This window comes from Mesocricetus auratus, unplaced genomic scaffold, assembly GCF_017639785.1.
Source record: "Mesocricetus auratus isolate SY011 unplaced genomic scaffold, BCM_Maur_2.0 Super-Scaffold_100008, whole genome shotgun sequence".
Taxonomy (NCBI): Eukaryota; Metazoa; Chordata; class Mammalia; order Rodentia; family Cricetidae; genus Mesocricetus; species Mesocricetus auratus.
Genome location: NW_024429192.1, coordinates 34,957,143 through 35,029,231, shown reverse-complemented (window position 1 = coordinate 35,029,231; position 72,089 = coordinate 34,957,143). Strand labels below are relative to the sequence as shown.

General features: G+C 40.2%; 2 pseudogenes; both read left to right on the top strand.

Annotated features, from left to right (window-relative positions):
- The first annotated feature begins 21,200 nt into the window (after positions 1 to 21,200).
- On the top strand, positions 21,201 to 39,614 carry LOC121141843 (annotated as a pseudogene).
- Positions 39,615 to 63,681: 24,067 nt separating this feature from the next.
- On the top strand, positions 63,682 to 65,462 carry LOC121141775 (annotated as a pseudogene).
- The last annotated feature ends 6,627 nt before the right edge of the window (positions 65,463 to 72,089 follow it).

Here is a 72,089-nt window from a genome sequence, read left to right as displayed (position 1 = left end):
GCCACACAGGTGAGGCTGCGGTTGGTGTAAATGAAGCCTTCATAGTTGGAACTGTTGATAAAGAGGTAAGGTTGTAAGCCATTTAAAACAAATAGTCCAAATACCCCTTCTCAAGCTATGTAAGCTGGCTGATCGGACTTACGTTCTGAGTTAGCCGGGATGTAATTACCTTCCCTGGTATTACCATCTACTGTTTCTAATGGGAAAACATTATGTTGAGTGGCTTTTTCTTGACTGCTTTCATTGGTGAGGGCTGAGCTAAAAGCGCAACACAGAGAAACGAGAGGCAGCAAGAGCAAAGTGGTGGTGATGGTGGCGGAGCAGAGGGAGAGCAATAGCGGAAGCCCAGCAAGGCCGCTTGTTTCTCAGCAGTTGAAGCAGCAGCAGCTTAACAGCTGCAGAGCAGCAAGAGCAGGAAGAAGACTGTGGCAGACTTGGAGAGACAGCAAGAGAGGCCAGACAGCCAAGGATGAAGAAATTTGAATAAAAATAAGAAAATGTAAGGATCCAGAGAAGACCATCTGCAAGTCCAGGTTGCCAAAAGATTTACAGAGAGCTGTCAGGACTTTGGGAACAAGGGTCTCGGAGTCTGCTGAAGTCCTGATATTGGAGGTCTGCACTAGAACTGTGCCTGTGACACTACACGGCAGTGCCCTTGCCTGCCAGTGCCACTCACTGCAATGGACCAGCACTGGAAAGGCATCTCCTCACCTGTGTGTGATTTCGTTTGGTTAGAGTGAACACGTTCTAGACAGGTGCCTGGAAACACTGGCACTGTGTATAAGTCCAGCCTAAACAGGTAGGCAACCGGAAGTCTGCATAAAGTGTTCTCTTCTTTTCCGCACTGGAAGCCTCCTGAGTGGGAATTTTCTGTTTCCTCGAGTTTCAAATCAAAGATTCCTACATCATTCTCCCTCTGGGACTCACAACAAGAGCTGTAGGCTGATCCATCAATTGCTTTCAATGGATAGTCTATGACTCAGAAATATTGAGAGCTCCGTGTGATAGCAAACCTGTAGCAACACAGTGGAAATCCATGTGGGACTGTCAATTAGGAAATCAAGTTAGGAGAGCTCTAGAGGGAAAATGAGTACTTCCAATTGATTACATATAGGTACTAAATATCATAAATCCAAGACCTAAAGAATACAAGTTGCAAGTATGTGCCCATAGGCTGACCTTACTAAAATTCTTCCTATATAAGTGAGTCATGTGACCATAGGAATGCCATCAAGAGAATTCAGACCAACTTATTACATGAGAAAACCCAAAGTCATGATCCTGTCTTTCACTTTGTTGACACTTTATCATTTGTTAGGGATGTGGCATTGCTTTACCTTTGAGGAACTCTCAAACATTTACCTGCAATATTCGAGAAATACAAGTTCATTTCAAGAGGACCAATACTATCAACCACTATTTCTCTTCAGTACACTAGCCAGTTCATTTCACACTCTAGAGGGAACTGATTCAAATAGGAAAAGCAAGATGTGAACTTACAAGCCTATTCCCAAAACCACGCTTCTGGCAGTCTCTATGGGGTTTATTTTAAACCTTACACACCAGCAATATCCATCTTGGAAAACCTTGACTGCACATCTGTCACACAGCAGGAGATGGTCTCTGTTTGCCTAAGCAAAATTATGAAAGAAAAATCTGAGGTAACTTGAAATAAAGGATCCTACCAGCCCACTCTTGCTGTCTGCTTCAGGGGCCTTCCCTCACTACTTCCCAGATTTAGTGAGGGAATAATTGAGGTGCCAGAAGAAGCCTTCAGGATTCAATTAAATGCAATGAGACTTTGGAAAATACTTAGCACAAAAAGCAATCTCCCAAATCCATAGGAATGTGAAGCTTGTGAATACGGTGGGCACCATATTCTGCCATATATTTCTGGTTATATTTGGTGTATAATTAGAACCTGCTCCCCTGAAAATTTTGGCCTTATTTTAAAGTAGGGGGATTTAAAGCTCCTAAAGTACTCAGATTAGGGGGAAAGAATTAGTAATTTTTCTAAAGGAAGACCTGGTAATAACAGCAAAATGAATATCCAAAACCCCTGACTTTAAGCTGAAACTTAAGATAACTTTTAAAAGCTATCTTAGATTTATTTGTGTGTGTGTGTGTGTGTGTGTGTGTGTGCTTGCACTCTCGTGCCCATGTGTATGTGAGTCCAGGTGCCCCCAAGGCCAGAGATGCCAGATCCCCCGGAGCTGAATGCTATTGGAACCTTTTCATGTCAGTGCTCTGAACTGAACTCTAATGCTGTGGAAGAGCAGCACTTGCTCTTAACTGTTGAGTCATCACTCCAGCTCTCCAGGATGACTGGTTAGATTGTTTGCTTGTTTGTTTGTTTTTAAAGACAAGGTTTGCATTGATTAGAATGCAAACTTCTTGAAAATTTTCTAAGTTAGAGCAAGAACCAACCTTCTATGCCCAATCTTTTGTCATTGCAACACTGTTAGTATTCAGGCATCTGTACTGGCCTGCCCTCGGGGTTTGGAGGGGATATGTCCTCAACTGCAGCCACTAAGAGCACCACCTGTGTATAGTCACCACATTCCCTTTTCAAAGGGCCCTACCCACCCCACCTCCCATTGTGTTCTCTCTCTCTCTCTCTCTCTCTCTCTCTCTCTCTCTCTCTCTCTCTCTCTCTCTCTGGTTCTGGTCCTTTTTATCTTTCTCTCTCTCTGCTTGTCTCTGTCTCCACCACCCTTCTCTGATGCTGCAACAATAAACGGTACACTTACTGAAAGTAAAAATAAGTATTTATTGTAGAAATTACTCACAAGAGACCAAACAAGTAACCTAGATGAGCCGAGTAGTTTTCCGCTGCCAAACTGGAAGCCGAAAACCAGAAAAAAAGAGAGCAAGACTTCCCTTGTTCAGTCTTTTATACCTTCCTCCGTACCGCCCTTAGCCATGCCCAAAAGTGGGCCTGGCTAGTGACGTAGTTCACCGCCTACTTCCGTATATGTCTTTAGTCATGCCTAAAGTGGGTGTGTTTAGCTGTGTGGTAAACTGCCCTTTTATTACCTCATCTGTATGCGCCTCTAATGGTCACATGGCTAATGGCGGAATTCTGTTTTCCTCCTACACTTCTCTGCTTCTCTTTTTTGCTGTTCCTGTCCCCAGAGGTCTGTGTCTCCTCTTCCCTCCCACCTCTTCCCAATTTTAAAAAAGAAAAAACCTCGACATGAGCTCTGTTACACTGTGTCTTTTTCTCTCTTGCTGCTTTTTTAAAAATTACAACAGACACAAGATTGTCACCTGCAGCCTTTGTACTTGAGAATCATACAGTTGAATTAGCAAATAAACAACCTCATAATGTTTCATGTTTATGTTTTCTGGTATGTTGATGGGTGTTTTTGACAGTATATATTCATGGTTATTTTTGGCTATACAGGCTGTATGTGACATATGTGTGTTAGTGGAGCTACTCTTGAATCCAACTTCTTTGTTTTTCTCAAGGATGCCTGAGATACGGTGCAGTATAATGATGCCCTGAGGTAAAGTCACTCCTCAGGAACAGAGCCACTGAAATCACTTTCCTTTCAAACAGAACTCTTGGATAATCAAGCTTCTTTTCTGTTATGTTTTTGTCACAGAATCACTTCTTAGGTCTTCCTCCAGCTCTGAAGGCTTAGTGGCAGAAATTAATCAATGGAGCTTTTTTTCTTGCATTTCTCATTCTTCTTCAAGGAAAATACAATGCTTAAGAGATAGAGGGGAAAACCTGAACAATGATTTTTCTAAATTCAATTCCATTGTTTCTTTTACAGCATGTCCAGAAGGCCTGTGTTTTTGTATTCTGACTCAGTATAACATGAAATGGATTGCCAGATATCTGTGAACTCTGCTGAAGTCAGAAGGATGTGAGTCTAAAAAGGAAAACTCTATGGTAGCATTCTTATTCATTGAACATCAAAGTATAATTATCACCTCAAGATATATATATATATCTGCAGGTGAGAGTCAAAGTACAGACCTTTCTGGAATTAGGGGTACAGGGCCATCTTACTCTTGAAGTTGTTATTATTGTTGTTTTGATTCTTGGAAATTAAAATTCTTTGGTTTTAGTTCCTTTGGTTAATAACATGGTTTTATTTTCAGCCCTTAATACTTCTCAGAAATCTTTTTGATTCTAAAATTCATTAAAGCCCAAATCCACCTAAAAGTACCTCATTTGGCCACGATATTATCTATGAAGCACAACATTTAAATTGGGCCTGGCCAGGCCTCTTGTTCCAGCCGTGATTAATATGCCTTCCACTCCTTTCCCACTTCCTCTCTCAGGACCGATGTGGAAAGCAAGCCTACCCTGAAGCCTAAGAAAATAGAAGCTTTCTTCCTTCGTTCCACTTTTAAACATTGTAGTTTTTACAACGTATTGATTAAAAGCATATTTTAATCATACTTAAAGTGATGTCTTTAACTTTTTCCCAAATAAAACAATAACTTTCTCCAATTCTTGGTTAAGCTCTTTTCTTCCAAAACCTACTAACCAAACAGCCAGCCTGGAGTGAACAGCTCTCTGTTTTACAGAGAGGTAGAATTTGAATTGATGTGGAGTCAGACTTGAATAATCAGGGGGATTTAGTGAGATTAGGTTCAGATGTGTGATTACAAACAACCTGTTCATTGGATCAGGCGTGCTGCGGTATGTTTCCTTCATCTCCCCTAATTGGGGAGATTTTGCTGGTGTCACTCATTGTTAAATCATGGTAGATAAAATTCATCCAATTCTTATACATCCATACTTGTCCATTAGCCTGCGTTTTTTCAATATGCCATAAGAGATAATAATAAATGGTTTATGGGCTGCAGAGCACCAGACACCTCACATTTCATACCACACCACCTTTCATGAAAAGCAATCTTTGGCTTTGCTGGATAATGAATAAATTGAGAGTTTTATTCTTTAAAAAAAATGAAATGGGCCTTTATCACACTTCTAAGTTTTCTAAGTTGCAACATCTGGGCTTGTTTGGACTAGACATATCTGTACAGGAGCTCATTAATCCATAGAAAACACCAGCATCAGCCCACTGCCTCTCAAATTCATACCTGTACCAAACTATAGTACCCCGAGGTGACTTATTGTGGAATTCATCTTTTAAAGAACATTAACTGCTTCCTCATTTATTCTTCTGGCTGAACTTAACCAAGGCATTTTGGGGAATATAGAAAATTATCATTTCTACAAAAAACACATTAATATTTCCTGCATTTTACTTCTTGACTCTGCTTTTCACAGTCTATGGTGCTATTTAAATGTCTTAAAAATTAGACTAAGGAACAAACAAAAAAATCAGGGAAAGGAGCCAGAGTACAACAAATCTGAGGCATACAAATCTACTGTGCCTTTCTTTATTTCTGCATAACTAGCCCACAGGGCTGCCATTACCCTGTGCAAGAAGTGTTCAGAATTCCATATTGATCAACAGCATACCATCTTGTCTGGAGTTGGAAATATTTATAATTACAGAATCCAAAATTAGATGAAAAGTATAAAGAGAGATAATTAAATTGAATTTCCTGTCACATCTGCAGGAACTGGAGATATTTCCTATTCAAAATCTAATATTAAAGAAAAACTAATGAATATTTAAAGCTTTCTATATATGAAACTTGGATTTTGTGCTGCTTATAAGAAAGATAAGTTCAAACTGATGTCAGTTTCACCCAGAGAAGAAATTACCCCAGCATGTCTTCCATAATACAGTCTAACCTTTCCTTAAGTAGAGATTTAAAGGAAATCTTTGACTTTTACAGATCTAGTTATGAGAAATCTATTCATAACACATAGCAAATGCATTAAAAAATCTTCATTCTTCTCCTAATGTCCAACACTGAACAAATTCAGCATCACAAATTTCCACTCTTCCTTCTTCAAAGTAGAGTCACCCATGCTTTCTTTTGAAGGCCTTCACAAATGTACTTCTCACATAAACTGAGTGTACCACACAGAGAGAACCTGTATTAGATAAACGTTAAAGAGTTTACAAGAAAATGTCTATGCCATTCAAACCTCTGTGAAGATGACCACAGGTGCCTGAGACAAACGCTAATCAACCTGACTTTTTGGGTGCACACAATCCTATGGAAACTCAAAAGAGCATTTCCAACTCACTATTGGCACTCACTCTCTAAAGCTTGAATTTCAGGGTTTCAAAACAAGACTTTTGTGCCAGCTTGTCCCATGGCGGGAAGAAAAGCAAATGAAACCACAGAGACATGCCAGTTTTAATTCGATTTCCGGCTCAGCAAATCAACCCTGGTATGAAAATAAAACCTAAAACTCAAATCCCTCCTGTAGTAACCAACAAAAAAATGTCCCCCCAAAAAATCACCAAAATTTTTCCAAATGCAACCAGTGAATGCAATAACCTGTTCAGAAGGAGGGCTGCAAAGTAATGGGTCTTTAGGGGAGAGACAGCAGGGTAGGGACACAGACTCGGTGACATGGAACATGCGTGAGTATAACAAAAGAACAAAGGAAATGGAACTTTGACTTGGAATCTAATCCTCAAGTCCTAAAGACAAAATTGGTATTTAAGTGAATGTAGCACTTTTAGTGGAGCCTTTGGTAGAAATGCTTCTACTTCTACCCTATGGACTATAGAATTAAATTGGTTCCAAAAATGATTTGATAGGCATTGTGATTGACATTCAAAGTCCTAACTGCTAAGCTTAGACTGTTTAACCAAAACAGCAATGCCAGCATGGAATACATGAAATTCTGTCAAGTCCAAAACATACAGGACATGGGAATAATTGAGGAAACACAATAAATGATTTATTTTGCCTTTGAGGCAGGATAAAAGATGTGTGCTAGTTTCTAAATAACAGGGTCTTTCATTTTATGTGCAAATATTTTCTTAACAAAAACTCCAAGAACTAGATTAGCAACATATTATGGTGATTTTCTACATGATGTCTGTTTACAAGAGGAAATAGCACATAAGTGAAAAAGAATGGATATTTAGGTGAGCTCTGATAAGTATATTTTAACTACCTGCTAATCATAACCTTGATGTGGTAAATGGTTCCCAGTCCTGGGATTCCAAATGTGTTTATCAGAATACTCTCCACTTAACCCCAATTACCATCATTTTCATTTTTAGCCTTACAAGATTTAAGGTAATCTTTATGGTGGAAGTCAGGGTTGATGGGAAATAAGCAATTATCAAGGATTATACAGTAAACCACTGAGGATTATGCAAAGAGCTGGAATTTTGCAAGCCTCACTTCTTGCTACTTTCATTATATGAGCTTCAAAAATGGGCTTTTATTTTTTTGTTTTTGTTTTTCTTTTTAGATGCCTATTTGTTTTTTTTTTCCTTATTGACTGTAATGATGTATAATTTTTTAAATTTGTTTATGCTTTTAAATTTCAATTTACAATCCAACCACAGTTCTCCCTCCACCCCTTCTCCTGCCCTCCTTCACCTTCCCTCCCCCAGCCTACCCCTAGCTGAACCCCAGTAAATTCTGGTAAAATAGGTTAGGGTAGGGCCAGTCCCCTCTCCCATGGATTAACACTGAGCATGGCATCCCACCATAGGGAATGGGCTCCAACAAGCTAGCTCATATAGGACCACAATACAACCTGGTATGGATTTGGGTGGGTGAAGAGGTGGGAAGGATTTGGGAGGAGTTGGGGAGGAGAAATCATAACCAGATTATAGTGTATGAAAAATCTATTTTCAAGGAAGAGAAATGGACTGTTGGAAATTGATTGCTGCCGGCAGAGGGAGAGTCCATTTTTATTAAGAGTGTGGCCCCTGGTAGGTCAACCATGCACCAGTGGATGGCCACACACCCAAGAGTATATGACTAACACAAGTTGGACTCCATTGATTAGAAAAAAAGAAGATTCAAAATTAGGTGGGCAGGGAGTGGAAATAGGATAGATCTAGAAGAGATAAATATGATCAATACATACTATATGAATTTCTCAAATAATTTTTTCAAAAAGAGAAAAATAGACCAACTAAACTGTTGATATAATAAAGATAAATTGAAATTCTTCAAAACACAAAGAAATATGCAATAGCTAGTGTGCTGATTAATCTCCTTAACCAACCTATCATTAATTCATCTTTGCTTTCTCCTAGGAATCTGTCCCAACAGCTCTCAGATGATGTTTTCTATCTAATTTAAAAACATTTGCATGTCAGCTGACTTAAGAGAGGGGGCACAGGTCTCAAGGCTGAATTTTAAAAGCTGTTAAACTGAAGGTTCATTTGGGATGACTCCATGAAGGAGAGTGATTGTTAAAGAAGTCCCACCTCTTCTCTAGTAACTGGAGAATGTATGTAAGCAGTAACGTATCAAAGACCTAAAGCCTTGAAATTGCTATAGAAAAATATACAGAAAATATTTTAAGACACAAGTACAGGTAAATACTTTCTGAAAAGGATTTATTCACAAAAAAGTTAACATGCCTTTACATGAAATTTAAAAACTTCTGTTCAGATAAGAAATCAAAGCAGAGGGACAGCTAGTGGAATGAGAGAAAGTATTTGCCATATATATGGCAAATTAACTACTATAATATGAATAAAATTTTTTATTCTCTTATTGCCTAGCTATCATACAATCACTTTCACGGTATTTTAGTATGCATCTCTAAAAGTAAAATGAAAAGATAGTGGCAGCAATCTCATCAACACATGTGTTGAAACAGTAAAACTTAGAGTATCTAGATTTGACATTCATAATTTATCAGAGCATCTGATGGGTGCAGGAAGATGACACCAACACCGATGAACTTATGTGACACGTGGATACAGGCTTATAAAAATCCACTTGAATATAATGATGGGATAGGATTTTTATTACTATTGTCCTTATTAAATATGCATAGCCCTGTGTGTATTTTTAATCTATGAGACCACATTTAATACTTAAAATACAGGGATGATATAAGTGAGAGAACTTGAGTGGCAAAGTACCCAGGAATTTGAGATTTTTAACATTAACACCCATTTTCCTCTGTGATTATGTTAAGACATTTACATTACTTCTCTCTAAGTTTGGTACAAAGCAACTAAGTGTGGATCTACGGTTCCTGAAACTGTAAACAGGTTGGTTGCTGCGCCAGCTGTGCAGCTTGTGCCTGATAATGTGCGGAGGGTGTCGAGATTGATGACACAGAGACCAGTCGGTCGTGAAAGAAGGCTTCAAGAAGGCTTCCAGAAAACTTCAAGAAGCTCCTTTCCTTTATTCTTACCCTGGCTGCTTATATGCCCTGACACCAGATGCTGCGGTCCGGGGTCAGGAAGAGGCAGTTAATCATTGGAAAAGGTCAAGATCAGGGTGTTCCTGTGGGCGAGCCCTTATCAGGAACTTACTGCCCCGGTAAACATTTCTTACAGGCACCGTATTGTTTTTAGCAAGCATGTTTTTAATAAACATGTCTTCTCTGCAGTGGGTTACAGCTGCCTGCTCCCAGGCTGATGGGGAAGTGGACCTCAGGCCAAGGTCTGTTGTTCCCACAGATGGTTAATGAAAAAGAAGAATCTAGTGACAGCAAAGATCACAAAGACATTATAGAATTATAGGTGATTCGGTGTTGAATTTTCATTTGTTAACTGTTTTCTTTTCAGTGTGGTGATGTTCCATTGGCCCAACTTAGCACTTTAATGATAAAGCAAATTGCAACTTACAGAGTACATTCACAGTCTGGGTTAAAGGAAGAGATTGGTTTATTTGAATCAAAATGTATGCAAAGTACTGTGTTGGCAAGTGGCAGACATAATTAATTAGGGAGCCTAATCATAAAGATGTGTTGCTCTGAACATGTAACCCAAGGTTTCCTGTCAGTGAGGAAAATGAGTGTATTTGGAGAATGAGGACAAGCTACAAATCACATTTTTTAAGCTAGTGGTCTCAAAAAAAAAAAAAAAGACTGGTGTTGCCTCCAAGGCTTCATAAGCACTCTTTATGTCCACCACCCCTTCTTGATATGCTTCTATAACAAACTAAAAGCTAGTTACTACAGTCTAGCTTTGGTCCTCAGGAGAGAGAAGCCAAAGAGTCCCGGGAGGAGGCAGCCTTTTATAACTTCTTCAGTTTCTCACTGCCCACTCACACCTGATTTGCTGCAAAAAGGCAAAAGATGCGCATCTGAGCCCACTAAAATTTCTTTCCTCAAAACTCCAGAAATTAAAATGACATCGCACCATGCTGTTCCAAACTATCCAAATACTTCCCCATTTGATGTTTCCTCCAAAACAACTAACTAGCTCATTTTCTTTTGGGGGGGGTGGGGTTCGCTCTACCTACTAGCAATGAAATAAGCATCTGGTCAAGCAGACCTCATTTTTACCTGGTTTTACAACTATGTTCTATTTTAGAATTTCAAACTTGCCTATTAAAAATGAACAAATACCTCATAACTTTATTCTATATTTCACAGTGTTCTATAGGTGGGAAAGTACCAAAAGTAAACCAATAATGATACTGATTATTCCACTAGCTAGACCTTTTTTTCTTATATGCTCTATACACATGTACACACATAGAATACAAATATTGTATGCGTGTGTGTGTGTATGTATGTGTACATACAACAGGTGTTTCTATGAAGCAGTGACTTTCATTTGTAGGGAGGGAATGTATTATCAGGAGTTGTGTAGAGAGCTGTGAAGTGCCGCACCCTTAAGATGGTGCTGGCTTCTGCCTTTTGCTAGCCCGGCAGCAGGTGCTCTCTGTGATAAACAACTCCTTATTTGGTCAAGGCTGGATATCAGGCTTGCTTCCTCGTATGTGGACCTATCTGCTGTCGCCACATGGCTTACCGGGGTTGGCCGCCCAAGGGCCTTTTTAAGCTGTGGGCGGGCACTCCCTGGGGTCAGAAGATTTGTTCAAGGTCCTGAATAAACTGCTTGTGAGAAGGATTCCTGAGTCGCGTCTTCCTTGCTGGTCGAGGTGGTCGTGACAGTTGGTGGCCCGTACGGGGATGCTCGTACGAAGAAAGGAATTCAGAACTCACAGCGGTCAGGGGGTGCACCGGTAAGTCCCCAGGTAAGGCGGGGATCCGCGAAAAGAGCGGGATTATTGTTCTCACCCGTAGAGAAGGGGAGAACGGTCAGCAGAGCCGCGTCAAAGCGGACGGGATAAAAATGAAAGTAGAGCCGCGTCAAAGCGGATGGGACAAAAAGCAAAGCAGTAGAGCCGCGTCAAAGCGGACGGAGTAAAAGTGAAACAGAGGGTTGTATGGATTATTATTTTCTTGGCCCTTTGGGTGGTATTCAATTTTATTTTTTGGGTTTTCTTTTCACTGTTTGTTATTAAAACATGGGTAATTCCACATCCTGCCCAATTTTTCTGGCACTCAACGAGTTGCTGCGATCAAAGAATCTTAGATTAAAAAAGGGACCACGACAAGAGCGGGGCAAAAAAAGGACTGGGACAAGAGCTGTTGGTTTACTCCTCTCTGTAGGTAAAGAGAGAGCAGGACAAATGGTTCGTGGAGCAGCGAACCAAAAGTAAAAACATTGTTAGCTTGGCTAGCAGGGAACCCAAAGTAAAAGCTAAAAAGAAACATTAGAAGCTTAAAAGAAACATTGTTAGTTTGGCTAGCAGCAAACCAAAAGTAAAAACATTGTTAGTTTGGCTATGGGCGCTTCTCAGTTGCACCCAATTTTTTGGCTCTGAATGAGCTGCTTCGTTCTAAGAATCTAAGATTTTTGAAAGTTAGGGAGAGATCTTGATTTTACATGGGACTGAGGAACAATATGGAAAATACACAAAAAATCTGGATACTGTATACTATTGTGTTTTTCAGTTTTTTGATTGCTCAGGAAGGAACAACTGCTAAAGTCTGAATTATTTCAAACGCTCAGAGGTGGTGTTTGGCCTGTCTGGAGACTAGTAAAAAGTTCCCTTGAGGATCAGAAATGTAGTGAAACAGTTAAAAAGGGGAGAAATGCTTTAGAACAATTACAAGAGGAGAGATCAGAGCAGACAAACGGTGAAAAGGGAGGAAAACAGAAAAGAAAGATGTACTCAGCTCTAGAAGACTCAGAGTCTACGGACTCCGAGGAGAATGAGGAGAAACTCCAAACTATTGTCATGATCCCCATGGTATGAACAGTGCCCCCTTCCAGCAATGAAAAGGTAGATTTGCATACATGTAGACAGGATATCCAGGACAGGTGTTTGAACAGGTGGATCAGATAGCCATTAAGGCTTGGAAAATCACTGCCAAATTAAGGAGAAGTGAGTGGCAATCTTGGCACCTGGAGGCTGCAAATGGAAAATGCAAGGATTATATGTGTTCCTGTTCAGTATGCCAATTTTACAAAAGCTACAAATTTGTCCAAGTATTTGTCCAGTTTTCTTTTACAGAATTGGTCACTTAAATTTGAAGATACTTTAAAGGAGTTGAGGCTGACAGTGGTCCATGTGAATTCCACCAGAGTGGACCTTTCCTTTGCATTGGGATTATCGTCCTGGCTGACTTCTACAATGAACCATCTTAAGGAGTGGGCGGGTGTAGGAGCATTAACAGGTCTCTTGGTGTTGGTCTCCCTGGTTTTGCTTGTGGTTTCTATGTAAGATTAGAGTCACACAAAGAGGCAATGCAGCCATGGTCATTCAGGCCTTTACCGATATTGAAGCAGGACAGTCCCCCACAGGCATGGTTAGCCACCTTAAAAACTAATTAAATACGCTCAGGATGCGAGGCAGAGCACTGCACTCTGAGTCAGCTAATAATGACCCAGAGAAGAGCATGTCTGATTGCATGCGGGTTGGTACCCAAGAGTCCCGCCTCTGGAAAAAAGGGTATCGGACGGGTCTGATGTTTGTTGGGTGGATGACGCCAAACAAAAATCAGTACAATGTCCCTGTCTATGTCAGAGATCAGACCTCTACTGTTGCCTGTTGCGTTTTAAACAAAAAAGGGGGAACTGTAGAGAGCTGTGAAGTGCCGCACCCTTAAGATGGTGCTGGCTTCTACCTTTTGCTAGCCCGACAGCAGGTGCTCTCTGTGATAAACAACTCCTTATTTGGTCAAGGCTGGATATCAGGCTTGCTTCCTCGTATGTGGACCTATCTGCTGTCGCCACATGGCTTACCGGGGTTGGCCGCCCAAGGGCCTTTTTAAGCTGTGGGCGGGCACTCCCTGGGGTCAGAAGATTTGTTCAAGGTCCTGAATAAACTGCTTGTGAGAAGGATTCCTGAGTCGCGTCTTCCTTGCTGGTCGAGGTGGTCGTGACAGAGTTGCATAGCTGGATCATACAGAAGTTACATTAATGTTTTCAGAACCTCCACACAGCTTGTGGTCATCTGTGCTTCTTCTGTATCAGACTTCTTTACTTTTACCTATACATTCCAACTGCCCAATTATTGACTAGAATTTTTGTGTTTAGAGAGCTTATTTTTTCTAAATTCTTTTTCTATTCTGGATATTAATCCCCCATTATATGATCAGCTGGCAAAGTTTTCTCCTATCCTACAGGCTTTCTTCATTCTGTTGTTTCCTTGACTGTGAAAAAGTTTTTACATGCTGTGCAATCCCATTTATCAGCTCTTGAAACTATTTCTTGAACAATCCTTATGCCTATAGCCTGCAGAGTTTCCCCATATTTTCTTCAATTTCTGAGTTTCTAATCTTAAATTGGAATCTTTGATCTCATTTGGAATTGACTTTTGTACAGGCTAGAAAGAGAAGATCTGGTTTCATTCTTTGCATGTGGATATCCAGTTTGGCCAGGGATAGTATCTTTTTGACACAATGCACAGCTGAGACTTCTATTGAATTAAATTAATCTATTGCCTGTTTCCATGCCAGTACCACAGTTTCTATTACAATGGCTCCACAGTATAACCTGAAATAAGACATTGTGACATTCTTTTGTCCTGAATGACCTTAGCACTTTGAGGTCTTCGATGCTTCAATATTTCACTCAGAATTACGTTTTCAATTTCATTGAGGAATACTGATGATGATTGCATTGAACTTTTAGGTCACTTTCAGCAGTATAGCCATTTTCAAAGTACTGATTCTAACAATCCAAGAACAGTACATGTCTTTTCATACAACCCCATGAATTGCCCATCTCATCTATTTCTGCCACTCTTTGCCTAATCATAATGAATATAACGCTGGAATGATTTGGATCCAAGGGTTTTCTGTCTTGAGAGAGGAAATTTTTGTTGTTGTTGATTTGTTTTTCATATGTGTCTGCACCTCTGCCTGATGCTCTCTTGCACCCAGTGTTCATGTGATTATCTCCATCTAATTCCTGCAGGTTTAGCTAACACAGCCTTACCTCAAGTGTCACTTCCATAGAAAATCATTTTCTGATACTTACACATTTCTCTTGCCCTTCTATCTTCTTTTCTATCTCTGCTTCTCATTTGTGCCTTTCGTCAGTCTTCTCTGTGTATTGTCTCCCTTTTGTCTCCGTGTATCCTGTTCATCTGACATCTTCGAAATATAGCTTGACTGCTAGTAATACTAGTTGATGAATAAGTATCTGTTGAATTAATAAATTCAGAGGAGAGATGGTGCTAATTATGTTTTCCTGTCTATGGCATCTGTGTAATGTGTACATCCTTTGCACAAAATCCTTGATACACACATCTAGATAACCCATGATGGGTTTGCAGAAGTAGAGGACAAGGATAATGTTCAGGTGATTGAAGAGAGCTGTTTTTCACTCAGAGGTAGAAACAACCTTATTTCACACTGGGAACTTGATGCCCTGATCTGTGTCAACCACTACCTACCTGGTTGTAGGTGAGATGCACCTCATTCCTTACTCTTGTGTAAAAACCATAAAATAAAAAGTCACTCCCAAGGCTACTCTGTGAAACAGGTGAATCTTCTTTTCTACGTAGTGCTTTTAAAAGGCCAAATACTAGCATAGAAGTATGATTTAAACAGATATGATATGAAGCAAATAATGACACAAATCCATCCCCTGCATACTCCGAAGCCTCCCTAGAAATAACAGTTCACTCACATCCTTCATCAGAAGAATACTCAAACATTTGGCAACAACTTCCCTGGGAAAAGGCTCACTTGCTCTAACTCCCAAGCATTCAAATGAGGAGATACATTTCCTTTCCCTCATCAGAGCTAATTATGCAGTTAAAATGATTGGCACAAACAACTGTCTCACCACCATAAGTGTTATAATCGTATCCTTGGACATATTGCACAGGTGCTCAATTGTGATTTTGAGGTATTACTTTTATTCGTTAACTGGAAGAACTGATCATTTCTCTGGTAAATTGCTGCCTGTTAAAGAAGCAAATTTAAGACACGGTATCAACAGAAGTCTTTCAAGCAAGTTGTTCAACCAAAGGTTCCAATCATTCTAGAAGCCTCCACAGAGTCTTTCCAGATCTTTTCAGAAGTATTACATTGTGCCAACATTATCACATCTCAACAATAAACAAAGACATTTTTCAGCTACTCATGATTCTCACTATAACACACTAATTTGATGAATGTCGCAAAGTTTAATGCTGGCCATCTGAGTTTATCAATGCCATGGATCTCGTTTAACTTAGCCATTTCATCTCCAGACTCCTGTAGTTGATAAAACAACATGATAGTTTTTCACTAAACTTTTGATGAATAAATAAGTCACATAAAATATCATCTATCACAATGAGTATTGGGTTATTCTCATAGATAACATAGACCTGAAATCCCAAATTACACTTACTGAAAATGATAAAGTTATAAGAGCTAACTACTTCAACTTTGATATTTTTATATAAACATATATATATCCTAAAATATTAAGGAATTTAACTAATTTTACACTTACTAATGAGAATCAAAATTCTGGTTTCAACAACCCTTCAATTATGCTGTTATGCTTCCACTCTTGAGTACCAATATATCATTCCTGTTCAAGATACTTATTATTAATGTCAAAAGTAGTCCTGCCAGGCGGTGGTGGGCACGCCTTTAATTCCAGCATTCAGGAGGCAGAGGCAGGCGGATCTCTGTGAGTTCGAGGCCAGGCTGGACCGACAGCCTCCAAAACAATACAGAGAAACCCTGTCTCCTAAAACCAAAAAAAGAGTAGCCCTAATGAAAATATAGGAATGGAAGGAGAATTCCATAAAATAGAACAAACTAAATTGTGGCTATTTTAAACATTAGATCTCCTGTCACAAAACATTCAAAGTTCTTAGCATCATTAATCATTAAAGATTTTCAGACAGTAATCAACAGCTAGGAAATAGTGACATATGCTAGTGTAAATACAAACAATTGTTATAAAAAATAATTTCGTTCAATAACAACTTTGTGAGATAAAGCATTTAATCTACATGTGCCCCTATCCTGGAAATACTCAAAAGTGTAGAATTCCTTGTCTTTGGGGAATCCTAAGTACAACACAAATCACAATAAAAGTAGTCATTTAATGTGTACCTCCATAACTTTCTATTACTATTAGCATGACCAAAATGTTTTTATTACTGTTACTGCTGTTGTTGGTATTGTTGTATTAATAAATAAGTAGTTTGTGGCAGACATTACTATTTTTCACTGATAATCAGTTCCTCTTTCAAAGCACCATAAGGATTCCCTACCAGGTGAGCATGAATGGAGGGGACACAGCATAGCATTTTCCATCAGAGCACTCAACTGACTGGGCTCAGCTTCCAACTTATCCTTCCTTGTCCCAGCAATTATGACTAGCTCAAGACTGTCCCCTTCATAGCAAACATCCTTGAACATCTCTTACACCTCTTCAGAAGCTCTGCTAATGGAAATTTAGAAGGAAGAAAAACCTGTTCAGTGTGATGTAAATCAATTAACAATCCCAGTCTGTTCCTTGTCTAACACTTCTTACTCTTACCCTTTTTTGGCAATCATTGTCAATGACTTAGATGGTGGTAATTAACAAAGATCAGTTAACATATAAATGAAAAAAATCAGTGGTTAGAGAAAAGGCAAAATTTTTGAGCTTCAGCCATTTGATGTTTCCAGGGAAATGACATGAGTTAGCTCTGGCCATGCTAAACTTCAAGGAACTGCCTCCAAGTACTCTGATGTGGAGGCAAATTAGACACCAGTGTCTGTCAAAAACTATTGCCAACATTAGTTCTTAAAAGAGGAAGATTTTTAAATACTAATTGCCTAAATGATATTACTTTAAAATGGAAAAATTACTGAAATTGAAGTAAAATGTCAGCGTTAGTCAGAAGATGAAAACTGTACCAGTAATGTGAGTAGAGAAAATTTAATGTAATAAATTAACGAATATCAGGTGATTAATGGCTAACAGGGAACTCTGAGGGATGTGGGAGAGACAGACACACTTCAACTCCTACTTCTGAGAGACAGCATCTATGCAACAAAACAATAACCCAAAGGAAGACACCCCAGCATGTGTGCAACAGATTTGTTGAACATGGTATATCATGGCCTGCAGATGTCCCCTGGGGTACTGGCAGGCTACAGCTGTTAACTACAGTGGCTTGGGCTGGGACCATGGTCTAGCATCACAGAAGGTGATGGGTGGTAAGCAAATGGGGAAGCAGAGACCTGTAGACATGACTCGTGTTGAAAGTTTTATTGGAGGGTAAGACAGTAAGGAAAGAAAAAAAGATGTAAAGAGACACAGAGACACAGACAGAGGGGGACAGACAGAGCTGCCTCCTCAGAGGGAGGACAAAAGAGAAGAGTGGGAAAGGATGGAGGGAAGGAGGGAGGGAGGGAGGGACAGAGGGAGGGAGGGAGGGAGGGACAGAGGAAGGGAAGGAGGGATGGAGAAGCCAACCAGAGGGGGGGAGTCCTGTCTGTCCCTTCAGATGAACAGAGAGGAAAAGAGCGTAAGAGGGTGGAGTTTTTAAGGGTCCTTTGAACCTGTGTGTAGACTACCTTAGGCAGTGAGGTAGCAGCCTGAGTGCATTCTGCCAGGTGACAGGGGCAGGCCAGCATAAAGCCTGAAACCTTACGCAACTATTCATCAGGGTGTCTACTGGGGACATAAAAATTTCCTGTAGAATAAATGACACTAGACTCCAGAAACAGTCAGCCACATAATGGGAGGAAAATACCCACCATAAACAGAATGCTCCTCTCTGCTGTGGTTTGAAGCATCCCTCCAGTTCCCTACTTCAGCTCCTCCTCCAGCTCCTCCTCCAGTTCTCCCTTCCAGCTCCCCGCCCCAGCTCACTCTCTACCCCCTCCATCTCTCCTCCATCTCCTCCCCCTGCCCACCCCAGCTCTATTCTCCAGACCCCCTCTAGCTCCCCCATCTGTAAATCTTAATATAGTATAAGCCAGAGAAGAAAATTCTGTAGAGCACAGGTTTCAAAGAACAAAGAGAAAAAAGGAATAGATTTTGTGCTAAGAAGCACTGAACATATCAGCACACAATAGGGATGGCAGGAAAGCAGACATTGAGACCTCAAAGATATGGTTTTACCAGTCCATTGTCAACTCTGCCCTCCATAAAGAAGTAAATATCATCAACATCCTCCAAATAGCCCATATTTTTAGTATTTTTAAAGTCCTGGAGTGATAGATCGTGCCTTTCTTTATATTTTCGGGAAAGCTATAGCTCCATAAAATATCTAGATAAATGGGTAAAATCACCTTTTTTCGTATCAATTACTTCAGATTCTGTAGAGCAGGCCTACAAAAACAATCCTGAACAAAAAACAATTAAATGTATCTCTTCAAGGAGAGAGGTTGGCAAAAATAGGGATGTCTCTAGCAAAATTTAGAAGGAACAAAATTAAAGAAGTTCAGATTCTGCAGACAAACATTTAGGCTGAATGCCACCCGCACAGTTCTGAACTTGTAGCTGGTTTTGGATACCTGTCCCTGAGTTTTGCATAATTTTTCCGCTGTTACGATTTCACAAGTACAAAATTAGAAATATATTTATTATTTTCCTTGGAAGATTGTTGTTTGCATATAATAAAACTGAGCCACTTTTAAGACCATCATGTACCACATGCAAAAACTCAGACCACAAGATTTTAGGAAGGACTTTTTTAAATGAAATTGAAATTCCTTTTAAATAAGGAGAATACCTTTCCATTGTGTGACAGAATGGAGAGGTCTAGGAAGTACAGAAGGCACCATCCACCTGAAGCTGAACATACTTCACTGTGGTTAGCCTGGGCAAGTGCAGATTTTACATTGTTGGGGACCACTTCACATGAGACTCCATGGGGCAATCAAGAAAATGTTAGGAAACAACACACTCATTGTATCACCTTTTATTTTTCATAGAAAATGAAAAGACAATACTAGAGTTGGTTATTAGTTGGGCATATCCATATACAGGATGCAGCTTAATGAAGAGTTTTATTTATTTGGCTTTTTATTATGGTTTTGTTTTGTTTGTTTTTCTCTGTGTTCTGCTAAGCGAAGCACTTTCACTCAGTAATGTGGAATTGGGAGATTGCATTTTAACTTTTCTTTTATAAGAAGACACCACACACACACACAATTTCCTATATGAATCATCTTTTAAAAGATTTTGAAAGCCAAACACCTGAAATTTTGCTAATACACATACTTAAAATAAGATTAGTTATATTACTGGTAGTCACTATTTCCCCTTCACCATAGCCTGCTAAATGTGTGAGTAGTTGGTATGTGTAGGTGCACTGCTTATTGAGGCTGTGAGTGACAATGAGGATGAGATGACAGTGGCCTAGAAGTGCTCAGTGATCCTGGGATTTCCAGACTTTGAAAGGTGAGAGTAAATAAAAACCAGGCAACTGAGTCTGTTGCATTAGTAACGTGAAAAATAGTGAAACACTGAATAATAATGAGAAGAATGCAGAGTGTCTAGCTGTGAAAGTCAGGGAAAGACATGGACGCGTCTTCATAGATCACATACAAAACTACTGTCCTTACTAATAGTCACATTTTCATGAGCACATGTTAAACATATTAAGCCTTCCAGGGCAGCTGTCTATATCCTACATGGATTCACTGTTGTACAACAGACCTATCTTGTGGGTAAGAGTTAAAGGCATTATTAGTAACTTTTAACTTGAGGAAACTTGGTATGTTTATACATAATGCTTTTGGATGCCAATTAAATGTGCTTATTAACTGTGGGTTTACACTTCCAAGTAGTAATGCTCTTTTACAAGCAGACTGATGCTTCCAAAAAGTAGCAGTCCATTTTTTTCAAATGAAACAATACACTGGTAGTTTTTTCAAGGTTTCTTTAATATCTGATGGATATTATTATCCCATAATGTTGAAAAGTGACCATTTGTCAACACTTAAAAACTGCAGCAGGATTTGTGCTCTCCTTGCAATAGGATTTTTGACAGTGGCTTGGATTAATCCAGTCAACTTTAGGTTAGTCTGGCACATTGTTGCATAAAAACTTCCTCTGAAGTGGATATGGGGTGGGATGGGGAGGAGGGGGTGGGAGAAGGGGAGGAAGGACGAACTGGGTTTGGTATGTAAAATGAAAACAACCATTTTTAAATGAAAAAAGAAAAAAAATCCTCTGAGATAAGCATTCCATCTTGAAACTCCCCCTAAAGACACAGGATGTTTGGGGTGATGATGAAACATTCCATTATGCAAAGAATCTCATTAATCTCAGGAAGCAAGCAATTCAAAAGTATCAGTAAGTCCCTAAAACCTACCAGATTCACTAGGCTACCCCAAGTGTATGGACTGCTGGCAGACTCTCTCAGACAAGCTGCCCAGGATAGAGAGGCTCAAGTCAACCAGGCTACATGGGATAGAGATTCTCCATTGTTGGGTCCCAGGCCCCATGCTGTCTCTAAGTTGTCAGACAACAACCACAAGTGCATCCTGTTTTCTAGTCCTGGCTTATAACCATGGCCTTGCCTCACTGGCATCAATGACAACACCTACCCTTACACCTAGGGTTTTTCGACTGTGCTGTAAGTCTGTACATAAGCCTGCTCCCTCCTTGCAATAAAGGTGCAAACACATTCTCTTAGCACAAACGGTCGGACATCTTGCCTTTCATTTAAATCTCCAGGCTTTCTCCAGATACATTAGACTTGCTCACGGTGTGCGCGCCATACTCCAACCCTTTAAGCTTCCTAAAAGTTGTGTATTGAGGACATAGCTGCCAGAGGAGGACAGGAAGAGTGACTAAATACCCTGATGTGGTGTCCTTCAATGAGTCTCTCTTAGGTGTCCACTTTAGTACCAGCTTCTCACACATAGAAAGCAACAGTGTACAAGGGATACGATGGAGCAGACTTTGGACTCAACTTTGCCGCAAGTCAGCACTATGATCCTAGATTGTATGTGTCTTGGTTAATACATGTCTATGTCTTGTTCCTATGTGTCTTTATTAATAAGATGGAAATGATAAGTGTAGGAGGAAAACAATGCTGCCATTAACCATGTGACTTACTAGAGGTGCATACAGATGAGGTAATAAAAGAGTGGTTTACCACACCGCTAACCACACCCACTTTAGGCATGACTAAAGATGTATACGGACGGAAGTAAAGACATATAGGTACGTAGGCGGTGAACTACGTCACTAGCCAGGCCCACTTTTGGGCATGGCTAAGGGGCGTTACGGGGGAAGGCATAAAACATTGAACAACGGAAGTCTTGGTCTCTTTTTCCGGCTTTCGGCTTCCAGTTTGGTGGCGGAAAACTACTCAGCTCATCTGGGTTACTTGTTTGGTATCTTGTGAGTAATTTCTACAATAAATACTTAGTTCTACTTTCAGTAAGTGTGCCGTTTATCATTACAGCATCAGATAAGGGCTTCGAAAAACCATTTCATAGAATCAGAGCAATACAATGCACAGCATACTCTCTGTGAGCCACCTGCCACGATGAGGATTAGTAATATAGAATGTGTGTTGTCCCTTCATTTCCAATACTTTTAGTAAGGCTATTTTCAATAAAAGTAAGGAAACTTTGAATATACAGGTAGTGTTTTATGTGTACCACATGGTCACTCATATTCTTTGTTTCATTGCTACTTTTGTCATATTCAAGAAAATCACCTTATACTAATGAATTGAGACATCAAGTTACAAGGCAAAACTACCTTTTAGTTTATTGTTTGAAAGTAAAACAGATAACACTGACTCCTTGCTTTAAAACTTTTATATTTTACTTCATGGCATGTGTAACCACAGTGAAATCTTTCATACATTATTCTTTCTTGAAAGATACACATGTCTTGTGCAAGTACTGAACAATATTCCATTACCAGTATGAACATTTACCAATTCTTAATGATACAATAACATGGAAAATCCTTGGTGTGTTCTTTGTTAATTAACTTTTACACACATCTAATTAATTTCTAGATCATATCAATGAATTCCTTATTAAACATTTCAAGTAGATCCAAAGAATGAGAAATCACGAGGAAAAGAAATCGTGATTCCTGAAAAATGCATTTCTACATATGAGACTTTCAAGAAACTTTCAATATGATATGCTTTTATTTTTATTACAATATGCTTTTGTTTAAAAAAATGTAAAGGCCATTTCTGTTGGGCTTCATAAAAACCGTGTCCTAGATGTTTTACATTGTGCAAGACTTGGAGCCTGTGTTCAATTACAGCAACTTGTTAACCAAAATTTTTGTAATTATGGGAAGCAAGGTACACCTGTAGCCCTAGGTTATCTCTGATTGACAAGAGTGCTAACACATACAGGTGCGCATCAGATACCAGATGAGAGGGAGTGAGACCTGAGTGCTCAAATTAAGACCATTTTCCATGAGAGGGGAAACAATGACTAGTTACACTAAGGTCAGAAGCTATATAACTTTTCTCTGTGGTTTTCTGCTTTCTCCAGCTGAAATCAGATAGGGACAAAATGCTAAAGAACTGGAACACTGAACAAATGCCTTTTCTATGAAAGTATTACATGGTTGTTAGGAGAATTAAACATGAATAAAAGACTTCAGGAATTTTGACCTGTATTAGTGCCTTCAAATTTTGAGGAAAAAAAGAGAGAAAATCTGATATTGGTATATAACTGACCGTGAGTAAGACATGTTAGCTAATTCTTCATAAGCAGGAAAACATCTTAACTATATTAAGCAAAATTTAATAATAACCCATGGTTAATGAATACAGAATCAAACTGTAGCTTGTTTTTTTCTTTCAACTTTATTAACTCTTGTTCTGATATAGTGGATGCTTTATTTTGAATACATGTATATATCCAATTGGCAAGGTCCTTGGAATTTAAAAGTATATTAATTTTAGGATTAGAAAGAAGCCCTTGATTAACCACACCTGGAAGAATTCCAAGGTTTTCCACATATATCCTACATGGGAACCTTGTTCTTGAAAATAATTTCCAGCTTTTTGTCTTTGCAGGCCCCAAACTTTGAAGAACTGGCACAAATTACAGGCAGTGTCAGTTTGTAGTGAATAGATTCTGTTAGCCTATTCCTGCCAGATATGGAATAAAATTGAGATTCCTGATTTCTGACATAGAAGGAGGAGCAGATATGCCTACATTAATTACAAATCAGGGTTTCCTGTCCCTAGGTAAGTGCTTCTAATGGGACCTCTTAATCCAAGCTTTAAAAATTGTATGACATAACACTCTATGTCCACCATCTAAAAAAACATTTGACCTTAAGCTTTACATTGCTTTAAGATCTCTGAAAATGCGATGGACAAGTCAGGCGGTAGTGGCACACGCCTTTAATCCCAGCACTCAGGAGGCAGAGGCAGGCGGATCTCTGTGAGTTCGAGGCCAGGCTGGACCGACAGCCTCCAAAACAATACAGAGAAACCCTGTCTTGTAAAAACCAAAAAAAAAAAAAAGAAAAGAAAAGAAAATGCGATGGACAGAATAGAAAGAAAATTAATTTCAATAGCTTTGAGCTGTTGGTGGGCACTTGAAATCACATTTGAAGTAAATATTCATTGACTTTGAGAAAATTTTTCCCAAGAGATCCCATGGAAAGGTAAAGACTCCCTGATGGAGTAGAAGAAATATGCAAAAAAAACATGATTTCAACAAATAAGAGCTGATTTGTATATATGTGGGAGGCAGGGGGATGCATCCATTGGAAATCTTAATGGTGCTTAATAGGGAGCAGAAGAGGGATAAGGATGGAGGAGGGTGAGATGAAAGCACAGTTGGCATGGTACTTATTGCCTTCTGGCTCCTAGAAATGACCATGAAGCTCTCTGGTTACAGTGATGAAGCCACGCACCTAAATGTTCATAGAAGACACTGACAGTCTTGGACATGTGGTATCAGGGAGGTGCTAACTCTGTTCCTCCATGGACCCTAGCTTACCATCTCAGAGCTGGTGCTGTGGGAGTATGTGGAGTCAGCACCATCAGCAACCACACAGGAGTTCTGGCTGTGAACACTGTTAGCCAAACCAGTCATAGAGTAGACAAATGGGCATGAGCTTAAAGAGAAATAATGATGTTACTATGTTAACTGCAGCTGGCATACAGGTTCAGCGAGAAATAACCCTTAGGAACTTCTAAAAATAATTTGAGTGTAATGTTACAAGGTTTTACAGTTAAAATTAACAGCCAGGAAGTCACAAGCTGTTGGGACAACTGACTGATGTTCTACTAAATGGTCACCTTGTCAAACTACCTTCCAAATATTTATATCCATAGACTTGTACAGCTTCCAACCTTGGTCAGAAAAGCTTGGGTAGTAGGTAACCCAGAGACATATTGCTGTTCAAAGTGGTGAGACTAAGCAACTGTGAGTGGTTGCCTATAGATGACATATATATCAACCACCACAGTCATGCCCTGAGGCTCAGGGAACATCACGGAATGAGAATTGCAATGTAAGAGTTGGAGGGTGGGGAAGAGTGTTGTGAAATGCTGCCCTCTGGATAGGCTGAATGTGGTTACTGGTAGGCTTCTATGCCCCTGTGGATGTTCTCACACCCATTTGCATATAAGCATCATTAACTGGACTCACTGGAATAAAACAAAATAATTTTAAAGTTATGTGGTTTTTATCAACAGGCCAGGGATTAGAAGAAATGTGGCTGGTTTTTTTCAGTCATAAAGAAGACAATAACATACAAATTGTACATACAACAGACACAAAAAGGAAGACAGTGAGGACACTTACCTCAAGGAACCACCACGATGAATAACATAACAGAAGATCAGGATACAGTCTTAAAGATAATTATTTGACCTTAGGGATAAGCTGGTTTGTCTCATTGACTAAATACAATTTAATTTTTTATTAAATTTCAAATGTATTTGTTTATACTGTTTGTGTGCCATGATGCATATGTGGGTGTGAGAAGATTGTCACTGCTCCAGAGGCAGTAGGACCTATAAGAATGAAACTGACAAATGAGGCTGTCTGAAGTTTCATGTAACTTTATTTAAAGCATCGGACAATTTATACTTTGAAGGTTAAGAAAAAGGTCATACAAGCAAAGTTCGCATGAGTTCAGGTTGTAAGAATTCTGAATAGCAAGAGCAAGTGGCCATAGAAAACCTCAAGTAAACCCATTTCTTTCTGCTATACCTGGGAGGAGCATGAGTATACATTTCAAGAATGATCCCATGTTTTGAAGAAACTGAGGTCACAAGATTCTTGTCCTATTTTCTTGGAGAGTTCTCACAAGCAGTAGGAATTCCACTCACACAATTCTATTTGTGGACCTTGTTTGAACAGAAGACAATATGTAGGATTCAGTTTTCTCCTTCCACTATGTGGGTACTAGGAATCAAACTCAGGCTTGGAATCAGGATCTATAACTCAGAGCTATCTCACTAGCCCTCATTAACCAATTAAGTATCTCTATCTTCTGTAAACATTTTGTATATTTTTAATATTAAAATTAAAAACAGGCTTTCCAGGTGGCAAAAAGTATAAACTAGTTTCACTCTCTTGTTTAAAATGCTAAAAAAGTTATGATGGCCCTTTGGAATAGAAATATAAATACATGAAAACATATCCATTTTGCTTTAAAGATATTCCTCCATCTAAGCTCTCATAATTCAGATACAAAGAACTTGAGAAGTAAACTATACAGCATGCTGAGATTTGTGTTAATTATAAGCCCTCATCCGAGTTTCTTATAACTTGATTGTCTAGTGAAAGTTTGGGAATAGGAATATTTGTCGTCTAGGAAGTATTAATATATTCTATAAGCAATAGGAACAACTGACCTTAACGTCAGGCATTGAGACCAGGTTACTTGTCCAACTCCATGAACTCTACTTGACTCTTGTCTTTTGCAATAATTTGGTGAACTCTGTCACTGTTGTGAGTTTGGTCATCATCAAGAGACCCTTGGGCAGTGTAGGAGGAAGCCTGTATGCCACCATTAACCATGTGACTTACTAGAGGTGCATACAGATGAGGTAAGAGCAGTTTACCACACTGCTAACCACACCCACTTTAGGCATGACTAAAGACGGACGGACGTAAAGACGTATACATATGTAGGCGGTGAACTACGTCACTAGCCAGGCCCACTTTTGGGCATGGCTAGGGGGCGTTATGGGGGAAGGTATAAAAGACAGCACACAGGAAGTCTTGGTCTCTTTTCCCGGAGGTCGGCTTCCGGTTCGGCAGCGGAAAACTACTTGGCTCATCTGGGTTACTTGTTTGGTATCTTGTGAGTAATTTCTACAATAAATACTTAGTTTTACTTTCAGTAAGTGTGTCTTATCGTTACAGCATCATTTGGAGCCACAGGGCAGCTACCCCTGCATTTGTCTGTTGTATAAAATATGAGGGACTTCAGGAAGGCTAGCCAGTTCATGACAGTAGCTGCAAGAAGTCTTGATCATTTTTTCTTCAAGATATGCAGCACAGAGAAACATCTCCTGGTTAGGTGGTTAAAATCAAACGGGCCATCTGTATGAGATGAAAAGAATAGTTAGTGCACAGGCAGATTTTTGCCTCAAGTTCACATACCCCATAACATGACTCTACCACTCCTCCTGGGACATGACATGTATATTAAGAATGCATTAAATACAGTTTATTTTTGTGTGTCAAGTCCTGTTTTTGGAATGCAGTAAGAACACAGAAAGTGCCTTTGGCAGAGGACTAGCATAGTTACCCCCAGCTTTCAAGAAATCTGTAACTTAGTTTCAGAAGCAGAAGTTCATGCCCATGAAAGTTCACAATGTTTACTACACCACCAACACAAAAGAAGCCTTGGGCAGCTTTTAATTCAGTGGCTATAGAGAAGATCAAGTAACGTGGTTATCCGAGAAACTACCATAGAGAATGGGAGAATATAAGCTGGGCCTTTAAAAGTGTGCAACATCTGAATTGCAAAAGCTATTTGTAGCATGTGGGTCCATGAGAGAATGAGGAACAAAACAGAAAGACTAGGGTACAAAGGCCAAGTTCATATGGCACAGCAATGTGATGTAAGGTGAGCTGGAGAGATTGTTAGATCCTGCCTGCTTACGAGTCTTTTGGGTGAGAGCTGAGCTGGAGGAAGAAGTGGCATTATAAAAGTGGAGGGTGATGTGGGCAGATTCATCCCATGATATCAACACTCCAGTTCTTACTTTTAGATCTTCCCCCAACAAACACAAGAATCAGAATTAGTCTACCATGTCTCTGTTGTTAGTCTAATATGTATCTTTACCCCAAATCCCATCCTTCTCTCCCAGAATTTAACAGTATACTCTGGAATTACCAGTGAAGAAAATCCCTTTAGTTATTAGTATTCAGGCATCTGTACTGGCCTGTCCTTGGGGTTCTGACAGGGTACACCCTCATCTGCAGCCACTAAGAGCACCACCTGTGCACATTCACTGTGTTCCCTTTTAAAAGGGCCCTACCCATATCCCATCTTCCTCTTCTCCTCCTCCTCCTCCTCCTCCTCCTCCTCCTTCTCTCTCTCTCTCTCTCTCTCTCTCTCTCTCTCTCTCTCTCTCTCTCCTTTTTTGCCAGTCTCTCTATCTCTCCTTCTCTCTCCCCTTCTCTCTTATCTTCTGGCATTCCTGTCCCCAGAGGCCCATCTCCCTTTCCCCTACCCCCTTTTCCCATTTACTTTCCCCCAATAAAAAGCCCTCCACCCAAGCTTTGTCACATGGCATCTTTCTCTCAAGCACTGCTTTTTATAATTACAACAAATACCCTTCCCTGATTCATATAAGATGATCCCTCCTTTGTAAAAGCTGCACCTGCTGTATCATCCTCCACCTTTCCTGTTTAGAATTGAATGTTGGGAAGGGCAGCTGGTATTGCACAAAGGTTTCCCAAGATCATCACTCTCAAACATTTGACTCTCTAGTTAAATCAAAATAGGTAATACACACATACAGAGGGGGTATCTTGGTTCTAAAGCTTATATCATTAACCAATTAAACATAGCCCCAGTATATTTGTCATTTCTGCCATCAATTCACCTGACCATGTCTACCATCAGTCACTGAAAATACTGTCTCTGCTTTCTCTTTTATCCTAATTCCTGTTGTTATCCAGGTTTAATTCAGTACCCTCTAACTTTCCTGCCACAAATGTCTTAGTGTTCCTGATGTTTTTGTTCTAAGCATGGCCCCTATAGCCCAGCAGGTGAGTTATATCTCTCAAGCCTGGAAGTAGCCATTTTCCAGGCATGCTATAAATACTAGTCCATCCTGGCCTCCTTTCAATTCCTGAACTATCACATTTTTATTTCCAGATCAGTGCTTTACAGATACTGGACTCTCTTCCTAGAACACCAAGACTCCCATCTTCAAAGGATCCTACCTACTTCTTTTCACAACACTAATTCTAATTCCTTCACCAATTCTTAATTCAAATGAACTTCTCATAGGCAAATGTTGCCACACTAAACACACCCCAACTCACCAGGAACAGAGTTAACCAAAGATTTTCAAATGGGGACAATGTTGTGCTCCATGGAATAATTGGTAATATCTATAAACACTTCTGTTTATCGACACTGACAAGAGTTACTGGTATGTAATGGATGGTCATAGGCAAGGGATGCTGCTTAATATCATACAATGGAAAAGGGAGAGTTCCTCCAAAAATAATTATCTTATACTGGATATCAGTGCTGAAGTTCAGAAATCCAACATAGAATCAGGGTAGCACCCTGTATTTTTTTGTTGTAACATTCATTACATTTGTATTGCCTAATGTCTGTCTTTCATGACTATCTCTATTGCCATTAAACCATGAGTAAATAACAACTAAAACATGGCCATGGCCAATGATCACTTATGGGGAGAAAGAGAATAAAAATCAGAGAGAAAAGATTCTATAATGAGAAAGTTTAAAATGTAAGCAGAAATAGTGAGAGTTAGAGAAAATAAATATTTAAAGAAGGAATCAAAAGAAGATATGAATAATTAAATACAAGTAATGAAAAGGAAGTTTCAGATCAGAAATCCTAAAGCAGTCTAAAATGGAACAAATAGAATATTTTAATTTTAGCTGTATTATTGATTTTTCATGTGAAAAAATCAAGAAAACTTAAGCTCAATGACAAATTCAGAGCAAAATATTAAGTTACAATAATAAGAGCAATTGAAATATAATTCATTTTTTCCAACAATGTAAGAGAAAATAAGTGCTGCAATACAGTACAAAATATAGACCTGAGATTGCTGAGAGTCATGGCACAAATAAAAATATAGTATGATTGGTCTTCATAATTGATGGATTTTAACTACTTACCATACAGTTTTATTCAGAGTTATTTTGTTATTAATATTTTTAATTTTGTGCATTATTAAAATAGAGAAATTTCCTGGAATTAAATACTAATGAGACTATCCAAATGATTCTTAGGAAACATCAAGTAATAGTGCAAACATTTTCAGTAGTGATTTTGTAGAGGTCCCTGATCATCTGTTGTGATGACCTTTTTAATACATGCCTGTGCCCAACTGGGAAATCATAACTGCAAAGCTGTTTAAATATACAGCAATGATTGTCAGCTCACTGAGGGGTAACTGGTAGGAAAACTGTCAAACCATGTGCATGCTCTCTGCACCATTCCCCAGACCTCCTGAACCGTGGACTCATAGAACCAGAGGCACAGCTGCTTTTGGGGTCAGAACACGATCAGTAGATTCTGTTGGGAGATGAAAGGAATGTAGGAGTTGAGGAGAAGAGTGTTAATGCCATGTGGACATAGCAGTACAGAGAATTCTCTTTCCATAAGTCTATATAATTCTAAGCAGCTTTCATCTTAATACTTAACGATCCTTTTAATATCATCTTGATGTCATTTCTCTAATTTGTCTCTAGATGCTTTTTATTTATTTTAGAAGCACTCTTATTTGCATATCCACTCCCATTCCCTCACCCTCCAATCATCCCATACTTCCCACCAACCCCCAACCCACCCCCACCAATCCCCAGGGATAGTGAGGCCCTCCATGGGGGATCATCAAAGTTCATCACATCATTTGGGGGAGGACCCAGGCCCTCCTTCCCATATCTTGGAGTCGTCCATAGGGAATGGACTCCCAAAGTTCATTTGTGCTTTAGGGATAAACACTAGCTCTACTGTTAGAGGTCCCATAAACTGCTTTGGCCTCCTAAGTGGCATCCACATTCAGAGGGCGTGGTTCTCTCCAATGCTACTTCCCCAGCTTTAGAACTAGGTTCTCCATGCTCTCATTAGGTCAACTGTTTCTGTGGGCTTCTCCAGCACTGTCTTTGTTCCTTTGCTCATCTCTCCTTCCTCTCTACAACTGGATTCCGGGAGTATGGCTCAGTGTTTAGCTGTGGGTTCCTGTTTCTGCTTCACTCAACTACTGGGTGAAGGCTCTAGGAATGGTAACTAAGGTAGTCATCAATCTCATTATAGGGGAAGGGCATGAAAGTCAGCCTCTCCACCACTGTCTAGATTCTTAGGTGGGGATCATCCGTAGATCCTTATCATGGAAATATTAAGCTAGACAAAATAAGGATGCCCTATGACATTTTATTGAGGGAGAAGTCACTTACATGAGAAGCCAAGAAAGTCGAGAACCAAAGGTCTGCATGCTGCTCTCTGAGAGGCACCAGAACCCAAAGAGAACACTGTGTCTCCTCTCTCCCCCCCTTACGTTCCACATTTGGATATGGTCAGCGCTATGGGTACTTAAGCTCTCTCTCCCTACAGATCCCCTAACATTTCCCTTGTACCAGACCTCTCTGCAAACATGTACTGGCTCCTTCTATCAAGGCATATCCTTTCTTACCCTCCTCTATTACTCCCATCGTAGTCCTCCTCTCTCAGACCTCCTCACCCCTCCCCTTCTCCCCTATCCCTTTCTCACCTCGCTCCTCTTGATTCCCCCTATGCTCCCAATTTGCTCAGGGGTTATTATCCCCCCTTTTTCAGGGGACCATGCATTCTTCTCTTGGGGTCCTTCTTATTTCCTAGCTCTTCTAGTGGTGTGGATGGTAGGCTGGTAGTCCTTTGCTCTATGTCTAAAATCCACATATGAGTGAGGACATACCATGTTTGCCTTTTTTGTAACTGGGTTACCTCACTCAGGATGGTTTCTTCTAGCTCCATTCATTTGCCTGCAAATTTCAAGATTCCATAGTTTTTTTCCTGCTGAGTAGTACTCCATTATGTAAATATACCACATTTACTCCGTCTGTTCTTCAGTTGAGGGGCATGTAGGTTGCTTCTAGCTTCTGGCTATTACAAAAAATGCTGCTTTGAACACGGTTGAACAGATGTCCTTGTATGAATGTGCATCTTTTGGGTATATGCCTAAGAGTGAGATTGCTGGATCTTGTGGTAGACTGATTCCCATTTTCCTGAGGAACTGCCATACTGATTTCCAAAGTGACTGTATGAGTTGGTACTCCCACCAGCAGTGGAAGAGAGTTGCCCTTTCTCCACATCCTCTACAGCATTGGTGTTTTTTATTTTATCTGTTCTGACAAGAGTTACATAGTATCTAAGAGCTATTTTGATTTGCATTTCCCTGATGGCTAAGGATGTTGAGTACTTTCTTATGTGTCTCTCAGCCATTTTAGATTCCTCTATTGAGAATTCTCTATTTTGTTCTGTACCCCAATTTTTAATTGGATTATTTGGTGTTTTGGTGACTAGCTTTTTCAGTTATTTGCATATTTTGGAAATAAGCCCCTGTCAGATGTGGGGTTGTTGAAAATCTTTTCCTATTCTGTGGGCTGCTGTTTTGTTTTGATGACTGTGTCCTTTGCCTTACAAAAGCTTCTCAGTTTCAGGAGGCTCCACTCAGTGTCTGTGACACAGGTTTTATGTTCAGGAAGTAGTCTCCTGTACCAATTTGTTCAAGGGTACCTCCCACTTTCTCTTCTAAGAGGTTCAGTGTGGCTAGATTTATGTTGAAGTCTTTGGTCCATTTGGATTTAAGTTTTGTGCATGGCAATAGATATTGATCTATCTGTAATCTTCTACATGCCAGCATCCAGTTATGCCAGCACCATTTGTTAAAGATGCTTTCTTTTTTACACTGTATAACTTTAGCTTCTTTGTCAAAGAACAGGTGTTCACACATGTATGAGTTAATATCGGGGTTTCAATTCCATTCCATTGGTCTACCTGTCTACTTTTGTGCCAATACCAAGCTGTTTTCAAGACTATGCTCTATAATAGAGCTTAAAGTCAGAGATGGTGATGCCTCCAGAAGTTCCTTTATTGTGCAGGGTTGTTTTGGCTATCCTGGGTTGTTTGTTTTTCCATGTAAAGTTGAGTATTGTTCTATTAAGTTCTGTGAAGAATTGTGTTCAGCTTTAGATGGGGGATTGCATTGAATCTGTAGATTGCTTTTGGCAAGACTGTCATTTTTACTATGTTGGTCCTACCTGTCCAAGAACATGGGAGATCTTGTGATTTTTCTGGTATGTTTCATTTCTTTATTTGGTATTTTTATCTTTCTTTCTTAAAGATTCAAAGTTCTTACTGTACAGTCTTTCACTTGTTTGGTTAGCATTACCCCCAAGATATTTTATGTTGTTTGTGATTGTAAAGGGCAATGTTTCTCTGATTTCTTTCTCAGCATGTGTATCATCTATATATAGTAGGGATCCTGATATTTTGAGTTATTTTTGTATCCTGCCACTTTGCTGAAGGTGTTTATCAGCTGTAGTAGTTCCTTGGTAGAGTATTTCAGGTCACTGATGTAAACTATCATATCATCTGAAAATAGTGAAAGTTTGACTTCTTCCATTCCAATTTGTATCCCCTTGATCTCCTTTTATTGTCTTATTGCTCTAGCTAGAACTTCAAGTATAATATTGAAGAGATATGGAGAGAGTGGAAAGCCTTGTCTTGTTGCTGATTTTAGAGACATCATGTTGAGTTTCTCTCCATTTAGTTTGATGTTGGTTGTTAGTTTGTTGTATATTGCTTTTATCATGTTTAAGTGAGTTTCTGTTATTCCTGATCTCTCCAAGACCTTTATCATAAATGGGTGTTGGATTTTGTCAAAGACTTTTTCAGCATCTAGTGAGATAATCATGTGGTTTTTCTTTTTCAGTTTATTTATATGGTGGATTACATTGATGGATTTTCATATGTTGAACCATGCCTGCATCGCTGAGATGAAGCCTTCTTGATCATGGTGGACAATTTTTGTGATGTGTTCTTGGATTTGATTTACCAGTATTTTGTTGAGTATTATTGCAACAATGTTCATGAGGGATATTGGTCTGTAGTTCTCTTTCTTAGTTGTGTCTTTGTGGTGCTTGGGTACAAAAGTAATTGTAGCCTTGTAAAAAGAGTTTGCAAATGTACCTTTTGCTTGTGGTATTGGCTCTTCTTTGAATTTCTGGTAGAATTCTGCACTGAAGCGATCTGCCTCTGGGCTTTTTTTTTTTTTTTTGGTTGGGAGACTTTTGATGGCTGCTTCTATTTCATTAGGGGTTATAGGTCTATTTAAATTGCTTATCTGCTCTTGATTTAATTTTGGTAAGTGATATCTATCCAGAAAATTGTCTATTTCCTTTATATTTTTGAATTTTGTGCAGTAGAGGTTTTCAAAGTATGACCTGATGATTCTCTGGATTTCCTCAGTGTCTGTTGCTATGTCACCTTTTTCATTTCTGATTTTGTTAATTAGCATGCTCTCTCCCTCTCTCTGACCTTTTGGTTAGTTTGGATAAAGGCTTGTCTATCTTGTTGGTTTTCTCAAAGAACGAACTCTTTGTTTAATTTTTGTAATGTTTTGCTAGTTTCTACTTTATTGATTTCAGTCCTCAAGATCCTAATGACAATGACTAAAGAATATTGTTGATAAGTATTTATCTCAGTGTACACTTTTCTAAAAGCTGGTTTTGAGGATATGTGCTCTCAGAAAGGAATTAAATCCTTAGGTAGAATCATTATTAAAATGAAATTCTAGATCAAACTGTACTGCAACAGAAAACAAGTAGGAAGGGCTACTCGACATTATGCAGCACAGATATATCAATGTTTGCGAAGGGCCATTAATAGCAACTTTTGTCATTGATCAGAGCATCTGAACATTACAGTAAGCCTTGAAAATAACCTAAAAACATTTCTTGCCCTTGACTAAGGTGGGTTTGTGATAAAGATTCTGCCCTTAAATGAACTAAAATTAAAGTACTCCATTTAATAATCTGAGTTTTGGCTGGCATGTTGCTGACATTTAAAAAGAATGTAACTGTTAAATATCATGTGCAATTTCTCAAATCACCAATTTGAGAGATGGTTTGCATCATGTCCTGAGCTGGACAATTTTGAAAAAACAAAGCATTCTTTCTTCATAACTAGAGCAGCTAATAAAATTCTAGGCCAGTAGAGATGATTGTCTCTCATTGGTTAAATACAAGACTTTTTTGTTGTTGAAAAATTAAGAGAAATGACTGGGAGTGGGTGAGTTTGGGACATGTGGAGGTGGTGGGGGTGTAGAGAATTTTTTTCCACCAGTTTGTGTTGTTCTAAGCAGATATTTTCTTATTGAATTCAGATGCTATTTTTCTAATTTGCCTCTGGATTTTTAATGACATTTACTCTAAATACGACATTTAATAGCACTGTGAAAATAAAAAAAATTGAACAGAAGGGAAGTATTTAGTAAGGAAAAGTTGGGTTTAAATTCATTTTCCCAGTCCCTTCCTTTGCTTTTCCCTTTTGTGTTTTGCCATTGACAATAATTCCAGTGTCTTAATAGTGAAAGCCTTGGGAATGAGTCAAAATATAAATTATCTATATTTATTTGTATAATTGCTGTCTGAAAGACAGCATCCCATTTGGAATTCATTATTAATTGAGATTAGATCTAAACCTCTGCAGTTTAAACAGACTTATGAGGGGTATCCTGGCTTCCAAAATCAGCTTGGCAAATTTACGATACTATTGTTTGAAAGTAGAGAAATAATTTATGGAAACATTCTAGTCTAACCTCTGAGTTAGATTTACATAGGCTTGTGTCCTGAATCCTCATTAGTGGGCAACAAAAACACTGAGCCTCAAAAATTAGGCGTTATGGTACTCAAATTTTCTGTGTTAAGGACAAACTAAGACTTTCTGTCTGGGTCCACTGTTTATCTACATTATGATAGTTGCCCTATGCCAGGTTATCTTTGAGGATACTAATCTGCGACCCCCGGGAAGGGACCCCCGACCCGCGGGGGTGAGGTGATGAGGGTCGCTACTAATTTAGTGGGCCTTCACGAGCAGATCCGATCTGGAAATTGAACTTCAAGAGGTTAGTGGAAACAGGCTCAAGACAACGTTCGCTGATCAAGAGCCTTTATTTTTTGGGGTGCGCTGGAACTTATAGAGGAAGGACCTCAGGGGGTGGTACAAGCATGTCAATCAAGTCTCAATTCAAATATACACCAAATACGGTAAAGACAAAGCTGTAATTTTCCATCAGTCATTAGTTGCATTCCACAAATGCTTGTCAGCGTAAGTCAGGTGCAGGAATTAGGGAGGGGTAGGGAGTGTACAGAGAACACTATAATCTTTTGTTTAACAAAGACAATTACTCTGTAAGGGTACTTCCCCCTGGCTAGGCGGGTGGGCTGCCCTGTGTAAATTTAACTTTTATGGTTAGCCTTTTCCTTTGTCTCAAGGGCATGTGTGCTCGCAGTCACGTAGGCAGAAGGCCAAGAAACGGTTGACAGACTCCATTTTGTTCAAGGTTCTAGCAGTCCCCAACACTAATCCCAACCCACAGCTCTTTCACTACAAACTATATCATCCACTTTTTTCTCTAGTAAAATCCCTGAGTTTGAATACACTGGCCAGTACTTCCATCACAGAATTGTTCCCCCACTCTACAATTGCACTGGTATCCATGAACTGCTTTAGACTATGACCTATATGTTCATTGTATTTTTCACATATTCCCGGCATAACAGAAAGGCTCATTTTTGTGAAGGAAAGGAAAGGATGAAGAAAAGGGAGAAGAAGAAATGAAAACATGGAGAAGGGGAAGATGAAAGAAAAGATAACATTCTAAAAGAAATACAGTCTTAAATAATTATTTATTAAAATGAATTTAGAAGTAATATTAAAGTGAAACATGTGTCAAACCTCCAAACCCTAATAAACATTCATATTTTAAAAATCAGTTAAAACAAAGGAAAATTCCTTAAGGTAAAAATGTTTTCTTATACTGATGGAACAAAAACTTTCATACTCAGAAAGCTTTCTTGGTGTTCCTTAACTTACCCCACATTCAGGATCCTGCAAGAAATGTTCGGGACATGTGAGACTCATATGTGCTCCTCAGTCATACTTGTTTGCAACAACTGAGACAATAAGAACATAAGTATGCATTGCAAAGTTAAATTTCATATCAGTGGAACTACTTGAGAAATTCTAAGCATAAAATCTTTATGTTGTCTGACTTTATCATGTTCAATTTCCCTGTATTTCCTATTAATCCTTCCTGGCCAGCCTCAGAGAAAGAGCCCTCCCTCTTCTACCATAAAGATAAGGTTTCCTCATTTCTTTAATTCCCAACTTTTCATCTCCACAGACTATTTTTCCTACATTTAAACCTGAAAATGCAAGCCGGGCAGTAGTGACTCACGCCTTTAATCCTAGCACTTGGGAGGCAGAGGCAGGTGGATCTCTGTGAGTTCGAGGCCAGGCTGGACCGACAACCTCCAAAACAATACAGAGAAACCCTGTCTCGTTAAAAAAAAACCTGCAAATGTATGTAAGGTTGATAATATTGTCTCTTGTTTTATACTAAATATTTTAATTAACATGCTATAAAATGTTAAATAATTTGACTAGATTCCATTACTTTTAGAGTCTGCATATTAAAGGTGAGCTGCCCTTCTTAGTGTCTTCATTTTGAGTCATTCTGGATTAACCTAAAAACAAAACTACGATTGCTTTTCCTTTCAACTGATATCATTATTCCTCCACTCTGTCTATTTTTACCCTGAACACCTTAGTTGGGACTTTCATTACTTATTGATTTAATGGCACCAATGTCTCTCTCTTCAATGTCCCATTTTCCTGTCTATCTCCCAGACAACCCTGGATACAATCATCAATTTTTCTAAAAAGAGAGATGTACCATGTTTACCCCATTTTCATCATTAAATTATCCATTCCTGTTTCTAAGCTAACATTACTCCAACTTAATTTCATTTATAATTTTAAGGTACAAAATTTTAAATAAAAGGGACTGTCTTAAAGCAATTGATTTTTTTAAAACCTTTCAAAAGAAGCTTATAGATAAATTGAAGAAACCTCAACAAAGCATTGGCAGGGGTAGTGAGTTTTGTGCCTGACTGCAAAGATAATGTGCTCCAGGGCTTGTATTTGGCCTTGGACTACTCCACGTGTTGGTCAGTGATTATGATGAAGACAAAGGCATGCTTATAAACTCTTTAGAAGATGGACATTTTGGAGATCTGCATCAACAAGACAGGAATTGAAAACATTCTCTCTGAGCTTGAAGATATGACATGAAGTTTTATGAGACTGAAGTAAACAATACTTCGTATAAAAATAAAATGGTTGTGCAAGATCGGAAAAGAAAGAACAGCAGCTCTTGAAGTGATATAAATGATTTTAGTTGACCTTGGGCTTAACATGGTTCTATAATATACCTAGATAACTGAAGCTGAGGCTGATCCAATAAAAATTACACAGACGACACAAAACTAATTCAGTGATCTCTAAATTAAGAGATGATTACTAGCCTTGCTTTCCTATAATGAAAGAGGAAAATTGAAAGTTCCAGACCTATCAACAAGGGGAAAATACCAGTCTCCTGAAGAAGTCATTCACATTACCTCTATCCTAGTTTTTGGGTTTGCTAGCATGCACGGCATTTTGCTTGCATGAATAAATGAACAGGGCCTGGGTATGCAGCTTAGTTGGAACAGTGCTTATCCTAAATGCACAAATCTCTGGGCTCAATACCTACCCAGAACTGCATAAAAAGTCAACATAATAGCACACACTTCCAACATCATTCTTGAACAAGACAAGTTCCAGGCCAGTCTGAATACACAAGACCCTCAAAAATAAATAGGGGACCCGAATTCCACCTGTTCATCCTCTCTCAGATCTCCTGACCTGGGGTCTGCAGCCAGGGTGACTGCCCCCACCCCTGACAAACAAGCAACCAGGAGCCCAGCCAGTCCTGGGCAATGTCAGCGCAGGCATCCAGACTGACACGAGTTCTTGCCAGCCACACAAAGTTCAAAGCAATGGAGACTTCAGTAAAAACAGCTTCTTCACCCCGAACAGTGCCGTGGACATTGCAACCGGGACCAGTTCCTGTTTGAGCAATAGCGACCACTCCAAAGATCCAGGCTTTGGGCAGGTGGGTGAGCTCCAGCTGGAGGACCTGGGGGTTGAAGATTTGCAGTTCGAGGACCCGGCTGAAGAGATTGGGACATGTGAGGAGGTGAGCCCCTCTCTGGGAAACTGGGTCTCTTCTCAGGGGCAACTTACCCTCAGTTAAAGTGTGCTGTTTGTGGGAAAGCATTGGCCAAAGATTTCCATGTGGTCCGAGGCCACATCCTTGACCATCTGAACTTGAAGGGCCAGGCCTGCAGCATCTGTGACCAGCGCCACCTCAACCTGGGTAGCCCCACGTAGCACACGCTCCCTCATCTGGGCATCTCGGTTTTCTCCTGCTCGGCCTGTGCCAGAAGCTTTGTGGACTGGCACCTTCTGGAGAAGCACATGGCTGTGCACCAAATGCTGGAGGACGCCCGGTTCCGCTGCCACTTAAGCAGCCAGAGCTTCAGGTCCGAGGCCGCCTACCGCTACCATGTGAGCCAGCACAAATGCAGCAGTGGCCTCGACACGCGGCCTGCCCTGGGGCTGCAACACCTAGCCCTCCATAAGTGGAAGCTGCCCGCGGAGGAGTTTCTGAGTGAGGAGCCGGCTCTGCAGGATCATCCTGGGAACCGCAAGTACAGCTGCAAGGTCTGTGGCAAAAGGTTTGCCCACACAAGTGAGCTCAACTCCCACCGGCGGATCCACACAGGTGAGAAACCTTACCAGTGCAAGGTGTGTCACAATTTCTTCCGAGGTCGCTCGATCATCAAGTGCCACCTCAAGACACATTCGGGGGCACTCACGTACCGCTGTACAGTCTGGCCACCACAGTTCCACCCTTAGCCTCATGAGCAAACATGTCGGTGTGCGCAAAGGCAGCCTTCCCCCCTGACTTCACCATCCAGCAGACCTTAGTGTAAGATTATCCATTCCAAAGAGACCGAAAAGAACCCGGACAGCTGACGGGGTCTCCGCAGAGGGAGCTCCATGTGGCAGCCAGGATAGTGACTTTCTAAAGGCTGTCGGTCCTTCCCCAGCTGATGCTACAGTTTTGCCTTGCTAGGAATTCTATTCTGTGTTGTGTTGAAAGAAGAAATAGCACATAAGCTATTACCGTTTTTGAGAGGCAACAGTCCTGTTACATTTACCTCTATACCTTCTCTTGCCCACGCAGGGCTGCATTCTTGATTCTTTTGAGGCTGGTTTTTAGGATCTAGTCAAGTGGCCCTTCAACTAGGTCCCCTTTGTCAGCTTCTCTAGTTTTAGTTTACTAATAGTTTTTATGCTGCTAAGAATCCGACCAATAGCCTCACCGGATGGAAGAAAAGGAGAGAGGTTTTCACTGTGGGTGTGTCTGACCTCTGGCGGGTCAGCTTATGAGAAGGTTTGGGAAAAGCGGTCGTTCAGAAGGGACTGGCACCAGGGCAGTTCATCTGGGGTTCCCACTCCCGCCTCCCGCCTCAGCAGGGACAAGGTGTCAGGAGCCGAGGGCAGCTCGGATCTCCTGACTGGAGAGTGAAAATCTCTTGGCAGTTAGATCCAAACTGAGGACCAAGCGTTCTGTTCAGGTTGGAAAGCTTTGGGTGTCCCGTGGTGCCGCCCGATGGGAGCTTGGATGGATGAAGAACTTAACTCCTCTTCTTCCTCATTTCCAAAGAAACATGATTTTTAAAGAGTATGTCCCTGAATGTCAAGCCTTCTGTCACAAGCAGAGAGGACAGAGAGCCTCTTCGATGTAGTCATCTGCCACCTGGCCGCAGCCTTAACCGGGCGTGGTCTCCTGGGCAGGAAGAGATCCCTCTGACAGCAGCAGTCTTGCTTAATTCACATCGAGTCTGCCACTCGGGATGGTTCGACCTGCAGCGTAGGTGAGAAGACCCTGTGAGGTGGTGGAACCCGAGTGACTGGTGGTATAGCAGGGTGTGACTCTCCCACTCGGGCCTCTTGTTTACTTGGTGGCAAAGTCTGGGAGCTATAATTGCATCGCCTGCAGGTGGCGCACTTGGGTGGCAGCTGGCTTACTCCTTCCAAATGTGGCTGTTTGACTCCTTTCTTAGTCTTTGAAGGGGCCTTGCCCAAATACCGCTGGAGGAGAGGACCCTTGATCTTGCATACTTAGAAGATGGCACTTCAGTAGCTCATACTACCTCACCCTGCTCAGGTGAGCTCTGAGAGTCCCTAGTTTTGGGCTCAGCCAGCCAGCTGTCGCTGCCCTCTGTGGGACTCAGCAGCACCCAGGGCTGTTCCATAAGCAAGTAGTTTTAATTAACTCACAACGTCTTTTTAGACATTAGTATTTTTTTGTTTTGTTTTGTATACATATTACCCAGTTTCTCTTTTCAATAAATGAATTTAGGAAAATTAGTTTCTCTCAAGCAAGTAACTGTATCCACCAGATGGGTGTGCTGTGGATTTGGAGAACAGGGGTGTAACTGTGAGAGAGTATTCCAGGCCTTTTAAACAGCACATTTTCATTTCTCCAGGTGTTTTTCTAGCAGAACAAATCTAGATCAAGTCACATGAAGAAGGTTTTTGCACAGTTTTTCTTCTTCCAGCTTAGGGAGCCTCCTGTCCACATATGTTAAGACACAGAGGAAAACACAAGCTGTATCCTTGATGGGCCAGCTGCCTCTTTCCCCATCCCTGGACTGAGAAAGCCTGTGAGTTAATGCTCAGGGCACTCTGGTGGGCTCAAATGTTAAGACTGAGACAGTGGCCAGTCAAAGCCTGCCTTTTGCTATCTAAACTTGTGACATTTTTATCAGGAACTCATTGCTGTGACTTCCCATTTTCTTACACTGGGCATGTGTAACAAGCTGTAATTATGTATCTGCTCAGCTTTCCAAGACTGCTGGAGAGGAGTGAGTGTGGATGGCTGATTTGAGAGGGGTGGTACTTACTGGAGCTCAGCCAGGTTGCTGGTGAGGAGTGAGTGTGGATTTGAGAGGGGTGGTACTTACTGGAGCTCAGCCAGGTTGCTGGTGAGGAGTGAGTGTGGATGGCTGATTTGAGAGGGGTGGTACTTACTGGAGCTCAGCCAGGTTGCTGAGAGTGTTTTGAGAAACCTTTTCCTTAGCATATGGCGTCGTAGATGCTGGTTAGTCTGTCTACTTAACCTGAAACTGTGAAGTTTTCCCTTTTTGCCATAAACCAAAAAGTAGATCTTTGAAGTTTTGCCCTTTAAACACTAAGAAACCATACCCTCTGATCCCTCGAGGTTAGGTGATCGGGAGGTCCATTTGGTCCCAGTCAGACATGTAGCACGTGGAGTCAGAGGCTCATGAGGCTCATTGTCCAGGCCACGCTTCTGTGGGTTGCCCCACACTCATACCTGTCTCCCCTTCTGTGTGAAGCTGTGTTTGCTTCCCCCGGAGCTAGTTCGTCCTTCTCTTGAATTGATTTACTTGAACCTTTACATGGTAGTGAGGATGCTCAAGGCTTCCTGGTGGAAGGTGATAACTGTGTTTTTGCATTTTCAGTTTTTAACTTAACACCTATTTGATTTCACTTTCTTCTCACTTTTGGGTTCCTGTTTAGCACTAGCCCCTGCTGTAATGCTTTAGAGTTCTCTTTGACCCTTGAATGCTCCATCTTTGCCTGCCCCCCTTTTGGTCTGTACTCAGGACCAGCTGCACAGTTTTCAGAACTCTCTTGTCCAGCAATCATTAGGGATATCTAAAGCCAAGCTAGGACAGTCCTAGCTTGTCTGCTAAGGGAAATTGTGATGATGGTGTGACATGCTGGCACACACAGCAAGGACTGCTGATGGCCAGAGGACAGGATGTGTCCTTGCATGCCGGTGACCCCTGATGGCTTAGCGATGCCACACACTGACTAGCAGCTCTACTGAGTGAACCCCAGTATTTGGTTCTGAGTCTTAAGACTCTGTGGAGTCCCGCAGTTCACGTTAGTTGGGAAGAAAAGAGGTGGTATTAGTGGGGGTCAGGTAAGCCTAAGGAATTAGGAAAGAATTAAATTTTACTTTATGGTGACGTATCCACAGCCCCTTGTCTACAGGGCAAGCCTGTATCTTTCAGTACTTTTTTACACCCTAGACTATTCAACTTTGAAAGTTAATATAAATCCCTTTATGGATGGACACTGAAACTGTTGGCATGGGAGGGGCCCTATGAATTAGTCTCTGCCTATCCAGGAGTACCCACACCCTCTCCCCTAAATCATTCACCAAGTGAGTCAGAAAGTGTACAACATTCATTTCACTGTGATTATCATAATCAGAACCAAAATGACGTTCGTAATGATGTTTTGACACCTTCACAATGTCTGTCCCCACCCTCCCCCACCTGGAGTAGCTCAAGTCTCTTATGAAGCAGAGAAGCTGCTGCTGTCTAATCCTTCCATTAAATTAAGAAGTGCAGACCTCCTAATATTTAAGTGTTTACTGTCTGCTGTAAAGTTTTGTATATTTTGTAAACCATTTTCCCCAAACAGTAGACATCTAAAATCATACATGTGACTCTTTTATATCCCATTGGTCAGCACAAAGTGTGGTTTTTATTTAGAATAAAAAAGAAAAAAGTTTGATAAAAAAATAAAAATAGTTTTCAACACCTGAGCACCCAGCTTCAGGTGAGCTTGGGTCCTCCTGGGGACCCAATCCCAACCCATCACCCCTCTCCCTCTATCTTCTGAGGCCTGCTCCTGGCATCAAGTGGACCTGCCCAGAGATGAAGGCAGTGAGGCCTGCCAGGCCCTACTCTTGATGTTCCCCATACCCATGTGCCTGGCTTCAGGGAAACCAGTGGAGACAGAGAGACAACACCTGCACCCACTCAAAGAAGGAATGGGAAGACGACAGTATAAGAACACACTCAGCAACAGAAAGACCAACATGACTCCACCAGAAACTAGAGACTCCACACCAGCAAGACCTGAAAAGCACAACATAGATGAAGCAGAAGAGACAGACCTTAAAAATTATTTTATGAAGATGATAGAGACCCTCAAAGAGGAAACAAGGAAATCCTTTAAAGAAATAGAAGAAAAAAACAAACCAAAAAATGAAGAAATAAACAAATCACTTAAAGAATCTAAAGAGAGTCAAGAAAAAACAAAGAAGTGAAGGAAACAACCGGAGCAGTCCAAGCCTTGAAAACTGAAATAGAAACAATAAAGAAAAACACAGAATGAGGGGATGCTGGAAATAGAGAAGCTGAGTAAACAATCAGGAACTACAGATGTAAGTATAACCAATAGAATACAAGAGATGGAAGAGAGAATCTCGGGTATTGAAGACTCTTTAGAGGATATACAGTCATTGACTAAAGAAAATCCCAAGTCCAACAAATCCCTAATACAAAATATTCAGGAAATATGGGACACGGTGAAGAGGTCAAACCTGAGAATACTAGGTATAGAAGAAGGCGAAGAAATACAGCTCAAAGATACAGAAGATATATTCAAGAAAATAATAGAAGAAAACTTCCCTAACCTAAAAAAAGATATGCCTATAAAAGTACAAGAATCTTACAGAACACCAAATTGATCGGACCACAAAAGGAAGTCGCCTTGCCACATAATAATCAAAATATCAAACTACAGAATAAACAGAAAACATTAAGACCAGCTAAAGAAAAAGGCCAAGTAATATACATAGGCACACCTATTCGAATTACACACAACTTCTCAATGGAAACAATGAAAGCCAGAAGATCCTGGACAGATGTCTTACAAATGCTAAAGGAACAAGGATGCCACCCCAGACTTCTGTAACCAGCAAAGCTTTCAGTTAGCATAGATGGAGAAGACAAGCTATTCAACGCCAAAACCACATTTAAACAATACATATCCACGAAACCAGTCCTACAGAAAGTACTGGAAGGAAAACTTCAACCCAACAAAGATAATTACACTCACAAAGACATAGGCAATAGATGATCCCACTTTACCAAACACCAAAAGAAAAAGGGAGAGAAACACACACATAATACCACCACCACCAATAAATCCAAAACAAACAAGAATCGACAATCAATGGTCATTAATATCCCTCAATGTCTACAGTCTCAACTTGCCTATGAAGAGACACAGACTAACAGAATGGATACGAAGGTAAAACCCATCCTTCTGCTGCATACAAGAAAAACATCTCAACATCAAAAACAGACATTACTTCAGAGTAAATGGTTGAGAAAAGATTTTCCAACCAATCGGACCCAAGACACAAGCTGGTGTAGCAAACCTAGTATCTAACAAATTAGATTTCAAATTAAAATCAATCAAAAGAGATGAAGAAGGACATTTCATATTCGTCACTGGAATAGACCATCAAGATAAAGTCTCAATTCTGAAAATCTATGCCCTAAATACAAAGGCACCCACATTCATCAAAGAAATATTACTAAAGCTCAAATTGCACATAAAATCTCACACACTAGTAGTAGGAGACTTCAACATTCCACTCTCACAACTAGACAGGATCTCCAGACATAAACTTAACAAACAAAAGAACTAACAGAAGTTATGACCCAATTGGGTTTAACAGACATCTATAGAACATTCCATCCAAACACAAAAGAATATACCTTCTCAGCGCCACATGGAATCTTCTGTAAAATCAACCACATAATTGGAAACATAGCAAACTTCCATAGATACAAGAAAAATTGGGATAACACCCTGTATCTTATCAGACCACAATACTGTAAAATTAGAATTCAACAACAACAAAATTGCAGAAACCCTACAAAGTCATGTGTCGTGGAAGGTCAATGCAATATGGAATATATTTATGTACCAGAATAAGAACTTACACAGAAATGCTGAGGAGTCAGAAGCATGGCAGGCTTCCAGAGGAAGAGAGGAGTAGAAGAGGGATTTGTTTCTCTCTCACTTCCTTTTACCTTCACCTGTCCTAAATTTCCTTATCCTCAACCTTGGGGCAGATAGCTTTGTGGGGCTCACCCCTACTCTCATGGAAATTGAACCATCCCTGGGTCAAGGAAGAAATAAAAAAGAAATTAAATACTTTCTGGAATTCAATGAGAATGAAGACACAACATACCCAAACCTATGGGACATTTTGGAAGCAGTGTTAAGAGAGAAGTTCATAGCACTAAGTGCCCACATGAATAAACTGGAAAGGAGTTACACTGGAAAATTAACAGCACAACTGAAAGCTCTAGAACACAAAGAAGCAAATTCCCAGGAGGAGTAGATGCCAGGAAATAATCAAACCGAGGGCTGAAATCAATTAAGTAAAACCGGGAAACCATTGCAAAGAATCAATGCAACAAAGAGTTGGTTCTTTGAGAATATCAACGGAATAGACAAACCTTTATCCAAATTAACCAAAAGACAGAGAGAAAGCATGCTAATTAACAAAATCAGAAATGAAAAGGGAGACATAACAACAGACACTGAGGAAATCCAGAGAATCATCAGGTCATACTTTGAAAACCTGTAGTTCACAAAATTCAAAAATTTAAAGGAAATGGACAATTTTCTGAATAGATATTGAGTGCCAAAATTAAATCAAGAACCTAAACAGGCCTATAACCCCTAATGAAATAGAGGTAGTCATGAAAAGTCTCACAACCAAAAACAGCCAAGGCCCAAATGGCTTCAGTGCATAATTCTACCAGAAATTCAAAGAAGGGCTAATTCCAATACTCCTCAAAGTGTTCCACACACTAGAAGCAGGAGGTTCGCTGGATATCCTCAGTGTTCCTTGTTATGTACCCCTTTTTATTTCTGATTTTGTTAATTTGCATGTTCACACTCTGCTGTTTTGTAAGTTTGGACAAAGGTTTGTCTATCTTGTTGAACCAACTCTTTGTTACATTGATTCTTTGTATTGTTTTCCTAGTTTCTACTTTCTTGATTTCAGCCCTCAGCTTGATTATTTCCTGGCGTCTACTCCTCCTGGGGGAGTTTGCTTCTTTGTGTTCTGGAGCTTCCAGCTGTGCTGTTAATTCTCTAGTATAACTGTTCTCCTGTTTCTTCATGTGGGCACTTAGTGCTATGAACTTCCCTCTTAAAACTGCTTTCAAAGTGTCCCTTAAGTTTGGGTATGCTGTGTCTTCATTCTCATTGAATTCTAGGAAATCTTTAATTTCTTTTTTATTTCTTCTGTGACCCAAGAATGGTGCAATTGCACATTATTCAATTTCCATGAGTTTGTAGGGTTTCTGCAATTTGTGTTGTTGTTGAATTCTAATTTTAACGCATGGTGATCTGATAAGATGCATGGAGTTATTCCAATTTTTTGTAGCTGCTGAGGTTTGATACATTGCCAAGTGGGTGGTCGATTTTTGAGAAGGTTCAATGTGGTGGTGAGAACAAGGTAATTCTTTTTTATTTGGAAGGAATGTTCTATAGATGTCTGTTGATCCCAGCTGGGTCTACTTCTATTAGTTCCTTTGCTTCTTTGTGAAGTTTCTATCTAGTAGTCCTCTCTAGTGGTGAGATTGGGGTATTGAAGTCTCCTACTATAAATGTGTAGGGCTTCACATGTGATGTGAGTTTCAGTAATGTTTCTTTTAGGAACATGGATGCCTTTGTATTTGGGGCATAGATGTTCAGAAGAGACTTCATCTTGGTGGATTTCTCCTGTGATGAGTATGAAATAACCTCCTTCATCTCTTTTGATTAATTTTATTTTAAATCTAATATGTTGCATATTAGGATTGCTACCCCCACTTGTTTCTTGGGTCCATTTGATTGGAAAATCTTTTCCCAACCCTTAACTCTGAGGTAATGTCTGTCTTTGAGGCCGAGTTGTGTTTCTTGTATGCAGCAGAAGGATGGGTTCTGCCTACAAATTCATTCTGTTAGTCTGTGTCTTTTTATGGACAAATTAAGATCATTAATATTGAGGGATATTAATGACCATTGATTGCTCATTCTTGTTTGTTTTAGAATGGTTGTTATTGTTGGAATTATATCTAGATTTCCACCCCTTTTTCTTTTGGCTGTTGGTAAGAAGGGATTATCTATTGCCTATGTTTTTCTGGTTGTAGTTAACTTCCTTGGGTTGGAGTTTTCCTTCCAGAACTTTCTGTAGGACTGGGTTAGTGGATACGTATTGTTTGAATCTAGTTTTGTCATGGAATATCTTGTTTTCTTCATCTATAGTGATTGAAAGCTTTGGTGGGCATAGAACTCTGGGATGGCATCCGTGGTCTCTTAGTGTTGATAGAGTCTCTATCCAGGACCTTCTGGCTTTCAGAGTTTCCATGGAGGAGTCAGGTGTAATTCTGATAGGCTTGCCTTTATATGTAACTTGGCCTTTTTCCTTGTCTGCTCTTAATATTCTTTCTTTATTCTGTATGTTTGAGGTCTTGATTATTATGTGACTAGGGGATTTTTAATGTTTTTATTATATATTTATATTAGAAACAAGCTTGCTTCCCATGTCAGTCCCATTTCCCTCTCTCTCCCCACCATGCCCACTTCCCCCCACCAGCCCTCCACCCAATCCCTACTCCATTCCCTAGAGAGGGTAAGGCCCTCCATGGGGGATCTCTAGAGTCTGTCATTTCATTATGGGGAGGACTCAGGCCCTCCCCCAAGTGTACAGGTTGAAAGGGCATCCCTCATTGTGGGATGGGCATCCAATTCCATTTGTGTGCCAGGGATAAATACTGATCTACTACGCAAAGCCCTATAGATTGCCTAGGTCTCCTCACTGACACCCACATTCAGGGGGTCTGGATCAGTCCCATGCTGGCCCCTCAGCCATCAGTCTGGGGTCCAAGATCTCTCCCTTGTTTAGGTCAGCTGTTTCTCTGGGTTTCACCAGCCCAGTCTTGACCCCCTTTGCTCATCACTCCTCCCTCTCTGTCACTGGGTTCCATGAGTTCAGTTCAGTGTTTAGCTGTGGGTGCTTGCTTCTGCTTCCGTCTGTCACTGGATGGAAGTTCTAGGATTGTAAGATAGTCACCAAAATCATTGTTAGGAAGGAGCATTTAAAGTAGTGTGTCCTCTACTGCTTAGTTTGCTAGTTGGTGTCATCCTTTTAGATCTCTGGAGATCTCACTAGAGCCAGATCTCTCCTCAAACCTAGAATGACTCCCTCTATTATGGTATCTCTCATCCTGCTCTCCTCTATTCTTCCCCCAACTCAACCTTCTTGCTCCCCCAAGTACTCCTCTCCCCTCCTCTTCTCCCTGTCTCTTTTTCCTGGCTTCCCTTCCTCCCCCATGCTCCCAATCTGCTCAGGAGATCTTGTCTCATTCCACCTTCTCTGGGGTACCATGTATATCTCTCTTAAGATCCTTCCTGTTTCAAGGGAGTTTTTTTGTGGTCCATTCTATTTGGTGTTCTGTAAGTATCTTGTACCTTCATTGGCGTATCTTTCTTTAGGTTGGGAAAGTTTTCTTCTATGGTTTTGTTGAATATGTTTTCTGTCCCTTTGAAGTGGTTTTCTTCACATTCTTCTATACCTATTATTCTTAGGTTTGGTCTTTTCACAGTGTCCCAATTTCCTGGATATTTTGTCTTAGGGATTTGTTGAACATAAGATTTTCTTTGGTCAATGAATCTATTTCCCCTAGTATATCTTTAACACCTGAGATTTTATCTTCCATCTCATGTATTCTGTTAGTTATTCTTGCATCTGTAGTTCCTGACCATTTCCCCAGCTTTTCTATTTCCAGCATTCCTTTAGATTGGTTTTTTTATTGTCTCTATTTCAGCTTTCAATCCTTGCACTTTTTGAATTGTTTCTTGCAATTTTTGCTTTGTTTTTCATCTCTTTCTTGCATTTGATGGATTTTTTGGTTTGTTTTTTCTTCCATTTCTTGCATTCTTTTGGTTTGTTTTTTCTTCCATTTCTTTAAGGGATTTTCTCATATCCTCTTTGAGGGCCTCTATCATTTTCATGAAGTTGTTTTTAAGGTCTTTCTCACCTACTTCATCTGCATTAAGCTGTTCAGGTCTTGCGGGTGTAGAGTCTCTAGACTCTGGATGTGTCCTATTGGTTTTTCTGTTGCTGGGTGTATTTTTATATTGTCTCCTTTCCATCATTTCTTCCAGTGGGTGCAGAAGGAGTCTTCCTCTCCTGGTGGGTGTGTGACCATGGTTCCTTTCTGGTGGGTGTGAGCAGGTCCAATATTCTGGTGGCTTTCCTTCTGCATGGATGGAAGCAGTCCTAGTACCAGGACCTTGGCAATCTTTGGGTAGGCTGGATCCTGTCAGGATGGGATTCACAGTGTGCAGTCCCCAGTTCTCCAGTGGTTCTGCTCAGGGCACCGGAAGTTAGGCTCTCTTGTCCTGTGGTTGGAGAATGAGACTTGGATGTTGGCAGTCTCTGGGTGGGCTGGCTACTGCTGGGATGGGAGCTTCAGGGCCCAGTACCCTGGCCTCTGCTAGCTCACAAAATCTTTTTTATTCTTTCTTATGTTTATTTTTGTGAAGACCTGCAGAGGCTACCCTTTGTAAATACAAACACAAAGGTGAAGCATGTAACCAGGTAGATCAACTCCTCAGCTGCATCAGAGTGGGCTAACTTCCTACTAAAGAGGAATTTAGTAGAAGCTCACATTAAAATGTGGACCAGATTGCACAAGAAAGTATTTTATGAGCATATTTGTCATCAGTAATGATGTGAGATGCTGAATAAAATTCAAAAACATGTTTATTGGGTGCTTACAGTCATCAAATAAAGGAATTTTCAAGTAGTATGGGAAAAAAAGACATCCAGCCAAGTGTCCTCTAATATATATATCTCAAAAAGTGACACTGGCTGCAAAAATGATCTGGGTTTTGCAGATTTTTGTGAATACTACACAGCAGAGTTTTCTTAGAAGATAACACAAGTAATCATACATGTATGTCTTAGCTCTAGTCATCAGAAGTGACAGGTGAATTTTTTGAACGCATCCAACCATTCAGTAATGATTGCTGAAAATATCAGGATAGGAATTTTTTAAATGAAATCTAAGTTGATCAAGGATCAGTACCATAAGTCAACTATATCTAGTGTGGATGGTAAAGCAATCATGCATTAACTGTAGCAGTTCTCAACCTGTGGCATGCTGGTAAGAAATAAAACCAACAAAACTTCCAAACATCCAAAAATAGTTCTCAGCTAGCCTCAACCTAGCGTTCAAAATAGCAAAAACCATGAGAAAATAAATATTGTATTTCCATCTACTTTCCCTTGAAACTTTTCTTCCCCTGCCACTTCTGTCACCCCTATCTGTGACTTCCACCAGCCTCAAGTCTTTTGGAATGGACTTTATGTTCCCAGGGTTTCCCAAAACCTTCAATGAGCACATCTGTGGCAGAAGCTTCAGATGAAGTTACACTCAAAGGGGAAACCATCTGAGAAGATGTTATATATTGCTTATTTTCTTTCTTTTTTGCTTTTTATTTTTTATTATTTTAATTTTAAATAGCTTGCTTTACATATCAATTCAAAGGCCATGCTTACCGAAAAGCAAGCAGAGAAACCATAGTAACCCCAAAACGCTTTTGATACATTTACTTTACCCACATATAAAATATGAAGCAAGATAAGAAATTCAGTTTTCTTTGCCACAAAATGATTCCAACATGTCTGTCTACTGGGCTCTTAGTAAATTTTCCATCAATAGACAATGCTTGGGATACCATATAGAGATATACATCAAAAACCCTAAGTTAGTTCCTTAACATAGTTTCCTGAAAACTACTTCAGTGATATATAGTTTGCTCTGTTTATGGATTTACTGATTTCTAAAAACACATTAAAATGTATTGTTTAAAAATATATTCAGAATTTGAGCACAAATTTCTCATAAATACACATATATTCCTAACAATTTACTTGCTAGAGCCATTCAAATGAATTTTCACGAATTCGTTCAGTAGGTTAACTTTGTGGGATACTGACTACCCCCAACTGTTACTCCCAGTCTTAGCAGCTAACTCAAATGAGTCTGTCTAATAGTAGAAGTGCAGGACAAAATGGCAAATTGTATTTTTATGAAACCGGCTTACACTGAATTGATTTGGGGCAGATCAGCTTACTTCCTCATATGTGATAGATCAGCATAAAACCAAAATTTATATAAAATTGGTCAATGGTCTCAACCAGGGAAAATCATATTCCCTGTGGACATTTTGCAATGTCTCGAACTAATTTTGGTTCTCATAACTGAAAACTGGACATTTTTACTGTAATCTAATTGGTAAAGTCCAGAAGCTGATAAACACAGGGCAAGTAAAAAACGGTGTGTGAGAGAGAGAGAGAGAGAGAGAGAGAGAGAGAGAGAGAGAGAGTTAGTCAACACACAAAAGTTAAACCTAGTGTGAGCAATCGTAAGATATAGAGGACATCATCTCAATCTCTTTATATAAATTTTGTGTAAGCATTCCTACTATACAATGTTAAAATAAAGATGTTACTTAACTGTTTTCACATCTACTAAGCTCTAAGCAATGAACAGTGAATGTGTCCTGAGTAGTTGTTTTGTATATTTGGATTGGCCAACTCAACAGTTTTCATACGCCTGGTCAAAAAAATATCTAAAGGTAAAGACAAGGAGGTAAAGGCCAAGATGTACTAGGAAACTCTCCAGGTCCACTCACTGCATGTGGCTCTTTGGACCTAAATCCATGTTTTCATAGCTTTCAGAGGGAACTAGGCATTTCCCACTACCGCTCTGCCACACATATGTGTTTAATCATGTTTCCATGTTTGAACAGGAACTAGGAAGGAAGAGAAAATGACTCATTTCTTTTTCTTTTTTTTCTACCTCCCCTTCCTCTATAAGGTACATAATTCCATCCATAAGAAGGAATATTATGTGATATAAGAACTTTTACATTATTTGAGATAAAGAATAAAACTTTAGAAACTTCACATAAGACTATAGTTACTGTGAACACAATACTGAGCTGTTTAAACAAGCCCAAAATTCTGAGAAATAGTTTTTACTCAGAAAATAAAATTTTCCATTTTTAAAGGCACAAGTGTGCACTAATCCCTGATCCTGGTTAAGAACCTTTCATAGATCCTCCTCTGTGGGGTCCAGGCACTGGAGATAAAAAAGATAGAAAAAAAAGTGTAGCCTGTTTTTCCAGAGACCCTGTTCCTTACTAGGACCACACCAGTTGAAAGTGGCCAGAGAAAAGAAAATTAGCTAGTGTCTTGAAAGCAATTCTCTTCATTGTATGGGAGTCAAAGCAAAAATCCTGGAGTGGAAACAGAAAGATGATTTTATGGTATTGGTGGACGGAACAAACAGCTTAACTGAATAGGAGAAAGTCCAACACCTCCCTTTACAGGGTCCAGCTACTCCAGGACACCAGCTTGGATTTCCTAAGATGAGAAATGGCCAGACAAGTGTGAGATAAATCAGTTGAGCAAGAGAGGAGACGGTGACGTTATCCTGACCTGTCTCCAGCCTGTCTCACAGAGGAACGGAGGATGAGGCAAATGTAGGAGTTGGGAAAGGCTCCACAAGTTGTCTAAATCTATGCTCTTCATTTTGGAGATGAGGAAACAGATGTTCCAAGGCTAAGACATGCATGTATTATCACATGCTAATAAAAGTTATAATCAAGCTTGAGTACCCCCAAGCAAGTATCCTTTTGACCTCATGACCACTTTTGAGAAAGTACCTAAACCTTATGTGCTCTTTTGGCTAAATCATCTCCACTTTCTTTACCATGGTTTCTCAGTAGGGTTTGCGGTACTTGAGATCTGATGCTTTGGAATAAAAAGATGATATGTAAAGTAAAATACATTGGTAAACAGCATATGTAATTTACAAAGCAATAGTCTCTAAATACAAGTTCAAATTATTGATTTTATGCACAAGTTATGAGATTTTACCACCCATACACTTTTGAGCTTTCGAATCAACCTTCAAATTAGTGTACTAGTAGTACTCAGTGCCTTCAAACACTGTTAAAATATTTTTGAGGTTAAACATTATGACATGAACTCTACAGGCATATCCATATGGAATCTATTGTTTAATTGGCCAACTGATAGCTGTTGCAACATCTAGAATATTATGAGAATATAATTATAACAAGACTAGCCTAGGCATTCAGGAATAAGCACAAACCTTCAATGCACAGTCATATACTCTTTCTTTTGTAAGACTCATGAGAGTAACACCACGTGTTCCCAGAGGCATGATGAAGAGTCAATTTCTCTCTCTCTCTCTCCAATTTAATTCAGCTGTGAACAATGAAATAAAATTAAAATATTGGCTTCTCGAATTTTCAGCTTTCCTATTAATACTTTCTGATGCAGTTTCCATCCTCTTTTAAGGCAGCCAAAAGTGAACATACTGTATAATGGTGCTCACTAAATGGATCCAAAGGCAAAAAATTGTTTAGCAAGTCACACAGAAAGAAGTTACAAAGGATCTATAAATAGTCATGATTTTAAAATGAATCCAGTCAGTTCTAGTTCTGAAAGAAATGACGTGTAGTGATCATTTTAAATATATCTGGTTAATTCTAGTGCATTGAAATTAGAGCAAATATGAGCATCTTTGTGGTGAATCTCAAAGTGGGTCTCAGAGTACTTTGTGAAACTGGAGCAAAGACATAAGGCAGTGATTTTTGAGTCCCAAAGACCAAGTGTTAAGAGTTCTACCCAAGATCATGGCCTGCTCATCTCAAAGGGAACCTCTGAACCCTTGGCTGAGGTCAGGGTAAACTGGGTGGGGACAGGCCTAGCTTCACCCCTGAGGACTCCCAGAGCTCGAGTATTGTGAGGCCTGTATACAATTTTTCAACATTACTGTGAAAGTTCTTCTTTAAAACATCTATTCTTTCTAGATGCTGTTTAAACATGCATAATGCATATTAAAAGTAGAGTTATTAAATACATTTATAATTACCTTTTTTAAAATTCATATTGAGCATGTTCAGGGAGGGAGTAGGAACCAACACAAAACTCTTTATACCTTTGTGTTAGTAGTTAATTTAAAATTTTCTCTGGAAACATTACACTTGCATAGACTTGACCACTGAGTTGATAGAGATGTGGTAACTTAAGGTGAGACCTGATTTTATTTAGGAGACATTTTCTGATTATAGCCTTCATTGGGTGTGTGTAATTTATTCAATAAAAGGTATGTGGTGGAAAACTTAAGTCCTCATTGAAAGCATCTTTCTAAATGTTTAAAAGTTCATACTGTGCTTTTAAATATAGCCTATATTTTACAAATAGAGGCTAGTACAATGTGCGTTGGGGATATTTTCATTACTTTATGGAAGTGGTTGCATTTGCAGAATGGCACATTAAACCTGACATCATGGTGCAGATGCTGTCACTTACACAAGACCTCTGACTTTTTTGAACACAGTGGCATGAGAATGAGACTTTGTACTTCTACTTTATTATGCTAGCAACAGCTGTACATCTATAATATTCAGATAAAGCAAGAGTTTCCTTTGTAAATTTGGTAAAGGTTCCAGAGTTGCTTTTACAAATTATATTCAAAGGACTGTTGCTAGTGGCTAGTAAATGTTCCATGGGCATTTCAATCAGGCATACACATACCACATAGTTTCAATCACCTGAACTGGAACTGTATTATACACACAGTATTGAAAAGGACATATCCAACTGAACAGCTTTTACTAAATGACTTTGGCTTTGGGTGCTTATTTTTCTTTCTATAATGTATGCTAATGTGTGATTTCTGGATAAATACAACCAACAAAAGACAAATCAAGATGAATTAAATAATTTTAATAGACCCCACAACATTCAGTAAGATAGAAGCATCTATTAAAAGTTTCCCAATTTAAAACATGAAAAAGATTATATTTTAAAGAGTCTCAGGAAGTGGATAGTTTTTCAAGAAATGATCAAAGAGAATCTCCAAATATTCTCAACAAAATTGTCCTGCTCTCCATCTCATAGCCTCTCTTGAACTGTAAATGTGCTTCGAAAGGCCTGTAAGACACTACCACAATCTTCCATATGTGCTATGCTAGATCTAAAGAAGCACTTAGAATTAGCACTACCACACATCACACAAACACACATTAGTTATAATGACTAAATAAGAGATGAAATATAAAAGCTGGCAGAGATGCAGAGAAAGTGGGAATACTTTTCTGCAGATATAGTCATTAAAAATGTTCAGTATAATGGTCCCTCAAAAATCCCTGGACATAGGATTACCATGATCCAGCAAGCCTATGTCTGTTTATATATACAAAAGAATTGAAGTCAGCATGTTGAAAGAGACATCTGCACTCCTATGTTTATTAAAGCATGACTCAAATAGCTAGTCAGTTTGCAGATGAATGGGTAAATAACATGGGTTTGACTCAGGCTTCCAAAGGAGGAAAACTTTTCCTTTGTAATGACATTGATGGACCTGAAGGACATTGTGCTAACAAGTGGAACAAGCCAAGCCCAGAATTACCACATGATCTCCTTTATGTGTGACATCTAAGAAAGCTAATTTACATAAAGTAGAAAGCAAAATAGTGGTCAAAAGTAAAAGGTGTAGTAAAAAGGCTGAAGGCAGGGGATTGAGTTTTTGAGAGATGTTGTTCAAGGGAACAATGTTTCAACTAGACATAGGGAATAAGTTTTCAAGACTTAAAGTCCACACAGTTAAGATACTTCAAAATTGCTTAAACAATAAAATTTAGCTATTCTTCAAAATAAAAACATGTATAAAATAGATGCACTAGTTTAATACAATATTTCTCATATGTGTATATATATATGAAAATATTTTCCTTGAATACCACAAGTATATATGATCAATATTTGGCAAATAAATCAAAATTTCAAACAAACAAACAAAAAATTAGGCTCATCAGATAGTCATCCATATATCTAGTAGAAAGCAAAGACCAGATCAGACAACAAAATTCACAAGCACTTCTATCTGTGGTCATCCATTTAATGTTAAACTATTTACATCCTCCTGGGGATGCTCTTAGCCAATGGCTAGCCAGTAAATATTTATGAAAGACCCAGTTTCCTATGGTAGACACTATGAAATACTATTCCCTCCAGCATTCTCCAAGAGATGTGGATATACTCCAAGAGACAATACCTTAGCTGTTGTTATTGTCCCTTTCTTGGCCTAATATTCCCATTTCCTACTCAGTTGTCCCCAGAAGACTTATTCAATAAATGCCAGTGTCCAACTCAGGTTCTGCTTCTGAGGAAATATCCCAAGAGAGAAGTTTACATTTTAGGAATTGGTAGAATTCACATAATCAAGATGCCAAGTTTTTCTTCATATATAGAAATATCTAGAACATGGAGCCAGGTATCGTCCTGAGCTAGCATCAGCAAAAATGCCTCAGATCATGTTCATTCAGCCTGTCTGACTTGTAAGTTGCCTGCCTGTCCTGTTTCCATTGCTTTAGTCTGCGAGTTCCATGTAACAGACTCAGCAGTATCTCCAATGATTCCCATCCATCATGCCCAGAATTTGAAGGCAAGGGAAACTTGTCAAAGAGCACAGAGCTTGCAGTGGAAGGCTAAGTCTGGATTATCCAGATGGGTTCAGTCTAACCACCTGAATTCTGGAAAGTGGGTAACTGTCTCAGATATGGTCATGGAAATATATGAAGGACAGGAGGTCAGCAAGATGCCCCACCTCTGGCTTTGAAGATGAATGACAGGACTACAAACAAAGCTCTGAATTCTGGAAAAAGCAAGGAAAAGGACTATTCCCTGGACTCTAGAAAGGAATAAAGCCTTTCCATACCTTTCATTTTTACCTCAGAGAAATTTACTTGAATTCTGACCTACAGAACTCTAGCATAATTTTGCCTATGATCTGTTAGAAGAACTACATAAAACCAAAATGGTGCATTCCATGTAAGCAGTGGTTCTGCCTTGTTTGTCACTGTACCTTCCATATCTACTACTGTCTAATATATAAAAATCATTAACCAGGGCTTGATCAATCATGCAGTTGATGAAGTGTTTGTTTTACAAATATAAAGACTTGAATTTAGTCCCCATAAAAAAAGCAAAAACTTCCATGTGTGATGACATGCACTGTAATCCCAATGCTAGGCAAGCAGACACATGCAAATACCTGAGACTTGCTAGTCAGCCAAGCGAGCCTACTTGTTGAGCCCCAGGCCAACTAGAACCTGTCTCAATCACAGCAGAGATGGTTTCTAAGGAACAACAGCCATGGTTGTCCTCTGGCCTCCACTAATACACCTCTACACACACGAGCACTCTCACACAGAGAGATATCTGCACAAGCATACGCGCGCGTGCACACACACACACACACACACACACACACACACGGAGAGAGTATCGCATTGAATAGGACCTTGTTGAACTAATATATGGAAGTATTAATAAAATGATACATCTAAACTTTAATGAAAAAAACTTCAAATAAGCAATTGACACTTCATTTCCTCTTAGAAGTCACTGTGAATATAGAAACATATATTACAACTCAGCCAATATCTTTTAACACTAAGAAGGAGTTATAGTGTTTTCCTTGGATCTTTTCTAATCAGTGTAGACTTGTAATTACTTTAGCCCCCTTTCAAATGCTTTCTTAAGTAAATCAGACAGAATTGACCTCAGTATTCTGTTACTTCTTCTGAAAATTACAACATATAATAATATTTTTCCATAGGCAGGATGATAGAATTGTGTTTCATGGTGAATTTTTGAGATATAATAACATGAGAGGGCTTGTACTCTATGTGTATAATCTTCGTACAGGTCTTCCCAATGTTTTTGCAGTCCTTCCTCTATCTTGGGAGACAGAGAAAAAACTTAATATAAGAAGTGCATATCTGATTACAATGTTAGTAGAAAGACTATTCTGACTGCAACATAGAGGTATAGATTCTTGCTCAGCTCATATTTTATTGTAATGTTTCTGAGGTTAGGATTATGTATTCTAAAACTTGTATATGTCTTATATATAGCATTTAAATGTCTAAATTTGTTTTTGTACCTTAGACTAAAATAGGTGAAGGATAGAAGTATTTTATTAGAGTTTTAAATGCTCTGTCAATGTTTTAGTTCATGGCAGAGCACTTGCCTAGTATGGAAGAGGCTTTGAATTTGATCCACATCAGCACACACAAAAAAGTCAAGGGCAGGGAGAGATTCTTTGACAGAAACCCTACTAGCTTGAATGAAATATGTTAAAATAATAATTTAAAGCAGAACTAGATTCCATAGGAACATTCAGAAAATATAAAAAACCTGACTCGAGATGCCCTTATGCCAATACTTAGGACATAAGACAAACTAAGTTACAGAAAGAATGCGCCCAGTGTAGTTACTTATCAGTTACTTTAAGGTGGGATGAGGAGATCTACATACTGACTTGTTGACATTTTTCTCCCTCCCCAGTCCCCCATCCTCTTCTTCTTTTTGGAAACAGGGTCTTAACTTATGCTAGAGCATGTCAGCCTGACTCAAACTTGTCATGTAGCTGAGGATGACCTTGGACATCCTCCTTCCTCTACCTCCTGAGTACAGAATCAAAGGTATGTGCTACAGCTCCAAATGTTGACATTTTTTGATAGAATGAAATAAACAAGCACACCAAACATTTTGAGAGTAAAGAAAAGGAAGATTTTAACCAAAAACATGATTAAAACTACCAGTAACAGAATGAAGTAGAAATTTTTGTTGTTGTTGTTTTTTGTTTGTTTGTTTTGTTTTGCTGATTAACTTAATATGGTGGGCCAAATAACCAGCAGACTCTCTCAGCTTCGACAAGGTATATGTGAGCTTCAGATCCTACTCTAGTTTCAGGGAACACTGCAGAGTGATTACCCAGGCTGACAATAGAAATGAATATTCCTTTTGAATCTATGCAGTGGACAATGGAAGTACTGATCTGGATAGAGTCGATGATATCTCAGGTTATGTGATAACCTTTCTTTGTACACACACACACACACACACACACACACACACACACACACTGCTTAGCTCTTTGTCACAAAGCCAGTGACTCCAGAATCAAATGATCAATGAGTGAGGGCTCCAGGCTGGAATGAAAATTTGCATGCAACAGACAACCCAGCTGGGTTTAAAACATTGAGAAATACAGCCACCTGTTGGACTCTGCCTGCTATCACACTTTGTTCCCCATTTCTCTTTTAATACTCTTTGTATTGTTTGAAAAGACTGAACTCTTTTCTTTCATGAGAAAAATATGAAGAATAAATAAAAACACTGTTAGGGGAAACAAAGATGACAAAATCAGGTGACTTCCTTATTTTGTCTGTTACAACAATGGGTCTTTAAGTCAACACACTTTTCTAGCCTAAGGAAGCCAACAAAAACTTTCACTATAAAGAAAAACAGTAAATGAATGAGCTTTTTAAAAACTTCTTCTTTCGAAGGACTGGGAAATGGGTCAGTGAGTAGAACTGAACAAAAATGAGGACAAGAGTGTCAATCCCCAGTACTCAAGTAGAAAACTGGCTGTTACCACATGCCACAAACGCACCGGTAACTACTGTCCTGCGGTGCAATAGGGACAGGCAGAACTGTGAAACATGCTGGCTGGCACTGGCTGTAGGATCAGTAAGAGAGTCCACCTCAAGAGAATAAGGTGGAAAGTGACAGAGATGGGTACTTCATGTCCTTCTTAGGCCTCCACACGCATGTGTACACACACACACACACACACACACACACACACACACACACACACACACACACAGCTTCTTCCTCAAAAATAAAAGTCAGGAATTTATTGGGTTTTGTTTGGTGGGGTTGCTTTTTTGTTGTTGTTCTTATTACTCTATCACTGTCCTATAGAGCAGAAATTATCAAACATTCTTGTAATGTTTTTAAAATAGCAGGTAATTTGGATTTTGAAGGATATAAGTATCGTTTTCTCTTTTGGTGAGAGATTAAAGTGATTTATTTTGGTTATTAAAATGCTTTCATGTGTAAATGCATAATTAATTTATTACTACAAAGTTAATTAACATATCCAGTTTTTCATATGTTGAGAACTCTGAAGACCTATTATTTTAGGAAAGTTCAACTATACAACAAGAAATAACTAGCTGTACAGTCTCTATGTTGAACATTATATCTATATCTCTAGAAACTATTCACTCTGTATAACTGAGACTTCATGTCTGCTGATCAATGCTTTCGATTCCCTATCCCCAATATTTCTGGTAACCATCATTCTACTCTCTATTTTCTTAAATCTGTTTAGATTCCATAGATAAGTTGAATCACATAGTCATTTTCTTGGTCTATCTGCCTTATTTCACAACTTGTCCTCCAGGTTCATCCAATATCACAAATGTCAGGAATTTCATTCATAATAAGGAAATAAATGACTATTATTGTGTGATTATAAAATCTTGTTGACAAAAACAGATGGTAGGGCACTGAATTGTAGCTTAGTAGTATAATGTGTGAGACAAAGGGGAGTCAGATATATTGATGGCAATAACAGCAGGGTAGACAGGTAACACTGAGGTATGGCATGAGGGAGGAAATAACTCAGCTCAATGAAAAAAACTGAAGAAAGTAAGAAAAATAAACAAAGATACAGACCAGATTCAAAAACTGTCCAGGATAGATGATCTAGAGGAACAGTGCCAGTGTCCATGAGAGAAGAGGAATATGGGAAGTGAAGTAGATGTAGACAAGAAATTCACTTGATGAATGTCTAGATGAACTCAGAAGTCATTAAATATAAAGTAGCAGGGTCTTCTACCATTCTGCATTATGGATCTTCAAGCATTATGATCACAGTTTTCAGTGCTACACAAAGCAATCAGAGGTTCACAGATTCCTTCCATTTGAGAAGATGAACTGAAGCCACTGAGAAAAATAACTTAGCTAGGGTTCCACAGAGTGGGAGCATGAACTCCAATTTCAGGACATCCTGTCCAATCTGTTTCCCACTTGATCCCTTGGTCGTCCAGACCAACTACAATTTGATAACTTTATCCGAATATGATTCAGCTCAAGTAATTTATGTCCATAAAATAAAGGAGGAATTAGGCCAAGTGACTTATTGGAAACAAAGCTAATAATTTATCATAAAAGTATAGCCATAAATTTGAAATGTAAAAACTCTGATATTTTATTTGATGAAAGAAAAAATAAAATAGGTCTGGAAAAATATGAAGTCAAAGTATTCCAGATGTAGTTGGTCAACATTTCTTTCTTCAAGAATAGACAAATTCCAGTTAATTTTACTAAACTTGAGGACCAATAAGACAACCTCTAATTTCCCATCATAATAACCAAGACATTCATTTTTTCATGATTATTTTATTTCAAATGTCAATGACATGAATAATTGTCTTTTAAATGGTCTACTTAGTTGCATTTTTAAGCCAACATTTTCTTGTATTTTAAATTCCACAGTTTTTCCCTTTGGAGTGTTTCTAATAAAGTTAATAACATTTTAGATTAGTCAATACTTGTTATTTACATGAATGTTTTCACCTGGGAAATACAGCATTTTTTGGTTTTAAACTTTTTATTTCACTGACCTCTGTTTATTTTGGCCAATGAGAACGGTTGTCTCACTTTACCAAAAGAGAAATCAAACTCCAGGACTTGTCTAATGAAACAATGAATTAATGACAGTTCTTGGAAAATACACCTATATTTGATTTCAAAGATTTAAACAGAGTTTTAACACCAGAATGCAATCCCTTTCCAACCTAATAAGTAGTTTCTCTGAACTCCAGGGCCAAAGACACTGGAGATGACATTCTTATGACATTTAACTGAGGAGACTTCCCTTTCCCTCACATGATCTGAATGTTCAACAATTACAAACAAAATTTGTCTTTAATGCACTGCGCTAGTAAAGAAACCTCTACAGTCTAGGAAAGTTATGAAAAATCCTTTCTATCTACTTACTTAGCAAATACTCATTGATGATGTTCCTCACCCAAGAGTTTGGAAGTAGGAGAATGGTGCCATGGATAGAAATAAGCTAGGAAGAAAAATGATAGTTATTAACTTAACCAACACCTCTTCATTCCATTTTACTTCTTGATAGTAATTCTCTATATCCCCTTCCTGCTTCTGCCTGAAAATAATCCACTCAATGTCAGCTACCAGCTAAGCATCTGTGGCAGGGGGTGGGAAGCAATGTGTCCCAGTCTGGAGCCAGGAAGGTGCACATTATTGGTGGATCAGTAGCCCTTGGAATCTACAAGGTCAGAAGAGTTTCCATGTACAGTGAGGGGAGAAGATTTGATTAAGGTGTCAGATTCTAAGTAGAAGTTAGCAGGGTTGCTTAATGAGGAATATCAGAGCTTCAGAGAGAAGCTCAAAGAGAGTGCAGGAGAGGAGTAAGCCAGTGTGAAATGTCAAAATCAATGCAGAATAAAGAGATCATCCTGATAGCAGAGATTCTCAACACAGGTCATCAGAGAGCAGTGAGACGAGCAGCTATGCAGGGGTCTCCAGGGAGACACAGAAAGTTTAGCAGGGGAAAGGGATGCACACATGGGGGCAGTTGGAGGGCATCACAGTTCATCTGGCTAAGGAAGACATGTTCATTGCTGATTGGGATAATAGAGCCAATGAAACCTGTGATTCTCTATTCTCAATCCCAGAAAAGGCCAGGTTTCTAGCTGTCAAAAAGATGTCACAATGAAAATATGAAATGAAATCTCAACTATAGTTGGTTTAGACCTTAAGAGAATTATGAAAAGGAAAAAGATGTAGGTAGACAGATAGACATAGTGGATACACAGATAAAACATCCTATCTGACTTTTCGATGAACATCAAGGAATCTGTGTCCCAAAATTCATCTGAAGTCCTTTGATCACTAAAGATGTGGTGGGAAGGAAATTCTTTTCGGATTCAGATGCAGCTGATAGCTATATTCAATATTCATCCCAGTAATGGGGTGATTTTACTTAATTATGAAATGAATTACAGGAAGTAAGCAGGCTACACATTATCTTTTATAAAAATAGTTCTCGCGGCAGGCGGCACCGCCTCCTCGTCGGGCTGGGCACAGCCTGCTGGGGCCTTTGTGTGAGGCAGCAGAGGAGGTGGGGGTGATGGTGCTCAGATCCCGCCGAGTCCGATTGACCTTGCTGACAGAGGCAACTTCCTAGGAGCTGCTAAGATGGGCATGAGAATTAAACTGCAAAGCACCAGCCACCTCGACCACCTACTGAAGGAACTCAACAAGTGCCGGCTGGCAGAGACCATGTGCGATGTCACTACCGTGATGGAGCAGCTCCTTCCCGCCCACAAGGCAGTGTTGGCCTGCGCAGCTGACTACTTCCAGAACCTCTTCTTGCATACTACGCTTGATGCCTCCCGGACCTATGTGGTGGACTTCATTACGCCTGCCAACTTTGAGAAGATTCTGAGCTTTTTCTACATCTCAGAGCTTTTCACAGACTTGATCAACGTTGGGGTCATCTATGAGGTCGCTGAGCGCCTGGAGGACCTACTTCGGGCCTGTCACTCTACGTTTCCTGACCCAGAGAGCACTGAAGTAGCTAAGTCCTTTACCCGTCATAGCCAGTCTGGTACCCTGAGGTGTCCTTCAGTAGATCCCACCCCCTCCCTTGGGGAGGTCCGGGGAAGTGGGGAACATTTTGATCCTGAGAGAAACTATGTGTTGCCTGCTGATGTTGGCGGGAACTATAAAGAGGAAGAGAGGAATGTTTCCAGTGACACTAACCACACCTTGCCCCTGCCACGACTGCCCCTGTCACCAAAGATAGAAGACCACGATGACGCCCCTGTTCCATTCACGGCTGTTCCTAGTATGGTGACCCAGCCAGTCCTGGGCAATGTCAGCGCAGGCATCCAGACTGACACGAGTTCTTGCCAGCCACACAAAGTTCAAAGCAATGGAGACTTCAGTAAAAACAGCTTCTTCACCCCGAACAGTGCCGTGGACATTGCAACCGGGACCAGTTCCTGTTTGAGCAATAGCGACCACTCCAAAGATCCAGGCTTTGGGCAGGTGGGTGAGCTCCAGCTGGAGGACCTGGGGGTTGAAGATTTGCAGTTCGAGGACCCGGCTGAAGAGATTGGGACATGTGAGGAGGTGAGCCCCTCTCTGGGAAACTGGGTCTCTTCTCAGGGGCAACTTACCCTCAGTTAAAGTGTGCTGTTTGTGGGAAAGCATTGGCCAAAGATTTCCATGTGGTCCGAGGCCACATCCTTGACCATCTGAACTTGAAGGGCCAGGCCTGCAGCATCTGTGACCAGCGCCACCTCAACCTGGGTAGCCCCACGTAGCACACGCTCCCTCATCTGGGCATCTCGGTTTTCTCCTGCTCGGCCTGTGCCAGAAGCTTTGTGGACTGGCACCTTCTGGAGAAGCACATGGCTGTGCACCAAATGCTGGAGGACGCCCGGTTCCGCTGCCACTTAAGCAGCCAGAGCTTCAGGTCCGAGGCCGCCTACCGCTACCATGTGAGCCAGCACAAATGCAGCAGTGGCCTCGACACGCGGCCTGCCCTGGGGCTGCAACACCTAGCCCTCCATAAGTGGAAGCTGCCCGCGGAGGAGTTTCTGAGTGAGGAGCCGGCTCTGCAGGATCATCCTGGGAACCGCAAGTACAGCTGCAAGGTCTGTGGCAAAAGGTTTGCCCACACAAGTGAGCTCAACTCCCACCGGCGGATCCACACAGGTGAGAAACCTTACCAGTGCAAGGTGTGTCACAATTTCTTCCGAGGTCGCTCGATCATCAAGTGCCACCTCAAGACACATTCGGGGGCACTCACGTACCGCTGTACAGTCTGGCCACCACAGTTCCACCCTTAGCCTCATGAGCAAACATGTCGGTGTGCGCAAAGGCAGCCTTCCCCCCTGACTTCACCATCCAGCAGACCTTAGTGTAAGATTATCCATTCCAAAGAGACCGAAAAGAACCCGGACAGCTGACGGGGTCTCCGCAGAGGGAGCTCCATGTGGCAGCCAGGATAGTGACTTTCTAAAGGCTGTCGGTCCTTCCCCAGCTGATGCTACAGTTTTGCCTTGCTAGGAATTCTATTCTGTGTTGTGTTGAAAGAAGAAATAGCACATAAGCTATTACCGTTTTTGAGAGGCAACAGTCCTGTTACATTTACCTCTATACCTTCTCTTGCCCACGCAGGGCTGCATTCTTGATTCTTTTGAGGCTGGTTTTAGGATCTAGTCAAGTGGCCCTTCAACTAGGTCCCCTTTGTCAGCTTCTCTAGTTTTAGTTTACTAATAGTTTTTATGCTGCTAAGAATCCGACCAATAGCCTCACCGGATGGAAGAAAAGGAGAGAGGTTTTCACTGTGGGTGTGTCTGACCTCTGGCGGGTCAGCTTATGAGAAGGTTTGGGAAAAGCGGTCGTTCAGAAGGGACTGGCACCAGGGCAGTTCATCTGGGGTTCCCACTCCCGCCTCCCGCCTCAGCAGGGACAAGGTGTCAGGAGCCGAGGGCAGCTCGGATCTCCTGACTGGAGAGTGAAAATCTCTTGGCAGTTAGATCCAAACTGAGGACCAAGCGTTCTGTTCAGGTTGGAAAGCTTTGGGTGTCCCGTGGTGCCGCCCGATGGGAGCTTGGATGGATGAAGAACTTAACTCCTCTTCTTCCTCATTTCCAAAGAAACATGATTTTTTAAAGAGTATGTCCCTGAATGTCAAGCCTTCTGTCACAAGCAGAGAGGACAGAGAGCCTCTTCGATGTAGTCATCTGCCACCTGGCCGCAGCCTTAACCGGGCGTGGTCTCCTGGGCAGGAAGAGATCCCTCTGACAGCAGCAGTCTTGCTTAATTCACATCGAGTCTGCCACTCGGGATGGTTCGACCTGCAGCGTAGGTGAGAAGACCCTGTGAGGTGGTGGAACCCGAGTGACTGGTGGTATAGCAGGGTGTGACTCTCCCACTCGGGCCTCTTGTTTACTTGGTGGCAAAGTCTGGGAGCTATAATTGCATCGCCTGCAGGTGGCGCACTTGGGTGGCAGCTGGCTTACTCCTTCCAAATGTGGCTGTTTGACTCCTTTCTTAGTCTTTGAAGGGGCCTTGCCCAAATACCGCTGGAGGAGAGGACCCTTGATCTTGCATACTTAGAAGATGGCACTTCAGTAGCTCATACTACCTCACCCTGCTCAGGTGAGCTCTGAGAGTCCCTAGTTTTGGGCTCAGCCAGCCAGCTGTCGCTGCCCTCTGTGGGACTCAGCAGCACCCAGGGCTGTTCCATAAGCAAGTAGTTTTAATTAACTCACAACGTCTTTTTAGACATTAGTATTTTTTTGTTTTGTTTTGTATACATATTACCCAGTTTCTCTTTTCAATAAATGAATTTAGGAAAATTAGTTTCTCTCAAGCAAGTAACTGTATCCACCAGATGGGTGTGCTGTGGATTTGGAGAACAGGGGTGTAACTGTGAGAGAGTATTCCAGGCCTTTTAAACAGCACATTTTCATTTCTCCAGGTGTTTTTCTAGCAGAACAAATCTAGATCAAGTCACATGAAGAAGGTTTTTGCACAGTTTTTCTTCTTCCAGCTTAGGGAGCCTCCTGTCCACATATGTTAAGACACAGAGGAAAACACAAGCTGTATCCTTGATGGGCCAGCTGCCTCTTTCCCCATCCCTGGACTGAGAAAGCCTGTGAGTTAATGCTCAGGGCACTCTGGTGGGCTCAAATGTTAAGACTGAGACAGTGGCCAGTCAAAGCCTGCCTTTTGCTATCTAAACTTGTGACATTTTTATCAGGAACTCATTGCTGTGACTTCCCATTTTCTTACACTGGGCATGTGTAACAAGCTGTAATTATGTATCTGCTCAGCTTTCCAAGACTGCTGGAGAGGAGTGAGTGTGGATGGCTGATTTGAGAGGGGTGGTACTTACTGGAGCTCAGCCAGGTTGCTGGTGAGGAGTGAGTGTGGATTTGAGAGGGGTGGTACTTACTGGAGCTCAGCCAGGTTGCTGGTGAGGAGTGAGTGTGGATGGCTGATTTGAGAGGGGTGGTACTTACTGGAGCTCAGCCAGGTTGCTGAGAGTGTTTTGAGAAACCTTTTCCTTAGCATATGGCGTCGTAGATGCTGGTTAGTCTGTCTACTTAACCTGAAACTGTGAAGTTTTCCCTTTTTGCCATAAACCAAAAAGTAGATCTTTGAAGTTTTGCCCTTTAAACACTAAGAAACCATACCCTCTGATCCCTCGAGGTTAGGTGATCGGGAGGTCCATTTGGTCCCAGTCAGACATGTAGCACGTGGAGTCAGAGGCTCATGAGGCTCATTGTCCAGGCCACGCTTCTGTGGGTTGCCCCACACTCATACCTGTCTCCCCTTCTGTGTGAAGCTGTGTTTGCTTCCCCGGAGCTAGTTCGTCCTTCTCTTGAATTGATTTACTTGAACCTTTACATGGTAGTGAGGATGCTCAAGGCTTCCTGGTGGAAGGTGATAACTGTGTTTTTGCATTTTCAGTTTTTAACTTAACACCTATTTGATTTCACTTTCTTCTCACTTTTGGGTTCCTGTTTAGCACTAGCCCCTGCTGTAATGCTTTAGAGTTCTCTTTGACCCTTGAATGCTCCATCTTTGCCTGCCCCCCTTTTGGTCTGTACTCAGGACCAGCTGCACAGTTTTCAGAACTCTCTTGTCCAGCAATCATTAGGGATATCTAAAGCCAAGCTAGGACAGTCCTAGCTTGTCTGCTAAGGGAAATTGTGATGATGGTGTGACATGCTGGCACACACAGCAAGGACTGCTGATGGCCAGAGGACAGGATGTGTCCTTGCATGCCGGTGACCCCTGATGGCTTAGCGATGCCACACACTGACTAGCAGCTCTACTGAGTGAACCCCAGTATTTGGTTCTGAGTCTTAAGACTCTGTGGAGTCCCGCAGTTCACGTTAGTTGGGAAGAAAAGAGGTGGTATTAGTGGGGGTCAGGTAAGCCTAAGGAATTAGGAAAGAATTAAATTTTACTTTATGGTGACGTATCCACAGCCCCTTGTCTACAGGGCAAGCCTGTATCTTTCAGTACTTTTTTACACCCTAGACTATTCAACTTTGAAAGTTAATATAAATCCCTTTATGGATGGACACTGAAACTGTTGGCATGGGAGGGGCCCTATGAATTAGTCTCTGCCTATCCAGGAGTACCCACACCCTCTCCCCTAAATCATTCACCAAGTGAGTCAGAAAGTGTACAACATTCATTTCACTGTGATTATCATAATCAGAACCAAAATGACGTTCGTAATGATGTTTTGACACCTTCACAATGTCTGTCCCCACCCTCCCCCACCTGGAGTAGCTCAAGTCTCTTATGAAGCAGAGAAGCTGCTGCTGTCTAATCCTTCCATTAAATTAAGAAGTGCAGACCTCCTAATATTTAAGTGTTTACTGTCTGCTGTAAAGTTTTGTATATTTTGTAAACCATTTTCCCCAAACAGTAGACATCTAAAATCATACATGTGACTCTTTTATATCCCATTGGTCAGCACAAAGTGTGGTTTTTATTTAGAATAAAAAAGAAAAAAGTTTGATAAAAAAATAAAAATAGTTTTCAACACCTGAGCACCCAGCTTCAGGTGAGCTTGGGTCCTCCTGGGGACCCAATCCCAACCCATCACCCCTCTCCCTCTATCTTCTGAGGCCTGCTCCTGGCATCAAGTGGACCTGCCCAGAGATGAAGGCAGTGAGGCCTGCCAGGCCCTACTCTTGATGTTCCCCATACCCATGTGCCTGGCTTCAGGGAAACCAGTGGAGACAGAGAGACAACACCTGCACCCACTCAAAGAAGGAATGGGAAGACGACAGTATAAGAACACACTCAGCAACAGAAAGACCAACATGACTCCACCAGAAACTAGAGACTCCACACCAGCAAGACCTGAAAAGCACAACATAGATGAAGCAGAAGAGACAGACCTTAAAAATTATTTTATGAAGATGATAGAGACCCTCAAAGAGGAAACAAGGAAATCCCTTAAAGAAATAGAAGAAAAAAACAAACCAAAAAATGAAGAAATAAACAAATCACTTAAAGAATCTAAAGAGAGTCAAGAAAAAACAAAGAAGTGAAGGAAACAACCGGAGCAGTCCAAGCCTTGAAAACTGAAATAGAAACAATAAAGAAAAACACAGAATGAGGGGATGCTGGAAATAGAGAAGCTGAGTAAACAATCAGGAACTACAGATGTAAGTATAACCAATAGAATACAAGAGATGGAAGAGAGAATCTCGGGTATTGAAGACTCTTTAGAGGATATACAGTCATTGACTAAAGAAAATCCCAAGTCCAACAAATCCCTAATACAAAATATTCAGGAAATATGGGACACGGTGAAGAGGTCAAACCTGAGAATACTAGGTATAGAAGAAGGCGAAGAAATACAGCTCAAAGATACAGAAGATATATTCAAGAAAATAATAGAAGAAAACTTCCCTAACCTAAAAAAAGATATGCCTATAAAAGTACAAGAATCTTACAGAACACCAAATTGATCGGACCACAAAAGGAAGTCGCCTTGCCACATAATAATCAAAATATCAAACTACAGAATAAACAGAAAACATTAAGACCAGCTAAAGAAAAAGGCCAAGTAATATACATAGGCACACCTATTCGAATTACACACAACTTCTCAATGGAAACAATGAAAGCCAGAAGATCCTGGACAGATGTCTTACAAATGCTAAAGAAACAAGGATGCCACCCCAGACTTCTGTAACCAGCAAAGCTTTCAGTTAGCATAGATGGAGAAGACAAGCTATTCAACGCCAAAACCACATTTAAACAATACATATCCACGAAACCAGTCCTACAGAAAGTACTGGAAGGAAAACTTCAACCCAACAAAGATAATTACACTCACAAAGACATAGGCAATAGATGATCCCACTTTACCAAACACCAAAAGAAAAAGGGAGAGAAACACACACATAATACCACCACCACCAATAAATCCAAAACAAACAAGAATCGACAATCAATGGTCATTAATATCCCTCAATGTCTACAGTCTCAACTTGCCTATGAAGAGACACAGACTAACAGAATGGATACGAAGGTAAAACCCATCCTTCTGCTGCATACAAGAAAAACATCTCAACATCAAAAACAGACATTACTTCAGAGTAAATGGTTGAGAAAAGATTTTCCAACCAATCGGACCCAAGACACAAGCTGGTGTAGCAAACCTAGTATCTAACAAATTAGATTTCAAATTAAAATCAATCAAAAGAGATGAAGAAGGACATTTCATATTCGTCACTGGAATAGACCATCAAGATAAAGTCTCAATTCTGAAAATCTATGCCCTAAATACAAAGGCACCCACATTCATCAAAGAAATATTACTAAAGCTCAAATTGCACATAAAATCTCACACACTAGTAGTAGGAGACTTCAACATTCCACTCTCACAACTAGACAGGATCTCCAGACATAAACTTAACAAACAAAAGAACTAACAGAAGTTATGACCCAATTGGGTTTAACAGACATCTATAGAACATTCCATCCAAACACAAAAGAATATACCTTCTCAGCGCCACATGGAATCTTCTGTAAAATCAACCACATAATTGGAAACATAGCAAACTTCCATAGATACAAGAAAAATTGGGATAACACCCTGTATCTTATCAGACCACAATACTGTAAAATTAGAATTCAACAACAACAAAATTGCAGAAACCCTACAAAGTCATGTGTCGTGGAAGGTCAATGCAATATGGAATATATTTATGTACCAGAATAAGAACTTACACAGAAATGCTGAGGAGTCAGAAGCATGGCAGGCTTCCAGAGGAAGAGAGGAGTAGAAGAGGGATTTGTTTCTCTCTCACTTCCTTTTACCTTCACCTGTCCTAAATTTCCTTATCCTCAACCTTGGGGCAGATAGCTTTGTGGGGCTCACCCCTACTCTCATGGAAATTGAACCATCCCTGGGTCAAGGAAGAAATAAAAAAGAAATTAAATACTTTCTGGAATTCAATGAGAATGAAGACACAACATACCCAAACCTATGGGACATTTTGGAAGCAGTGTTAAGAGAGAAGTTCATAGCACTAAGTGCCCACATGAATAAACTGGAAAGGAGTTACACTGGAAAATTAACAGCACAACTGAAAGCTCTAGAACACAAAGAAGCAAATTCCCAGGAGGAGTAGATGCCAGGAAATAATCAAACCGAGGGCTGAAATCAATTAAGTAAAACCGGAAACCATTGCAAAGAATCAATGCAACAAAGAGTTGGTTCTTTGAGAATATCAACGGAATAGACAAACCTTTATCCAAATTAACCAAAAGACAGAGAGAAAGCATGCTAATTAACAAAATCAGAAATGAAAAGGGAGACATAACAACAGACACTGAGGAAATCCAGAGAATCATCAGGTCATACTTTGAAAACCTGTAGTTCACAAAATTCAAAAATTTAAAGGAAATGGACAATTTTCTGAATAGATATTGAGTGCCAAAATTAAATCAAGAACCTAAACAGGCCTATAACCCCTAATGAAATAGAGGTAGTCATGAAAAGTCTCACAACCAAAAACAGCCAAGGCCCAAATGGCTTCAGTGCA